Genomic DNA, 71,570 nt, shown 5'->3' with positions numbered 1-71,570 from the left:
TGGCGACCAGTCCAGGGTGTACCCCGCCTCTCGCCCGTAGTCAGCTGGGATAGGCTCCAGCTCCCCTGCGACCCTGACGGATAAGCGGTGTAGAAAATGGATGGATGTGTGATACACTTTTTTTTAACCTTCATTTATTCAGTGTAGCTTCACTGAGAGGAATGCCCTGATTACATTCACACAGTTAAACACATTCACATTTACAGTTGCAATCTGATCTACCTGCCACTGAAGAGCTCCATAGAGTGGTTGGTGTTAAGTGCCTTGCTCGAGAGTGCCTCAGTGGGTCGCAAATGAAAATACTCCAGATTCCTTGACGTTGATGTCTTTAAGAACTGGAAAATCATCACTCTAAAACAAATAATTGAAAGTCTGTTCAAGTATTGTCCAAGTAACTTCAGTTTGTGCATAGGTTCGTCCAAGTAAACTTGGTGTTTCATCTCATTATGCATGGTAAGTTATGAAGTTGTGTGTGTTGTGTCTCTCCTCAGAGAATGTGATGTCAGTCAGATCAACTACATGTACGCTCAGTATGTTAAAAACACCATGCAGCCGCTTAACATCGCAGATGTCACCAAGGACCAACGCTTCCCCTGGACAGTCAGTATATATCTTCTTTTCTTTTTCTGTTTTCTTTGCTTTCCCCAAGTCAAGTAATTATTCCTTTGTAATTGCTCTCTGACAGAGTGAAAATCCAGATCACACCAGCAACCAGATTAAGAGTTTGCTCTGCACTCCTATTAGGAATGGCAAGAAGGACAAAGTCATAGGTAGGATCTCTGTTTTTTTTGTGTTTTTTTTGTGGTGATGCATCTTTTGAAGTACTAAATCTGGTTTAAAACCTCATCTTTTTAATTTATGATGGTAACTCAGATTCAGTAAGATCTGTGGACAGAAAACTTGCATGGAAAAAAAGAAGGCCATGAATGTGAACCATCAGCGCTGACCGATTAGAGGTCTGTGTAATTAGTGATGCAATGTTCCTTAAAAGTGTGGCAAGGCTGGTGTGAGACTCGCGTGTATTTTGGTCAAACCCAGAAATGGGTGAGCTTTGTGAACACTGATCTCAGATTGCTTCAGTACTTAAACTGTCTCTGTGGTTCTCCAATTCCATTTCAAGGCATTGGTTGACAACAGCACCAGGGGCAAGAAGCTTTAACCATCTTGAATCATAAGCCTGAGAACACATTAAGGCAGTATAGAAGTACCACTTTTATTATCTATCCATGAATACTCATGAATACTTATTATGAGCATAATTAGCTGGCTATGAACATGACTAATGACCATGGATATTCTTCAGTGATCAAACAAAACAGGTTCTCATGAGTCCTCCTCCAACCTTTAAGAGTCCTGGTCATGAGCAAGATCAAAACATTTCAGTTTTGCAATGAAATGTTCTGCGGCCTTCTCCTCCTCCATTTCTTTTCTTTGCTTCATGAATACATTATTAGTATTATAGATGAACTTTCTTATTCTGTATCCTGAAAAGGCGTGAAAAATTGGTAACTGTATCTCATTTTAGGATGATGTAATCAGTCATTTAACACAAAATTGCCAAGCTTAGGTACATGCTAGTTAAGATGGCTTATCATTTAACTGTAGAAGTTAATGAAAGTAAAGCCACACACCCAAATTCTGCCAGCTCCCTCCCATCAGATTTAAAAATTACAATCAATGTAGAGGTTTGTTGGTGTTGCGGGTAAGGTGACTTTGACAGTGTGACCGACCAGGAACAGTCAGCTGGTAGTCAGCCATGAGCAGCTGCTGTTGGACTCTCTGTGTCTGCTTGGAAACACAGAGTCTGTTGGAGCTTTGACAGTCAGAAGCACTTTGTAAAAGTTTCGGTGTTATAGCCGAGCTACCAGTAGCCAGTGAGGCTAAGAGGTTGTGTGTGGAGAGTCCCAGTGCGGAGCCTTTTAACATGGGTTTATCATCAAGGGAAATAATGGAGTCCAGTGGTGTTCTACAGTTGTTGTGTCAACATTCTGTTTATAAGACGTAGAGAAGTCCCAAACGGTTGACTCCTTGGAGCAATGGCCTTGCAATGTTCAAGCTGGTCTGAAACGGTAGATGGCACGTTGAGCCAACTGATGAAATTCCATTGATGTGTTTAAAAAATTATTTTTCTTATTTTTTCTTTTTGTTGTCATCTGGTTTGTCATTCCTGAACAGTGAAATAAAAAGAAAACACACAAAAAATAATCATTGTTTTAAAAAAAGAAACCACTTAAATGCCAAGCATGACTTTGCCATGTCAAAAATACAACCTCTATGTCTGTTCCTGTTTGTGTCTATGTAGGTGTATGTCAGTTGGTGAATAAGATGGATGAAGCATCAGGCAGTGTGAAGGCCTTCAACAGGAATGATGAGCAGTTTCTGGAGGCATTTGCCATCTTCTGTGGTCTTGGCATTCAGAATACGCAGATGTATGAAACAGTGGAGAGAGCCATGGCCAAGCAAGAGGTTACTCTGGAGGTCAGCTTTGTACAAACACACACACACACATACACACAACAGAAAATGGAACCAAAGAGTAATTTTATTAGAGAACTTTCTTGAGCAGATTTTGAAATATTTTAGGGAAGGCTACTCCGTTTTCTGATTTAATAATTGTCACTGCCATTCCAGGGAAAGCTTAGGCTGAACATGTAATAAACTCTTCTAACTTTCAGACCAGATTACAAAGACTGGTTTGCTTTTTACACACATATACATGTGTATGTGTATGTGTACGTGTGTGTGTGTGATTTAAGTTTTTGTAGGATTTTTAATAGGATTAGCAAAACAGTAACATATGGAAAAAAAAACGATACAACACCATAATATAAACAGGAACAAATGTCAACTCAACGGGCAGCCCACCTCTACAACTCCCCAACAAGTCAATGCCAGCATCATGGCAAATCACATCTTTTTATTTCTAATATCAAAGACTGTGTGCTTTAGTAGTTCTGTCTTTTTGAGAAATCAGTTTATACACTATATTGCCAAAAATATTCACTCACCCGTCCAAGTAATTGAATTCAAGTGTTCCAATTACTTCCATGGCCACAGGTGTATAAAACCAAGCACCTAGGCATGCAGCTTCCACAAACATTTGTGAAAGAATGGGCCGCTCTCAGGAGCTCAGTGAATTCCAGCGTTGTACTGTGATGAGATGCCACCTGTGCAACAAGTCCAACAGTGAAATTTCCTCGCTACTAAATATTCCACAGTCAACTGTCAATGGTATTATAGCAAAGTGGAAGTGATTGGGAATGACAGCAACTCAGCCATGAAGTGGTAGGCCACGTAAAATGACAGAGCGAAGTCAGCAGATGCTGAGGCGCATAGTGCGCAGAGGTCACCAGCTTTCTGCAGCGTCAATCGCTACAGACCTCCAAACTTCATGTGGCCTTCAGATTAGCTCAAGAACAGTGCGTAGAGAACTTCATGGAATGGGTTTCCATGGCCGTGCAGCTGCATCCATGCCATACTTCATCAAGTGCAGCGCAAAGCGTCAGATGCAGTGGTGTAAAGCACGCCACCACTGGACTCTAGAGCAGTGGCGATGTGTTCTCTGGAGTGACGGATCTATCTGCAATCTGATGGACGAGACTGGGTTCGGCGGCTGCCAGGAGAACGGTAATGGAACGGAACTCTGAATGCATACCAAGAGATTTTGGGCAATTCCATTTGCCCAACTTTGTGGGAACAGTTGGGGATGGCCCATCCTGTTCCAACTTGACTGTTGACAGTGCACAAAGCAAGGTCCATATAGACATGGATGAGCGGGTTTGGTGTGGAAGAACTTGACTGGCTCAGCCCGACAGAACACCTTTGGGATGAATTAGAGCGAAGACTGCGAGCCAGGCCTTCTTGTCCAACATCAGTGTCTGACCTAACAAATGCACTTCTGGAAGAATGGTCAAAAATTCCCATAAACACACAGAAGCTGTTTGAAGCTGTTATAGCTGCAGAGGGTGGGCCGACATCAGATTAAACCCTATGGGTTAAGAATTCCTTAAGTTCATATGCGTGTAAAGACAGACAGACAGATGAGCGCATACTTTTGGCAATATAGTGTGTTTTAGACTTTTAACTGTGAGCACATTTTTAGAACATGTAGACATTTAGTCTTGTGTCCTCGAAGGCTTGGTTTTAGTTAGGTTCCAGACAGGGTAACATTTGGAATCAGGCTTTAGTACGCATCATGGTAGTGAAGGGTAGCAAGGGTCTTAGTGAGTTTGAAAGTTTAGAAAAGAATAGTGCGTGTGTGTTTGAGCATCTTTGACAGAGCTATATGTGAGTGCATGAGTGACAGTGATGAGGTGATGCAGGAGGATTTTTCAGGCTACTTCTTAACATTTTCCTTCCTTCAGCCTCTGTGCGTGACAGCCAGAAAAGCACAAATTCATTATAGCTGAGCCCACACACGCACAATTGACTATACAACATTTTATTCAGTGTCATGTACTTATATTCTCCTACTTTCAGTCACATGCATGCATACACACTGTACACACTTGCTGTTTTCAGTGTGTTCTCAGTGGCGGAGCTGTCAGCTTCAGGGTATCAAAGGTGACGTCTCCTCTCGCCTGCAGCTGACGCCTGCCTCCTCTGGCAGCATGCAGCCTCCACTTTACCCATTTCAGCCAGGCGTTACTCTAACTGGTCTGGGCTGTTGTATCCCTCTTCTGTTCATTCCAACACTGTGTGCCTGTTCAGCTGTGTGTGGTGTGTGTATGTTAGCATGGTTGTCCTTTATATCAATTCCTGCCAGGGAAAGTTTAAATAGCCGTTAGAAAATATGTGCTTTATATACTTCAGTGACTGACTTTAATACTTTCATCACTAACTATACGTGCTGAGAGACTGAAGACCCTGCATATACTGTAAGCGGGCGCCAGATGTCAAAAAAAAAAGAATTACTGAAAATAGTGCTAAATGTAGCTTTGAAGAAACAGGGCTAAAAGGTCTAAAGCTGAAAAACAGAAACCACTGACACTGTGAAACAAGTCCAGCCCAGCAGTATATTTCCAGTATGCTTAATAAGAGTACACTGTAAGTTAGTCTCACATTATTACATTTGCATTTCCATCAAGTGGTAACAATGCTGGGGAAACATAATAACAAATGAGTGAACAAGGACGTAATTGATCAAGGTTATGAAATGTCTTTCTTTTCACTTTCGTTTATCTTTCTGTTGTGAAAATGAAATTCCCAAACTACCACTGCCTTCGTTTTTCAGAGACAAAAGAAGAAAAACTCTCTTGACAGTGAACTTCAGAGCAAGATCATATTTTTTATTTGACTGACAAGTTTGATTGATGAGCAGCACCCTTTTGTCTTTTCCTTCCCCGTAAAAAGCCTCTTGATCTCAAGCTTTTCATGCTTTAACAGCCTTGCAGCATTTTTGTTTTTGGGGTTCCCAAATGAGTCAGATTCATATATGTTTTTCAACAGACATTTTGATTTGTCATGTGAGGCTCAGTTGATACTCATTTGATAATCATGGCGCCAGTCAAATAATCATTGCAATGCCATGCAATATATAATGCTCTTGACTTGTGTTTAGCAGGTCTAAATATGTGCTATGAAAAAGCATTTTGAGGGATTTATGTTTACCTCACATTTTCCTCTTGGTCCTGTGCAAACTCTGTGCAAGCTCCATGCGCCGCGTCTTTCAATGAAAGTCACCCTTTAAACCTAAAAAATACAATGCGCAAATTCCATGATATTACAGAAATGTTTTTTGTGAAATCAAACAATGACAAGTTGATGGTCAAGAAGTACAGACCTGGCGATGCATGTAGAGAGCGGAAGTGTTGGCTCTGCGTGTTTGTGTCTTTTCCAGATAACCTAATATGGCTCAAATTCTACTTACCTCATCTTTTTTCTGTGTGTGTGTGTTCCAGGTCTTATCATATCATGCCTCTGCTGCTGAGGAAGAAACACGGGAACTCCAGGTAACCGCGGTAAATTAAAATTTATTCATTTAACAATACACAAACACCAACATGAGAATTAATGCACATACCATTCAATACACAGCCATAAACAGACATGGTGCCATGCACGCATAAGAACTTGTTGTCCCAGAAGAGGCAGAGTTTGTGTAGATGTGAAGCAGTCTTGTAACACAACACCACACTGCTGAATCAGCAAGAAAGCAACAGTGTAACAAATCACAACATTGCCTCCAGCGGCTTTGCCTGCAGAGTCCATATTGTTGGCAAGATTATTCTGTTAGGTTTTAAGCTAGAGATGGACTCCAAATGAGCGGGTGAATATGGTAGGGTAAACGTTAAAAGGTCTTTACTGAACAAAGAAATATGAAACACAAACAATTTACCGATAGTCCCAAAAAGGTAGAACACAAAACAACCCAGATCTGGGCGACAGGTGAATGTACAACAGTCCAAAGCTCAGTATAACAAACTGAGATCGAAGAGTCCAAATGGAATTTTTAAATCCAACACCAGAGTAAAGCAGGCAGAGGCAGGAAGGTGAACCACTATAGCAACAGTATATTCTAGAGAGGGTGGACTGGGAGAGCTGCTCTTTAATAGTATGGTGTTTGAAGAGGAGATTGGCGGTAGATGCGAAACAGGTATGGAGGTATGCATAGGAAAGGGCCATCAGGCATAGGTATCATTTTAAAAATGATCGAATGATTTCAGTAAGCATCTTTCATTTTTGCAGAAAAATGTTCATGTAAACAGTGTTTCAAACATTTCAGAAAACAGCCACATTTTATAAATGTTCAAAAGCACATTTTTTAAAAAAATGACATTTCTAAAAACAATGTAATGTCAGAAAACCTTGTAGAAGACATGTAAGAACGTGTTTCCTGTTTTGTCTTTAAGTTTTCTGAAATGTGATTTGTTATTTGCCTGGTACATGCAAACTGCTGTATTTGTTCTCTAGGTTTAGAGGTTGTTGCAGCTGTTCTTCTGTTTCACTTTTGAAGGAAAACAAGATGTTTCAAAGCTCTATTCATGCGTAAACACTTGCATCATCAATAAATACACAGATGTGGAGGAGGCATTGCAGGAGAGTCACAGTGGAGACTTTGTAATATTCAGAAAACCACACTAAAAAGGTTTTTGGTCTTGCCTGGCACTGTTGAGCACACAGCCTTGTAATATAGATAGATTTTTCACATTGGCATTTTTTTTCTTTCTTGGTTGAGTAATCTTTTGGTTTGTTTGTAACCTGTCTCACGTCTCTTGCCCCCTTAAATATATTTTTAGCAAATGCCTATAATAATACCTCTTAGAGGCACTTGACTGTAAGTGAAAATGATTGTGTCATTATATTATCACACATAACCACACATTCTTTGCTGAATCTCTATAACCATTCCTCTGCATCTGGAAATTTCACAAATATTAAAGAACCTCTGTAGTCAGGCTGTTTTAAGATTTTGATAATTAACTCACCTGTATATATATGTATCTGACAGCACTCCAAGGCTGCTATCCAAAAATGATGCAATCAATGCAGCCTAGCTTTTACACCAGTCACAGTCTTAAAAATGACACCACATGACTTTCTCAAAAGGTTCTGCGCTGTTCTGCTCTCTTTGTGGTCTAGTGGCCTCCCTTGAGTTCTGGAGAGAGAATGTGTCACTTGGTATCTAGGACATAGACTTGATTTTTCTAGGAAGAGACCACTACATACAGTATGTCTTTGTGTGACACATCATAGGATGAAAACCCCTTATAGCTGTGTTGTTAACAGCAATCAGGATTTAGAATCTGGAAAATTATATGATTATCAGAGATTAGGTCTAACTAAATAATGTAAATGACACACTTCTATATTTGTGCATGTGTGTGTCATTAGATACACACCTTCCCTTATTTATTGAATATTTATATGCATGTGTTTGAAGGTAGCCACGGTGCCATCAGCCCAGTCACTATGTCTTCTGGACTTCAGCTTCAGTGACTTTGATCTCTCAGACACTGAAACCACGCTGGCTACTATCCGCATGTTTGTTGACCTCAACCTGGTCCAGAACTTCCAGATGAAGTACATGGTAAGACCTAACATGGGGTGTTATTAAAATAGATCATACTCATTACACTAAGGTAGACTGGGATTTTCGATTAAAATGTACCTTGATCATCCATAACATTAAAACCACTGACAGGTGAATAACATCAGTCATTTGATTACAGTGCAATGTTCTACATGGAAACCTTGGGTTCTAGCAATCATGTGGATATTCTTTGACACACCACCCACCTAAACATTGCAGACCAAATATACCATGGCAAAGGTTAGGGGGCCTACAAAATATTAAGCAGGTGGTTTTAATGTTGAGGTTGATCAGTCTATGTTTAGATTTGTCTCCTTTGTCTGTCTGTTACTCTTTGGTCAACGGCAAAATATTGACAAATACTGGACAGATTTTCTTTATATATTCCTGGTTTCCATACAATAAATCAGGTGTTTTTGGGTCACTTCATAACCTTTCCTCTAGAACCTTTTAGATTTCCATAACCTATGACTTTTTCTCTTGGGCCATCATACAGGGTAAACATGTACACAGTGATCGAGAAGAGAATTATCATCGGTTTGTTCTTTGTCCATCTGATAATATATTGAGTGAAAGACTGTCCACTCCCTGAAACGTAGATTGACTGGTAAATAGAGAGCTTCGCCTTTCAGCTCTCTTTGCCATGACAGACCGGTACAGCGTCCTGCTCCAATTCGCCTGTCATTCTTCCTCTCCATTTTACCCTCACCTGTGAACAAGACCCCGAGATACTTAAACTCCTCCATTTGGAGCAGCAACTCTCCTCCGACCCACCCTTTTCCAGCTGAAAACCATGGCATCAAATTTCTTCACTTCATACTTGGCTGCAAACAATCCCAGTGCAAACTGGAGGTCACTGCTTGATGACAGCAATAAGACCACATCATCTGCAAAAAGCAGAGATGGAATCCTGAGGCCACTGAACCTGACACCCTCCACCTAGAAATTCTGTCCAGATAGATTCTGAACAGAACCAGTGACAAAGGGTAACCCTGATGGAGTCCAACCCTAACTGGGAATGAGTTTGACTTATGCCAGCAATGTGACCCAAGTTCTCAGTCTGGCAATACAGAGACTAGATGGCCCATAGCAACAGATCAACCACCTCATATTCCGGGAGAACCCCCCCACAGGATGCCTCCAGGGACTCAGTCGTAAGCCAAAACACATGTGCACGGGTTGGACAAACTCCCACGACCCCTCCAGCACCCTTGTGAGGCTGTACAGCTGGTCCAGTGTTCCACAACCGAAAACCGCATTGTTTCTCTTTGATCCGAGTTTCAACTGACAGGCGGACTCTTCTTTCCAGCACCCTGGCATAGACTTTCCCAGGGAGGCCCGGGATTGTGTTCCCTCTACAGTTGGAACACACCCTCTAAGGGGGACCATCACCCCAGTGTGCCACTCCAAGGAGACTCTCCCCGATGACCATGCAGTGTTGCAGAGGCATGTTAGCTATGACAGCCCCACAACATGCAGAGCCTTGAGGTACTCAGGATAGATCTCATTCAAGCCCGGGGCACCGCCGCTGCTGAGTTGTTTAACTGTCTCTGCCACTTCCGTCCCAGTGATGAGAAAGCCTCTCCCCAAGTCCCCCAGCTCTGTTTCTTCCCAGGAATGCGTGTCAGTGGAATTAAGGAGGTCAGAATCAGAATCAGAATTCCTTTATTTATCCTCGAGGGGAAATTCTTTTTTGTGCAGACATTGCACTTGCAATGTTCCTGACCAAGAAAAGAAAGTGAAAAATATAAAATAGGATAAAAACTAAAATAGGTATATCTATTTCTGAGGCGACTCTATCTTCTGAGTCGCCTCAGAAGATAGAGGCGACTTTGGCCCTTTCTGTACACTGTGTCCATGTTCTTGCACCAGTCCTGTTTGTGGCCCAAGTACATCCTCTAAGTGCTCTTCCACCACCTCCCCAATGACCCCATTGGTAGAGGTCACTGGAGCCTCAGTCAGAGCCTTAGACAAAGATGCATAACAACAGTGATAATAACAGTATTATTGGAATGACAATGACATTAACAATAATAATTTTGATGACACGATCCATGAGAACCTGACAGACAAGAAAGCACAAAGACTCCAGGGAAGAAGTCAAATTAGTGGAATGCATTGATGGGACATGAATGAAATCTCTCGGGAGCGAGTGGGCAAAACAGGAGGCAGGACAGTGAGGAACAGTTAATCCAAAAAAATTCAAGTTTGGCATTATGAGCAAAAACTGGCCTGATGTGAGTACCGTGTGGAGAGACAGAACAATCCGGCAAACGTGGAGAGTGAAAACCAGCAGGTAGGTATTGATTGAAGGTGCGGTAGAGGAGGTGACTGGCAAACAACAAAGACCCGCCCAGGGCTGCTCCGGATAGGTTCAGCCAGGAGAGGAGACTGACAGGCAAGAACAGGTACGAGAGAGAGAGAGAGAAGGGGAGGGAGAGAGTGGGGAAAAGAGCACAAAGCAAAAAACCAAACAGCCAGAACACTAATCCTAACACCTGCCTTCCTAAAGGCTTTCTTCCACAAAGTTTCTATGAAAAAAGCACGTAATATTATAGTATATAAAAGCAATAATGACTATCCAAAGTGTAAGCGTGGTATTCAGAAGACTCGGGTTGCTGTCTTGTCAGTTTAGCAGCAGCAAAACACTGAAACTCAAACACTCTTCAGGCCCTTGTGCTTCTTGTGCGTACAGAAACAAAAATAAAAATTGAATTCCATACACTCCAAGTCAGACCCAACAAAAAGAAAATACTGTATGCTGTATTAATATGAACGTTATTGTAGCAACAGAGAAAACCACAAAAGTTAGAACAACAGCACCACGTTATTCTGGTTGTTGTTCTCAGTATGTCATGGAAAACGATAAACACAGCTTCCTGTTTTTTTAATTGCATAAAAAAATCGGTTTCTCGTTGTCAGCAGCATTAGACCATTAGTACATATGTGTGAGTGACAGTGTGTGCATATGTGTTGGATAATAAGTGAATGCATTTACAATTGAGTCAATATTTGTGTATTTGCCTGCATCCTTAATTCAGAGACCACACACACACACACACACACGGCGGTATCATCCACCTAAAACACTTCCCCTCCAAAAATCACTCACACTCTCTGCCTCCATTACCGCCATCTGTCAGACCCACTACTCCCCTCAACCGACAGTCTCCTCCTCTGTGTCAGTACTGCCAGGTCGCTGGTGGGTTTGGCTCTCGTCATCAGCATGCTCCCCATGTGAAGAGGCCCTTGTATGTTGGTGCCTTGTCTCTGGAGTGCCTGCAGACAGAGGCCTCATAGAGAGGACCTTTGATTGGAGGACATTAGGGCGCTCCAGTAGCACACATGTTAGCATCACAGCACGGGGAGCGAACTGTACATGTTATTATTAAATTACTTTAACGTATTTCATGCTTTAGAGTCAGTCATTATAATCAAAGTGTAATGATCCTGCAGAGAAAATGAACCATAATTTGCATTTAGTTTTAATCACTGTGTTTGTGATAAATGTGCAGAGATGACTTTCAAAGCGCAGAGCACTGATTTACTGGCAGGGTGCTGAGTGTTTACTTTGGGAAAAGGCAAACAACCTGACAGTTTGCTCATCACATGCTTTTTCTTTTTACTCCTGTTTTTTAGCCATATACCTGTCTCACAGTATAAATCCATGTCTCTTCTGTAGAGTTTATGCCAGTGGATTCTGAGTGTGAAGAAGAACTACAGGAAGAATGTGGCTTATCACAACTGGAGACATGCCTTCAACACAGCTCAGAGCATGTTCGCTCTCCTCAAGTCAGGACGCTTACAGGTCAGTGTAGTCAATTGCTGGTTAGGATGAGCTGATTTGTTAAATTGTCTTTCACTGTTTGAATACCATACACCCATTTATTTTACATGATTCAGTTCATTATCTACAAGTATATCACTGATTTCCTACCTCCCAGGCAGCATTAAACAATTCATCTCCTTTTTGTCAGAGTCACTCTTGATAATGCACTCAAGCACACTTTGCATACAAATCAGCCTAAAAGCCTATAGTGTGTTTTGGAAAATGGATGGCAGTAATGTTAAATTTACATGATTTGTAGCTTATGTTCCAAATTTTTGACCTATAATGATGTAATGGATGGTTAAAATGTTTCAAAGGATCTCCTACACCACCACTGAATACTACTCAAAAACTTCAGAAAATATTGGGAACTATGTGCATAAAACATTGGGAACTATCTGCAGCTACAGTCTAGAAATATTCCTGACAGCCATACTGGAGGCCCTTCGTTCAGCTCTGTTGTAAAAGCTGTTGTGTCGTATGCAGGGATAGCGTTGCTGTCCACTCCAGGCTCCACGCTGCCAACAGTGTGTGGAGACATACAGCACTGTGTATACACAGCTATGAGGCTTTTGCTTGGTCTGATTGTGGCAATAGACTGTCATCTGTTTACCAGCTGCATAAGTTTGTATGTGTTTTTTCATTTTCATCCTGTCCTCATCTACTCATCCGACAGAATAAGCTCAGCGATCTGGAGGTCTTGGCTCTGATGATCGCAACTCTCAGCCATGACCTGGACCACAGAGGAGTCAACAACTCCTACATACAGAGGTACAACAATTGTATATGCATGTGTACAGCAATTGTACATGCTTGCGTGGGAGTGTGCTCTATTCATTCTGTGTGTGTGTGTGTGTGTGTGTGTGTGTGTGTGTTTGTTTCCAGGAGCGACCACCCACTGGCCCAGCTCTACTGCCACTCCACCATGGAGCATCACCACTTCGACCACTGCCTCATGATTCTCAACAGCCCCGTAGGTGTACACTATTTACATACACAGGAAGATGTCTGATCAAGCCCTGTTTCTATTTTTTTTTTTTTTTTGCACCATCTCTTCATCTACCAGCTACCAAACACACATCCGTGTGTTAGCATCCACATACTGAAGTCCAACTTTTACTTTCATTTTGGCTCCACCCATTCCTAAGAAGAATATCTGTCTCTCTAGCTGCTAATTGCTCCACTATGTTCACCAACTAGCCCTAGTTTGTCTGCCATGTAGCCATGTAATGTACAGTGGGTGTATCTGAGCTTTCACAGCGCTCTGCCTCTGTTAGAAACAAGGTTGGTGAGTTGGTGGAAGTGAATCTAAAACAGCAAAAACAATCAAAACAATATAATGTGTTGTATTACACATAAATTCCCTGAAAGTCAGAAGTCTCAGTGTTCTTAAACACAGCATGCATTTTTTGATCCGGTTGGAGCTAGAGACTGTGTAAATGTAACCCGATTAGTGTATATCAGACAAACCACGTAGACACATTTAAATAAATACAAAAGAATGTCACAAATATTTTTCGTAGAGGTGTATGGAATTTATTGATCAGTTGTTTAAACATTGCTACCCATTGTTACCCTTACTGGTGAGCAGCAAAACTACCAGTCGGTTATTAAGCTAATTATTATTCTATCAGTGTCCATGTGGGAACCAAATTGTCTCTTCACACCCAGATTTTTATTGTCTCACAGTTTTGCAAAACATGACATTAGTTGCCCTTTCACAGATGCAGCTGATTCAGTATGCAGCAGCTGAGCCCTTGGTGGCAATCAAGAAGCTCCATTTCCTCTCGTCTCCTGGTGTCCCTAACATAGCTCCCTGCCAGCCTCAAAAATGATTTCAAAATCTTCACAGTCTGTAAAGGTCTTTGTCGTCTTGCACATTACATAGTAGGTCTCAGATCTGATGGGGTCCTACAACAGCAACTACTTGTGTATGTTTCAGATTCCAGTTGAACGTTAGACATGCCTTTTCCATTGCAGGGGCCAGAATCCACTGTCAGTATAAAAGCTTGTTACTGAAGATTTAAGCATATTAAGGATATTTCCGTGAGATTCCCATTTAAAATAATTAAGAATGAATAACTAAATAACTTTGATTAGGTTAGTGTAATTGCATATTTCCTCCTTTTAAATTGCAGGAATGCTACTAACTGAACACATTTTGTATGCACAATGTTTCCTGGCAACTGAAGTCCTTTCTAGCTAAGACATATCTTAGAAACTAGTAACTCGGGAAAGACTTAATACATAAATATAAAAAATGAGTTTACAAATGGCTGGCAAAGCTTCGTTCAGGTGTGTGTAGTGGTAGCTACATTTTTGTGTATTTTTGTAAATGGATGAACCAGACTTTACATAACAACGATGTGTGCCACTTGTCCTCAAGGTTGTCCTCAATCTGGATTACTTTCTGCACAGAGACAAAATGGCTGTTTACAGGAACCTGATGTTGTTGCCTTCTTATTGCAGGATTTTTCTTGTATATTATACCAATAATTATGCTCATTTTCCATTTGCTAGCCCACCACGGAACAATCTGACAGCCCAATAAAATACATTGACTTACAGCCTGCCCTGATCTTTATGGTCTCAAAACAAACTCTAAATAGTCTCCCAACTCCTCAGCAGCACTTAACGCTGCAGCTGTTGGACACATTCAGATGCAAGCACACACAGAGAGACATGCATTTTACTGTGTCACATACAGGCTGATCAGCATTAATGCAAATTCACCCTCATAAGAGCACTTGAAATGGAAAGGACAGAATAATGTGTGAACTCATATGCTAATAAACACTCATGACATGTGGACTTCATTCAGTTTTTTGGTTTTTTGTCTCTTTGCAATCTAATGTTGTCATGGCAACCCCTTGCTGCCCTACCACACATTATCAATACACAGCATCTTCTCCTTAGGGGGTTGCTATCTAACTCTGTGCACACACACGCTGTCAAAATGTTATGTATGTACTCTGTGTTAGTGTAAATCATCAAAATACAGAGCTGCCCCTGCACTTTTATAATTGTTTCTACTCTTTCTTTCTCTATCTGTTCCTCTCTCTCCAGGGAAACCAAATCCTTAGTGGTCTCTCCCTGGATGAGTACAAAGCCACTCTGAAGATGATCGAGAGGGCTATTCTGGCCACTGACCTAGCCCTGTACATGAAGTAGGTACCAAATGTCAAGCGCAGATGGAAATCTGACTGGAGAGGGTTAGAGAGGTGGAAGATAGAAGAAGAAAAGTCAATTTGGGAAGAGGGAAGAGAAGTGAGGCTATTTTTGAGTATTTTTGATTGGCATCATTACATTCAATCAACCCTTCACAAAACAGTTTCAGTTTAATCTTAAGTGTACAAAATTGTGTCCATCTTGTCATTCCAGGATACTAACAATGTCTTTATTAAATCTCACTTACAGTACTACACAGTAGACCTTTATAGTGTCTATATTTTCTGTAATTTAAGACTGTGTCGTTTGTAAGGAATTTGGAGGCTTCAGTGATTGTTCATGGCTCAGGTCAAGTGTGATTACTTGCAGCTAGGGGTGGGTGACCCGAAGGCATCCACAATCTATTTTTCAGGCAAATATTCTGTCCACCGAAAAATGATTTCTAATTTCTTAAGTTTTATTTCGTTGTTTTTCCCCAAAAATGTTAACACAAGTGGACTAAAGCTGTGTTTTTAGGAGGGGGGAACATTTTGTCTAAATTTGCCACATATAACTATTTACTTTTATCAGACTGTCATCATGACAGAGCCCTACAATATATTGTTCTCACTGCCTTTTTTCACCTTCTTTTATTCATCTGCCTCCCATCCATCTTTCGGCATAGACACAACATAGGCACAGGAGCATAATAAATGGTAAAGTGCCAGTACGTGGATAAATATCGGCTCTCGCTATGTGTGTGTTGTCAGGAGGCGTGGTGAGTTCTTTGAGCTCACGAAGAACAATCAGTTTGTTTGGGAGGACGAACATCACAGAGACTTACTGAGGTGAGTACCAATCTTGCAAAACGATCGAATGTAAAACACCATACAAGTACACAAACAATAGGACGCTGTTTTGATTTTGAAGGAAAAATATTTTGAAATATGCTCCTTTGCTTTCTTTCCAAGAGAGAAAAAAAAACAATACCAATCTGCCACTATTTTAATTATTGATTACTGTATTTCATTAACAATTTGTGTGTGACATCTGTGACATCTTCAAATTGGGTCTGTTCAACCAACAGTCCAAAACTCAAAGATTCTTCATTTCATAAATCATTATCATAAATATGAAACATAAACAGTAAATCCCTACATTTAAGAAGCTAGAACCAGCAAATGTTGGTTCTAGATGATCCCGATTAATGGATTATCAAAACAGCTGGCGACTCATTTTATTTAAAATTGATTCGTTCATTGCTACTAATTGTAGCAGCTCTACTCAAGTCTGTGTGTTAAATACAGAGCTGGAGTCAGGATGTGGTTAGCCTAGCTTAGCATAAGACTTGAAGCAGAGGGAAACAGCTAGCCTTGCTCCAAGATTAGAGGGGAACCAAAAACCGGAGTATCGTCACAATGTGTATTTTAAGAAAAAGTACTGACAGGCCAAACGATGCGTGGCTCGTTGAGACCATGGAGAAACACTTTTGATCTTGGTGGAAGTAGCCAGGAATAGGACAGTCTGGACTTCCCTGCTGAGACTGTTGCCCCCATGACCCGGACCTGAATAAGCGGCAGAAAACAAGACCAGGCGAGACTAACACTGTAATAGCAAAGTTAAAATATCTTCTCATATCACTCTCATAAAGAATCCAAATAATCCTCAATTGTGCAAGTCAGCTGTTCTTTATGAAATAGCAAATAATCATAAACAGTAGTACTGAGAAAATTACTTGAATTACTTTACTTTTAGTTAGTTAGGTTTAGTTTCAACCAACACAATTACTTGAATTTTCAATTCAGTTCAATTCAATTTTATTTAAAGTGCCAATTCATAACACAGTTATCTCAAGACACTGAAAGGTTATGCATTTCATTTGCTGGAAACTGAGATACAGTTAGTGATTTTAAACACACAAGACAGACTCATAAACACACTCACAATGGTCGGATATGATTACTATTTCCAAATATTTTTGCGGTATGACTGTGATTATCAGTGTTTGTCGATTTACCTTCAATTTCAGATCAATGCTGATGACTGCATGTGACATCTCAGCCATCACCAAGCCCTGGCCTGTGCAAAAAAGGGTATAAAAAAATATCCCATTTGTCTGTGTTAGTTGTACAGCACCTTTTCAGCTTTCTGTGGTATGGATTATTCTTTTTCTTCCCTTACTTACTAGTTTATCTAGGACATATGACAATTTGGTTTTTCTAAATCCTAAGCCACACATTGATATTCATCCTTCTTACAATTTTTACTTTCACTTATTTCATCCTATGTAATGCCAGAAATACAAGCAGAAACATAATCACAGAAACAGAAATTTATGCACTGTTTTTTGCATGTGTGTGTGTGTGTGTATGGGGGGATTGCATATTGAGAGGACACAGAGTTACATTAGCATTATTTAGTAAGTCCAATATTTACTCTCCTTTTAGCTCTGTTTTGGTATGGTATTAATTCCTGATTAAAAATAAGTCAGGTAGCATGCAATGGGTTTTGAGAACATTAGTGGAACTTTAAATTAAAGTAGTCTGGTACAGTAAACTAATCCCTCAAAGGCAAATTCTCGGTAAAATAACAGAGGATCCACTCTCTGTTGGCTGAAACAGGCCACACCATCAACAGTGATGTCTCAGCAGGTGTTTTGGCTTTGAAACTAATGAGACGCACCTGCTGTGCCTTTGCTGATTGGGCCGTGACCCAAAGTGTAACATGTTTAACAGTTTCTACCTGTAAAGAGAAGTGCAGCATCTGTTCTTCATACGTTCGTCTCTATTTCATCTTTGATTCTGACATTTCACTCTGTTTACTTCTTAACACTCTCTCCCTCTACCTTTTTCTTTTGCATTCACTCACACACACACACACACACACACACTTATCAATGTTCTTTCTGTATTTCACCGCTGTCTCTGTTTTCATCTCCCCGCTGTCTTACATTATTCTGCATCTCATTAGGAACCACAGGGACAGTGGAGAGAAGTTCAGACAGGCACTCATTCCATTTGTGTGTTTTGTGTGTGCGCTTGTGTGTGTTGATAAGTGAGGACTCATTAATAAGAACAGCTGTGCCCCTGTCCTCAGATGACTCATCTAAAAAACAGGGCATCTTGGCCTTTGCAGTTTTTTCTATAGGATTTTATCTTTACTTTAGTTTACCTTCTTTTTTATCAGATGAAATTTTAAGCTTCATTTTCCTTGAGTTAAACCTTTAATGATTTAAACCTTTAATGGTTTAACTCAACCTTAATAACTTTAGTCCATTGGGTGTCTTGAGTGCACAACAGATCAGAGTAGGATACAATTGTTTTTGGCCACTTGGTGGCAGCACAGCAAACATTAAACACAATGTTATTAATTTGATTCAGTTCAGTTTATTTATATAGTGCCAAATCACAGTTCTCTCAGCCCCACTTGATTTTATCTTGGTTTTGATTTAGGTTGCCTTAAATGATCATTGACCACAACAGTTTTACTTGCTTGACCATACTTTTCATGAACTTATATTTCAAGTGTGTACAAGGATCCTCCAAAATCAGCAGTTTGAAATCAGAATCAGAATTCCTTTATTTATCCCTGGAGGGAAATTCTTGAAATGATTTCAAAAATCCAGTAGTGGGTCTTCTTTTGACAAGTTATTTTGACATGGAGCTAAGTTGCTCCAAAAAACACGAGTGTTACATGAGGGTAAGTAAGACAAAGTTACTTATCCCCACTAGTTAACATTTGCTGCATCCTTAGTGTCGGTGTTGGTCAGCTCAATCAACGTGGCTTTAACATATACACATAGAGCAGTGGTTCTTAACCTTGTGGAGGTACCGAACCCCACCAGTTTCATATGCGCATTAACCGAACCATTCTTTAGTGAAAAATAAAATATGATTTTTTTCAAATTCAAGACATAGGCATATGTTTTTTTCTACTGAGTGCGCTAAATTCCCCGCAGCACTGATTGGCCAAGCAATGTAATGTGATCATCTGCTGCCAGTGATGGCCAAGCGGGGCGTGTCATCACGAATTGACACGATGAGTCAGGTGTGTCTTGACCTCTGCGGAGGCTCCGCCGAACCCCTGAGACCGACTCATCGAACCCCTAGGGTTCGATAGAACCCAGGTTAAGAACCACTGACATAGAGTGATGCCGATTAGAGCCCAAGCCTGACTGCCACTCTTTTAGCGGCCCTCTCCCTCTTCTTACTCAATTTTACTTTTTCTTATTGACTTGCTTTTATACCTGTCCTTTCATTAACATTGCATCTTTTTGTTTTCCTGTTTGTTCAAGCTGTCCTTACCTTCTATATATACATATTTAGTCTTGTTCTTTTCCACTAGTTTCTTAATGTTACAGTTTGACCGTGCTGACTCTGGCAAAAGGAGAAGTATGTCTTCTCTGTGGTAGGGTGTACCGATCTCTTAATAAAAATCAGCCTCCTAGGATGTTCATTTAAATGCTTCCACTGAAATTCAAACTGCCATAGATATCAGCCAATAACAGAGCAGCATTTGATTAGCTTAAATGTCATACACCCTCCTGAGACAGAGCCATGTCCAAATCAAACCAAGGACTTTACAATGATGTTGACAGAGAGAATTGTTGGAAAATACATTTGAAACAAAAGTGTTAATATATTATATATATATCAAGAGCTTATATTTTATTTTTGTCATGTTCTTTGTTGTTCATAAGCTGATAGTTCATTGAATTTTCAACACCTCTGCTTTAAGTTAAAGACTCTACAGTATCTATAGTGAGCACTTCATTTTTTTGCCAAGATAATCCATTCACCCTAGAGTTGTGTTATATCAACACATTGATTAGCAGACCACAGGTGCATTTCATCAGTGACAATTTTAATGCACAGGGATACCATGACAAGATCCTGTGGTCTGATCTTGGGTCATTCATCCACCATCTCATGTCACAAGGACCTGTACACAATTCCCAGAAGCTGAAAATATTCCAGAAACACATCTGTAACCCTAATGTGAAAGTCATAGTTCAAGCTAAAGGATTATCTCGGTAAAGGAGAAGTGCTCGTTAACAGGGGTCTTAAATATGTGCTTAAAAGCTCAGAGAAATGTCCTGTGTGCAGAAAAGAAGTCTTAAATATTTACGGGAGAGAAAATGAGAGCAAAAACAAAAGTATTACATTTATATTTTTGTTGAGTGTATATGAACTCACCAGTGTCTTCTCTTGCAGATTGCAGAGCTGGTAGCAACTGAGTTCTTCGAACAGGGGGACAAAGAAAGACGCGAGCTGAACATTGAACCCAGCGTAAGTGCAATGTGTCACACCAGTAAACAAATGACCAAAAACTATAGGTGCACCAATTGCAATTTTCTTGGCCGATTCCCATTTCCGATTTTTTCTGGAAGTGTGACCTGCCCATACTGATTCCTGCCAATTCTGATTTCCTTTCTAAGAACTGTAATTGACAGCATATACAAATAAAAATCAGCTTTTCTTCAATGCAAAATTTTACTTTCATAATAGAAGAAATTATTAAACAATTTCCTCTCGAAATAAAGCAAGTGGAAAGAGCTACAAACTGAAAATGAACTGTACACCCAACTTTATCTGACATATTTTACTTTCGCCTAATTAACAAAAGCAGGTGCAACACAAACTAAATCTGGTTCAGTCATGGTGAGGAGCTTGTTAGCTCGCCACTGTGCGAAAAACGGACCGGCTTGGAATCGGATATGGGAGACTGGTTTGTGGTCAGGACCTAGAACGTCAAAAGCCGGCCAATTCCAGTCCCTGGCGGGTCATTCAGTGCATCTGTACCAAAAACGTTCTTGCTCTTTTCATGGATAATTGTTTTTCTATCATTCCACTGTAGGACTTGATGAATCGCGAGAAAAGGGATAAGATTCCCAGCATGCAGGTGTCCTTTATTGACGCCATCTGCACCCAGTTATACGAGGTATTTCAACCAGTTTAACTCACGACAACTGCTGAACCGCCTGAACCACTGTACTAACTGAATAACTTAAAAAGGCACACATTATGATGAAGTGTGTGGAAATGCGAGAGATGCTAAATGATGTGTCTTTCTGTCACAGACCTTGGCTGGCATGTCAGAGTACTGCTCCCCATTGCTAGAAGGATGTCAGAAAAACCGGCAGCATTGGAAACATTTGGCTGAGGAGTGTGAGAAAGGACTGGTCAACGGCTTGGTGTGATCCCAATACCAGTTTAGTTTCAACCAACACAAATTTCCAGGGGTTGCCCTGTGCAAACTGGTCTCACAAAATTTGATGAAATTTGCATGTTACTTTAAAGGACAACTAGCATGCTTTATGCATGGAAAGTGCCCCAAAAATTAATTTCCCTTGTAAGAAAAGATTACGTAGTGAAAAACAAAACAATGTTTTTTGCATCTTTTTTCTCTGTAATAATAAGGTTGTACTCACCAAGTTAATTGATTGGGGAAAGCAGCACCATCACTGAGTAAGATTTTGCTTATGCTGTTATAGACCAAAGACCATTAGAATCCATCAGAATTTTAAATTTTCTACAAGGCACAAAAGTAGTCTAAAAAGTCTAAAAGAAATACCCCACAATCTATTTCTGAAGATATAAAACAGAAAATAAAAAGAAATAAAACATGAAATAAATAAAAAGAGTAGTGAGGAATTATTATCTTTGAGGTACATGGTCATTGTTAATTTAACCCTAAATAAAGTACTTTGGATAATCTGGTTCTCCCTTGCAAGCTGGGTCCTGCTCAAAATTTCTTCCTGTTAAAAGGGAGTTTTTCCTTGCCACTGTCTGCTTGCTCGGGGGTTCAGGCTCTGGGTTTCTGTAAAGCACCTAGTGACAATTTTGATTGTCTAAGGTGCTATATAAATAAATAAATTGAATTGAAATTAATCTGAACATCTAACAGCTCATTGCTTACTCAGCTGGACTTTGTTGTAGGCGGCTGCAATACCACCACGTTCCCAGATTTCCGCAGTAACTTAAGTGAGTACAAAACAAGACCCAGAACAAAACATCCCCTAAAGTAAAACCTTAAACAATTTTGTATTATTGTAATTTAACTGTTAGCTAATTGCCATGATAAACAAGTGAGAATGATGAGCAATTTTATGTTCACATGTGACCCATGCTTCAGGGACTGTGCTCATTTCGTCAAGCTTCGTGAGACTAATTTTTCTGTAGTCACCATTCTTTCATGGCTTTCACTCACCAGAGAAAATAACAGACTCAGTACTAAGCTATATTTATTACCATAGCCATTTTTATTTTTTTTTTTGCACAGAGTGGCTTTCATCTTGATGTCTCACTTCCATTATCTCTCACAGGTAGTGAAATTTAGGACACTGAATGGTAAGACATACATCCCTGGGGATCAGCACCATTACAGCGTGATGCAGATATTGTATTTATTATATCCTTACAGTGTCACAATAATCTGATAAGCTTGTTAAATGTGTCTTTGTTCACAGCACACACACTAAAAGGGTTTGTCTTTTGTAACAATTTTTCACTCACTGTCTTAACTATTGCATATTTATTTTGTTTTATATATTTATTAGAGTTTATATATTGTAAGGTCATCCCTTTATCAAGAGCACACGATTCTTTCTAAAGAAAATGTAGTTTTCATATTTTTTAAAAAAAAAAAATCCCACCTTTGCTTGTTTGAAGGACCTTTCTTAGAATGAACTTTTTCAGATGACATTTGGAAATGGACTGTATTGTGTTTTCTTTTCTTTTCTTTTCTTTTCCAAAATGTAAGAGCCAAAGACTAGGCCTGCAATCTCAAAGGGAAATGAGCCTAGATTTTTCACTGCCTCGTTGTGGAAAAAAAAAAAAACGTTTTAATTGTCCACATTCCATTTTTATAACTGAACCGACCAAAGTTTGCATTAATTGTGGACAACCTGACCAAACTCTGTTTTGATTTACTATTCTCACGTCACTTACAATAGAATATAACCAAACTTTGCTAGAAACCAATCGATATGATGGCATTGGGGTTCATCTTGCTCTGGTACACTCTGTTCTGCCACATAAATTAAAATGTGACTTGGCTGATGTCATTGATCTGATTGAAGTGATGTGCAAGAAAGTTTATACTTTTACTGCAAAGCCTGACCACTGAACAACATTTGATAAGAAGTTCTCTCCATATGACATAATTCAGACTGAATACATGCAGGCTGTATGGGTATATGCTGATGTAATTCTATAAAGGTTAAAACCACGCTGTCTGATGATTTAAACTTATTGCATTACAGTTGTAGGGACACATGGCCAAATATTTTAGCCCATACAATAATGGTCAGAACCATTGCCTTGATAAATCCAAGGGATCACCACCACCACGAGATACAAACCTGTAAATCAAACCAAAATATAAATACAAACCTAGAAAAATCCATCCAATGAAACTGCTGGAGAAACAAAATTGTTCTGGGTAGGAGTGTCATCTTAAATTTAAGTTCAGTACCATGTCTGAGTTTGAGGACCATTACCAGCAGGCCTGGGAACTCCAATGGAATGGAACAGTTTAAGGGTAGGGCCAAACCACTTTGTGCCACACTATTTTCTAACCTAAACATGTTAAGGGGAACTAGTAATACACACGAAATCAGTACAAATTAACAAATAACTTCTCGATTTATGTGATCTTAATACAAGTGATTTCTTCCTTTTTTTTCCCAATTTTTCCATTTTGACTCTCACAAATAGTTGCTGGTTAGCATTTGCAAAATACATGAAAAAGAATTATCCATCTACAGTGGTAATAATAGCAAGAACTCACTGATAACTGTGCTGTATTCAGAGCTTAATAAGATATTTAGGGGCTAATGAAATGCATTTAACAGAAAGTCATTGGCTCTGTACTGACCAACGTCTCCACCCCATCCACACATTGTAGAGCTGGTAGCTCAGCAACACACACACACACACACACACACACACAGAGGTACCGACAATGACTGTGTTTCAAGGAAGTAATAAGGCTTCTAGTGACTGCCAAAGCTTGCCCTTCCAGTCTTACAGTAGACAGGTTAGTTCTGACTACCAGATAGTCCCAGATAGTCCCAGATAGCACAAGCAAACAAGCAAAAATTGCCTTTAGATTCTAAAACAATATATTTTGTCATCCAATACTTTGCTTTGCAGCAACGTGGTAGGAGAAACAAATTATGGGGTTGGGGGGGTGGTCAAAAACACTGAAAAATAGTCAAAAACTGGATGCAAAATTATTTAAATCAGGTAATATAAATGAGACCAGACATCAACACCAGCTTTTGGTGTATGATAATTTTCGGTTGCACACACAGACCTGCAATGAGAGAACATTGCTTCATCGTCACAAACCTAAAGATGTTGGGAACCACTGCCATGCAGAACAGTACAACAGTAGGTTTCTGCACACCTGCATGCAAACTCACTCAACAACCACTATTAACATGTTCTGCAGGAAAACATGAACCCCCAGATGAACCAGTGAATCTGCTTAGTGGTAAGCAGCAAATGGCTTCTTCTGGACGCTTACCAATGGACAACACCGTGGTTGTGGATATTCATACATTTTCTTCTTCATAAGATGTTGAGTCCTAACAAGGATGAAGGTTTATTATAATGAAGAAGCTGGTTTTCTTGCACTTCCACATCCAGTTACTTTTAGGCTTGAGGAAAATGTGTGACACGTAATAACACCGAGTATTGCAATGATGATACAACTTGTGATAAACAAATACTGTGCACATATTAGCTCCTCTCTCCTTTTTCAGCCATCATGCTAACCTTGCAGTCACAACCAAACCGACACCAGTAAACCTGAAGGTAGCTAACAGCTAGCTTGGGCTTCATCTGATCCGCCAAATATTTGCATGCCGAGTGTGAATGAATGGCACACATAAATAAAATGATTTTTATTGTTGTGTTTTGCAATGTGTTTATAATGCATGCTCATATCGCCATGATGACAAAAGTACGAGCACAAACCACTTCTCACAACAAATTTTAGTACTTAAGTAACAGGTGCCACCTGCATTTTTATTAACAGCAACAGGCTTGACAACTCCATCTTAACTAAAGCACATTTATAGACGTACATGCTCAGAAGGTTCATTTGTATCTGTGGGTGTGTTTTGTACTTTGAATAAGTTTCCAGGACTTCAATACATGTGCCTGCTGATTGATCTTTCCGGGGGGGGGGGGTTGTTTTGTTTTTTATTTCCTTACTCATTCAGTCTCTGGATTCTTTTGGAGAATTCTGATTCCTTTTGTGATTTGATTTATGTATGTAAGAGAGCATGACATCAATGAGTTCCTTTTTTTTTTTTTTCTTTTTGGATAAAGGACTTGCAAGTGTGTACTGCTGATGAGAAAATCTACTCTTACACAGTACCATTATGAATTATTTTAGCAAGCCCATACAGATTCACTCAAAACCAACCAGTGAATTTATGTTGCACTGCCACCTACTGGTCAAAAGTAGTAAACTCCTAAAAAAAACCCTTTGTGACAGATGTTTGACATTTTATAAAAGTTTAACATATAAACTACTAGCTTCTAAAACAGAGGTTGACATCTTGAGAGAAGTACAGAAATACAGTAACAAAGAGACAGTTGGTCCTAATAGACAATCACTGCTTAAGAGAAATATTTACATCAGTTGAAGACAGCTCAGCTTGCCACAACATCCTTCACAAAAAGACAGGGAAAGTTCAAAAATGGAAGGCAGGGGGAACACTGGGTCTTCAGTGTACAAGATTTGGACAGAGATATAGACAATAGAGTGAAGCTGGACAAGGCAGTTTAAGATCTATTGTTTTCTCTAAGGGGTAGTGGTTGGTGCTATACCCATCTCATGAGATGGAGGTGGGATCATGATTTAGAACTTTAAACTGATTCGGTCCTCTTGTACGCCACCATGCTGTTCACCTTGTGGATAGAAGTGGTGAAGGAGCGTAAACGCACTTCTTCCGATTGGTCGATGATCTGCGGTCCAGATTCTTCCCACTTTTCAGGAATCACCAGGTCTTTGTCCGTGTAGACGAGGAGGTCAAATGCACCTGTATAAGAGGGGAGGGTCAAAGGTCAACTGACATTTTAAATGCACTTAATAACTAAGAACTGGTAGCAAAACAAACATCAAATTATTGGAAGAAGAAAGAGAAGCTGTCTGATCACTCACATGGCGTCTCCAGCAGGGGCAGGAAGGTAACCGTGGCTGTTATCTGTCTGATAACAGAGCGGATCTCATCTTGAATGGTCTTAATGGACTTTTCTCTGGGAGCACTGGGGGACACATTAGAACTGACTTAACATGTAAGATCTAAAGCATTTCATTCATGCAAAATAAAGAGGCAAGTCATAATGGCCATCGTCAACATGTGTACATTTGTATGAATGTTTATAACCAGCATGAATGGAAACAGCTGACACACTAACACAAGGGTGATTTCAATGAACTTTGAACTTAGGCTGTATCCTCTGTCTCATCGGAAATCAATTTGGGGACAAAAATAAACATTCAAGCTTCCAGTGAAACAGGTTGACAACCTTATGGACACACCATCAGACGGGACACTGAAGACAACTTTCACTTTCAGTGCCAGTCGCTTTTAATTGTAGTGAGCCCCTTCACACCCACCCCTCTCTTCAGGTGTGTGCTGATGAGAGTACGGCTTCCCGCTTCAATGGCAACAGCTGAGCACGGGAGAAACATGGCTACCGCAGATAACAATACGCCTCACAAATCCAGGACACAGCAGAACGCTTTTGAATGGCATCTGTCAGTTGGGGAGGATAGGAATGCATGCAAACACAGCTTGAGACCCCTCCATCATGCATGGGGAATCACCCTGGCCTCGGACCTATGTGTTTGAATGTGTTCTCTTTACAGAATGCCTTCAGCATCTCCAGAGCAGACTATGGGCCTTTACATAAAAGGGGAATAGAGCAGTAAGTTGTTTTTATGCTTAACAGTGTCAATTATTGTAAATCTATATGTGAGTTAGGAAGGAAATCCAATAAATAATTCTAACATATCAAACACAGAGCATAGAAAACTGTTCTTACAGAATTTTATTGTCCAAAAGATTGCTGTAATGCAAGTCATAAAAGTTTGACAGTCAAGACAATCTGCCATGCCTATGGTTTCACAGAAACCACATCTCTAAAAAAATATGACCTCTTCTATAAAAAGGTGTCACTACGAAGTGTTTACTATACATCATCAACACTTTGCTTAGCCATTACAGATACTTGGCATACAGAAGTTTCATAAGCTGGTGCTGTGGACTGGACAGGAGAATCCGAGTAGCTCCATCAAAAATAAAGTTAATCCACAGATTTCTTTGGTCCTGTGGTGCTGGAAGGCGAAGAAGTGAACTGTGTTGGTTGATGGAACCAACAACAGAGCAGTTTCCATTCATAGCTCTAACTTTAGACGCGACGGTGGCGAGTCCTGCGCTTGCGAGAAGCAAACAATGGCAAACCTGCGCAAAGGTAGACCTGAATCCGTGGGTGGAGAGACTCAGGTGTGTGTGTGTGTGTGTAGACTGTAGTAAAAGCTGTGGTTTATTATTATTTTGTGTCCAATTTAGTAAGTCCTATTGCGGCCCTCCTCTTGATGTCAAGAGGGGAACAAAATCAACACGGATTGCAGAATCCCACATTTCCTTATTAAAGCTGCTCACGCAAAAGTCATATTTCACATTTCACATCACATCAGAGTGATTGGGCACTCCAAATACACAAATACATGTGTACAAGCACTGAAAAAGTGAGTTTTTCATAATATGCCCCCTTTAATGTCTATATATAGAAAAAAATGCATCGTCATGTATCTTGACATCTGAAATTCACACTGATTCTCCACCTTAGTTTAGTCTTGAATGACTTTAATCTGCTCTCTATACTTAGTAGTAGATACATTCAGTGTTGGCTTTGGTCTGCACATAGAAAGTGTTGCCAAAAAGTAAAATATGGATATCACCTTAAATAGACAAAGTGTGTGTATGTGTGGGGCCCTGGCAGATGCTTCATGACTGCTACCTGGTGGAATCTGACCGGACTGAGTTGATTAACAAGCATAACACATAAGATTCAGTAAAATTCAAATACCGTTAAAATATGTGAAAAATTGCTGTTAAATAAACTTGGGACTTTTGAAGGACTAGTAAACAGTAGAGAAGCTGACCTGCTCTCCTTGGCCGTCTTGTCACACTCGATGTCAAACTGCCATCTCTCCAGCACCTCGTTTGTTTCCAAACACGTGATCACCAACACCAGCTTCTGAACTGTGCACTCAAACAGCCACTCTGCAACAGCAAGAACAAACACATTCACCAACTTGTACACTGACACCGAATAGCGTGAATGTGTTCTAACAGAGCGCTGCCCTTCTTCAGTTTGCACGAATCGGATATACGTTAACATTCAAACATAGATTTATTAGATTAGATTTATTTTTAAACTTGGAACAATTCACAGACCGAGGACTACTTTTGCTTCATTTCCTGCATTAGACTGGTGTATGAATGTTACCTGTTCTTTTATACACATCTGCCAATTACTCATGTGACAGAAAAAAAATTATTCAATTAATAGAAAGACAATACACTGAAGTCAATGTTTGTTAGTCGGAGCAATGAAGCTTAATTGTTTTTGGTTTTAAGTGTACTTAACATATTAAAAAATCCCTTCCACAGTTGCACTGTCCATTTGTGGGAAACACTGACTGTGCCAATCATTTGTGTCCACTTGAAGCATGTTTAGATAGGCAGTGCCTAAGAGCCACCTCACCAGGGGGTCTATGGGGAGGGTTCAGGGAATATCCTATAAAGTAACTCAGTTCAACATGGCTACATTTTCACTGTTGCCTCTCTCAAAGGGAAACCTAGAGTGAAACTGTCCCGAAGGAAAATAAAAGCTGTGGAAAGTCATGATATAAGGAAGCAATCTACTGAGGATACCTTTGAGTTGAGACACCACATTTGTCAGGTAGTTCTTCAGTTTGGGATCAGTGGTAAGTTGAAGGCTCATGTCATAATGGGTGACTCTAGTGAATGTCTCTGGAGGATAAATGCCCCGCTGGTACAGGATACTGTTGATGCCGAACGCTGCAGTGGAAAGAGTGAATCAAATGGTTCTGATGAGATGAAAATTCACTGATCGTCATCGGTCGAGTTAGTCAGCCAAGCAGCTCACAGTTAAACAGGATTCAGAGTGGAAGTACAGAACACAATCAGATTAAATAACAAAAAATATGCAATGCAAAAACCTGTAAAAGTGTAGTGGAATTATATTAATAATAATGAAAAGCAAATTTAATTACATAGGTGTAGATGAGTGTTGATACATATGCATAACTTAACGTGGTTATGTTGCATCATTACAGCTGCTGTATGTCTGCTTTTCGGTTTAACACTGGACATATTACAGTGACACTAAGCTAACAGAGAGTTAGCGAACCTCGTCCATGAAACAAATACGTAGAAATGCTGCCAACACTACTATCATAAGCTCAAACCCATAGACGTTGTTCAAGGCCGAGTCTTTCCCCTTAAGAAGAGGTGGCTTTGTGTGTGACGTAGGCGACTGTTGCAGGAAGTTGTCTCCTGGAACTCGAATGAGGGTGAGCTATTGTTGCTATAGCGACATGGAATGGTCATAAGCCAAGTTAGCAGCATCAGTTGAACATTATTGATCCTTTCACAGTTGCAGACGACTCAATAATTAAAGTCCATTAAGGGAATTAAATAATCAACCTAAAAGAGACTACCGATGGGCATGTGCACATGCCACATGGCTTATTTACTGCGAGTAGTTATTTATTTATAGACCGTTTTTTATAATGACCATTCTCCGTGTGGGCCTGGTTTTGGCGAGTGAAGCTTTGGGGGCTCCTAGGCCGGGAGCTGGCCCGCCACCTAGTGGCGAGGAAAAATTTTACTTGCAGCTTCGGAACTCGGAAATCGACTTGGGGTTACAGGTGGAACGCACCACTACTCCCACATTCGGAGTAAGTTCCGCGAGATTGCTCCGCGCGCTCTACCACTGTTGCTGACTGAGAGATTGAAGACAAAAGTGACGTTTTTGTTTTGACTTCAAGTTATATCGAGCAGCTCATCTGCCTGTAAGAGATAATAAAATGCCCGGCTGTCGCTCCCCCTCCTTTCCTCTTAAGTATATAGCACAATGTTTACTTGAAAGTTCGCTTATAATGCTATTCAGCCATCGTTGCAATAGCAATATCGACATCGGTTACAGCAGCACCAGTTGATAAACAACATACCAAGACCATAGCTATATGCCTACTGGCAGGAGTAAGACAGTATTGTGTATACTTACTAAATTGGACAGAATAAGGACAAAAGTACAATTGTTGCTCTGAGCAACCATCTTGGTTTGCAAACTTGGAATTGGGGGGGGGGCTATTTGTCAGTTAAGGCTTCTGAGGTCGGAAAACGACTTAAGAGTACAAATCCAATGTAGCATAAAACTAGAGGTATCCTTTCTAAATCAAAGGAAAGAACAGAACAGAAGGTTCTTAACAGGCTTTTTGTCTTTTAAGAACAATCTGCAGGTAGTTTTATTTCATCTAATATTTACTATTCATATTCACTTTGTTTACATCAATTTCATTTATCTTTATTCATTTATTCCTTCATTTATTATGTTTACGCAATCATATATTATTGAGTGACTGGCTGAAAGATTAACTGATTTAATGAATGAATATAACCTTGCCTAGTTGTTCGAAACACTGCTTTTATTGTGAAATCAGTTCTACCTTGCAATTACCCATGTGTCTCGTACATGGACGCACTTGAAAATACTGTCGGGGCTAGCTTGACAGTTTTTTCGAAGTGGATGCTGGCTTGACTGCAGTACTCTACTGAATGTAACAATGGTGACCGACACCGGAAATCTTACGTCTCCTGTTGAATTCGGCATATGCATAACGCCAAACAGAACCGAATACAGCACAATTTAAACTGTAAACCAATTACGTTCGGTACGCTCGACCATAGCGCTCAACTTACTCACCACATATGTCTGTGGTGGGCGGTGCACTACACTGAGGACACGTTCTAACTCAAAATTTGAGATTTTAAGAAAACTTGTGAACTCTAGTTGATTTTGTGCTCAAAAGAAGATTGAATCAAAAGCATTTTCGACAGTTTTACGGCACTTCTATCGCTATACCGTACCACAACTACACTAAATCGGCCCTGTAGCACATTAGCACTACGTGCCTGCGTGTCGAAAGACGTGTCAAAACAACCTTAATGAAAAAAATATCATAAATACTTACAAAAGAACTCAGCCACCAGCTCCGCGCTTCCTTTAAGAGTAATCCCTTTCAACGAACTGGTCATTTTCTTACACCTTTGGTTAAATACTCGACAATGAACCTTTCTTTTTTTCTTTCCAGGTCGCAACTCAACCCGCCGTCCAGTTTGAAATTTGCTTGGTCACACGCATGCGTGATATGTCGGCGCGCTGTTGATGACGTCGAAAATAACGCTTGCAATTTTCCTGACAATAGACGGCAGTGAAAAATAATTAAACATTACGCTCCTTTCCTTTGATCTAAAACTCATGTGATTGCTTCATTTATTTTTTTTAGTCTTAGCCTATGAATGTTGGCATGTTAAGTACTAGAAAAACAGAATTCATTAGGTCTATTCCAAATACTTAGGGTTCGTTTGTGCAAAGTGTCCGTAAACAAAACCGTATTTACCGTGCTTGTGGCAGTGGAGATACCAAGGGGGGATAGCTTGTCATCCATCGCTTGTTCCTCCTCCTCCTGTTGCTGCTGCTCCAATATGTAGCCAAATCAGGGCCAAAAGTTTTATTAATTTGAAAAAAGATCTGAACTTGAAAGTTTAAATTTTGATTTTGAACTTTTTTGAAAAAATGTGGAAGTGTAAGTGTATGAAACGTTTTTTTCAGTTTAAATATAATTTTTTATTCAGTTTTGAAATTCTTTTGAATAAATTATATATTTTCAACTTTCCTTTCTTGTATATTTCAATATTTGAGGTATTATTTTTTTCAGCTGCAGATTTCGTGTTTTAAGATTCATCTTCTTTTTTCACAGTTTCAAATCTTACGTTTCAGGGATCGGGTTTCAGATCTTTTTTTCCCCACTTAGGTGTATCATCTTTTCAGTTTCACCAATCGCAGTACAAGAGCAATAAACTTTGCCAGGTTGTGTAGTTCAACAACCATACTTTAAAAGTTGACGTTTCCCACGTCCACACACAACTGTGAACGCATCAAACACAAGGATTTAAATGATCTGCCGCCATTGTCCTTTATCTTGCCAAATGTGTTCATTTGTTACCTCATTTACGTTGATATTTATGCACACAGTCTTTTGCACCTTATTTGCACTGTTACTGGAACTTTAACAGTGTCACTGCACTGCACAAGAATGTTTGTAATAAAATGAAAAGACTTTAAAACAAGAAGTGAAACATTATTGCTTGAGTAAATGGCTCACAGAGGCCTTCTTATGGTTCAATTAAAGTAGTTGGAATATAGTTTCATATATTGTCACTAAACTACAATATGTACCATCACAATCAGGCATTATTTTATTAACTTTCCTTGTAAAGTGTAGGCCTGGTGTTTGTCACCATATGAGCAAGTAACAGGTGAGGAGATTTTCCTGTGCCTGACATATCAATGACATGTTAAGGATAAATAGAAATAAGCAGAGGAAGATTAACAGCCATTCGTTTTATTTTAAGAAAAACACAGAAATTGATAACAAATGAATAAGAAACAGTGTACGGTCTGTTTTTTTCCCCCAAGTCAGTCAGTTTCTCCATCACTAGCTGGTATCGCAGGGCCTTGTTGTTTAATGACAATACTGGGAGACATATTACTTAAAGCACAGCAAACAGTCACAATCTTGTCAATGAAGGAAAATTCTTCACCCTCAGTTCGAACCAGTAGGCTCTCTGGTATGGTGCTCTGAAGTATGTTATACTTGTTGCGTACCAAACCCATAACTCTTTCCACATGGACCCTTAGGTCAGCTATCTGCTGCGTCTCCTCCACAGATTTTGGGTCCATTTGAGCATGTCCTCTTGTGAAGCCTGGGGTTTTCACCTCGGCACACATTAGTCCAACTTCATCCCCAATGTTAAATCCACAGTTTGCCAAAACCAGATCTCCTGGTAACAGTTTATTGAGGATCCCACACTGCTCTGTCAGGTGCTTGTTGCTTACACGCCCTCCCCATCCTTTAGAAATGAATGAGACTGACCCCCGTGGGGTGATGCCTATCAGGTACTTAATAGTGGGTTTCTGCTTGTAGTGGGAGTAGGTCTGTGATTGTGCTTTTAAATTTGAGAGCTTCTCAATGCCAATCTCAAAGCAGTCAAGAATAACTGCAACCCGGCTGCCAAATGTCTCTACAAACTGACGTGGCATTGACTGTTGTAGACAATGTCTAGCAGGCCAGTGTACCAAAGGTGCCAGATGGAAATGCAGCACACCAATTGTCTCTCTAAACACTTCAGACACTGTTGTGTGATTTATCTGGAAAAGGTATGCAAGGTTGTGCTGAGGCAGATGCAGTCTCAGCCTCATCAGAGTCAGGAGGAGCATTTGGAAAGGAGACAGTTTTCTGCCTGCCTTTGTGAGACATGGAATAATAACAGTGTGCAAAGCCTGTAGTAAAGTCCAGTACGGCAGTCCAGTGTAGTACTTCACCTTCTCGTCGTCCTCATTGAAGAACGCCTCGTCCATCTTCGTTGCCGAGAGCTCTTTCTCTAAAGTCACGTCCTCCTCGATCAAGCAGTTCACCTCAACACACATGGACTCCATTTCACCATCCATACATCTACAAGTGACACGCTGCTCATTCTGTTGTGGGGCTTGATCCACATCCAGGACCTGTGTAGCCTCATCAGGTGATGGAGTTACATGTGTTGCTCCGTGTTGCTCTAACTCCTGTGGAGCTACTAATGCTGCTGCATCTTCATCCACATCTGGAGGTGTGGCACTGCTAACTGCCGTTGAACTCTCCCGTCTCCTTAACATCTGAAATCTCTCGTTATCTGCAGCTTTCACCTCCGTGTGTTCGAGATGTAACGAGGGTGCCCAGTCTGGATGGGTTTCATTCATTTCATAGACAGGTTTCCCTAAAAAACAGACACGCCCATTATTACTTTTAAAATGAGGTCAGTTATGATGAAATCTCAAAGTTAACCTCCTGTGAATGAGGACATTTATAAACGCATCTCCTATGAGTGAAGGAAAGAGAGAGAGAGAGTCGGCTTTGCTTTTACTTTGTTTGCTGCCCTCAGCTAGCTTGGCTAACGCTAGCAGCCTACTAAATGCTACGTGTGAAACAGCAAAACACATGCTTTCATTTAAACTCACCAGTCTGAAAATGCCGTGAACACACCAACATGTGTCGGGTGATTGCGTTAAAGGTGATGTTTGGTCGTCTCACGGCTGCTACCCAAGCCATTCGACGTCTCTTTGTTAGCTCACACATCCGAGGTCCCTGGCTTCGCTTCCACGCTGGAAATGAGAAAAATCTCAGCCCATCGTTTTTTTTACCGAAACGATCATGTGAACGACTGTTGCAGCTAACAACACAGCACCTGTGCACCATGTTTTAACTTGTTAACACAAAACAACACAACAAAAGAGCAGAGTCTTCTTCTTCTTCTGCGTCTTCTTCTTCTTCTCTGGGGGGGGGGGGGTAAGGGAAAGGTGCATATCGCCACCTACTGTACTGGAGTGTGTAACGCAGGATGACTTGTTCTTCAGGTTACAGTCTAAATGAATACAGAGTTATTCAAAAAATAATAATAATCCCAATCATATGCTTTTCCACAGTCCCGTGGAGCAGCGTCACTCGTGTAGCCGGCGTAAACACACTTTTCAGTTGCCCGTAAAGCCCACAATGCATTGCGGTCTTCCACGCTCCGATACATCATACTTTCGACCACTATAGGGCTGGACAGGGCAATGCATTGTGCGCCACGGTCGCCATGTTTGCTGGGAAAGGTTTTTGTTTACATCACTTCGCGTTAGATATGGTGCTGCGAGAGTGAGAGACACGCCATGAAAACAATAAACTGTACAAAAGAGAAAGGCAATGGACCGTATCGAGACAAGCTGGACCCTGTTCCAAATGCTCGGTACTTAGAAAACATTAGCAAACTTGGTGGAATCAATTCATGTGAGCGCGTGCAGTGATATTTATCTGGGTTCGCACATTGTATTTGATATGTTCCCTCATTTGCAGTGTTATTTATCTGTTTGCACTTTGCTGTTGGCACCTTGTTTGCACTGTTGCTGGAACTTTAACAGTGTCACTGCACTGCACAAGAATGTCAGTAATAAACTGAAAAGACTTTAAAAACAAGAATCTGAGCCAAAAGTCAAAGCTCTTGATTTACTGGTCAGTCTACGTTCCAGCTCTCACCCCTGGTCACGAGCCGTGGGTAGTGATCGAAACAATCAACTACAAGCAGTTGAAATGAGCATCCTCAACAGGGTGGCTGGGCTCAGCCTTAGAGACAGGGTGAGTAGTTAGGACATCTGGGGGAAGCTCAGAGTAGAGCCACTGCTCCTCTACATTGAGAGGAGCTTTTGAGGTGGTTCAGGCATCTGGTCAGAATGGAGGGACTTTGTCTCTCGCCTGGCCTGGGAACACCTCAGGGTGACTACAGAGGAGCTGGTGGAAGTAGTCAGGGAGAAGACAGTCTGGCTTCCCTGCTGAGACTGTTGCCCTCGCAGCCTGGACCCGGATAACCGGTGGAAAATGAGATGAGATGGGTTTGCCGAATCTGTTTATGACTTCATTGTGCCTTTCCTGTGTCGGAAATGGAAACGAACTTCACAGCTCTCTTTTTAATTCTTCATTTCAACTGCTTCCATCAGCTGCCAGGTTACAAGCCAAGCACAACATCATGAAGGTCATTTTATCCCTTTAAATACAGAAACCTATTGAATGTATGCCACATTTCACATTAGCTGTTCCACCAAAGCTCAGCCCGCTGTCTTCTTAGTGAAAACCCCGCTGCTTCCTACCAGTTACAAGAAGAGATGACTGTATAGACCCACAGCTGTGAAGTCATAATACAGAACATATTGCACGGCCTGTCTCTGCCCATTTGCTGTGCTCGTCTCACCACCACAGGCATGTTGCAATGCATCACCTCCCCAAAAAGCCCATCAACACTGGCACCGCCATCCACTTATTCCCAGCACGCTGTAATATCGACACACATTTTATTTGAATGATACTCAGATAAAGTGCTTGTTGAAAAAGTACAGTATCTGTACAGGATACTCATTTCAGCAGAGTACTTGCACTATACAAGCCAGGCTAGTTTCCACTTTTGAATGAGACACAAAATTAATAACATGATGGGTCCTCCGAAATGATGAAGAAAGTGTAATATCATGTTGACTATGGGCACCATATTGTTTGTTTGTTTGTTTTTGAAATCCATGTTACATTTCACATACTAAATTTGCATACTAAATTTAATATGTAGTGTAGACTTGTCAGCAAGTCCAGCAGTTTCACAGACTGACATTTGCTTCATGTGCATATTTGATTTAATTCTTGCACTAAAAAGGTGCAAAACACTTCTTCAGTCCTCACCCAAAGCCTTGGAGGGTGTTTCTGTTACACTGTCAATTACATATCAACAGCACAGAACATGAGAGCTGTCCCTGCACAGTGTAATGAGGTGCTTGCTGCACATTCCTGTCCTGTAGCTGCTGCATTTGTCCTACTTGGCGCTGACTAACTGCAGAGATGGGTGTGCAACGCTCAGCCAGCTGGACCCGCGCCTCGTGTTTTCTTGCACTCTGTATCCAACAGCTGGAGCTCTGCATGACATGTCTCATTCACACGCAAGTGCACACACATTCCTGCATTGCTGTAGACAGACAAACAAAATGTGAAGGTACTGTATACACACGTACTGTATTCAGGATGTTATTGTTGAACGTATGACCCTTTCTTTGTCTGTAAGCAGCAAACGGTTAAACCACTTTCTTATCATGATGAAAAATCTGTCATCTTTCAAGTGAAGCCTCTCTAAAAGAAAGAAATTTGAGCCATGGCTTTCAGTATGTGTATTTATTGTAAGCACCTCAAGTCAGTTTGAACCTATAAAAAAAGACTCTTCTCGTAAAGTCCCTGCTTGTGTTCCTTCATTTTACTGCTGGTTTTTATGACAGGCTACAGCCTCATTAGAGACTATCTAAACATAAAGGCCCCAGCAAGGACAGATAGCCCTGCAAAGTAAACAAGTTCTCAGTGACGGTGGATAGGATGAGAGCATATGCAGTTTCTCAGTTGTTGTCATGCCACCAGCATTATATCCCCATGCAGTAACTTCTCTCTGCACATGCACAGATGTCTCCAAGGAGTAAGAGTGCAGAAATATCTGCAAGCTATAATATTAACAAACAGCACACATACCAGAGAGGGAAGGAAATGGTTTTATTGCTTTCTGCAGGGACACAGATGTCTTAAAGATGCACTGTGCATTTTTAAAAAATATATATATATACATATCCAATCCAAGTGTCACAAAATCATAGCATGTGACATCAGGAACCTGCAGTGTGCTGCATTTACCTGCTTAGAAGGTGTGCAAGATTTATTTCAATATGTGAAAGTAGCCCCATTTGGTCTAGAATGACAAAATGTTGGCCTGGGGTGAAAAAACAACAACATTTACCTTACGTAATTGTATAAAACATGGACGTAGTTAACCTCCATTGTGAGGTTCAGTTGCTATCTCGGCAGTGTTAGACTCCATCAAATTCCCCCTCAAATTCCTAAACGTGCAAAGATGTAGCTCAACAGCAAGTGGCAAGCTGTCATTCAAAGCAGCCAAACCTCACCATATTCTCTTCGAGAATGTACTACTCTACCTCCCTGTTTACTCTATACAAACCATAACTGGCAATTGCATAAGACTTTTCTTTAGTATTTCATGTTCTGCGGTAAATGACAATAGAATCACTTCCTTAAATTTAGCCAAAGCACTATCACACAGGCATAGGCGCTGATTCCATGGGTGCTTCGGGGCTGGAGCACCCATGGAGATTGCCGAGCACCCACATGTGCCAGCCTACACTTCATTGATTTGCTAATGACCACTCTCCGCTACCTATCAACGTATTGCATTGTGATAAACTGCCAAAAAGGCTGGACAGTAGTGGCTGATTTAGCCAAGATCTGGGTAAACAAAAAAGAAAGAGAAAAAGAGCAGCTTTTTATTGCTTGACCAGCAAGTTAAAGACTTGTGGCCTAAATCTTAAAATAAAAGAGAGTGAAATAACCAGGCTTGATTGGGTTCTCCCTTTTGGCAACTGAGACATCAAGGAAAATCTGCGGCTCTCAGTGTCATGACAGTATATGGGAAAAAGCATGGAAATACGCTGTAGGGACATATTTATCACCTGGATGACATCACTAGTGGGGACCGGGGTTCCCCGGGGGTTCTGGTGTGTCTGGTCCAGTGAGAGGTCAGAGTTTGAATTTTAACTTAACCTCACACTTAGGTGTGATGACTGAGGTTTTGGCGCCTGTTTAAACAAAGGATTGTAAAACCCAGGCTTCAGGCCTCTGAGACGACATACAGGCCTCTCTGTCCTTTTAATCTCAGCACATGGCATGAGAGCCCAACACTCCTGACTTTGGAGAGTGGAGTTTCTCCTCTCCGCTGGCACATCTTTCCTTCTTCCATCCTGCAGCGCTGACGCAATCACGAGTGCTCACAAACACAGACTCACTACTAAGCATTCAGCCGACTCTGTTTAATCATGCTGCCTGCATGTGGATTACTGGATCTCCCATTGTACTGCTTTTATTTAATAACAGCTTTGGCGCAACAAGGAGGGATGTTTATGTATCCATGCTTCAAACAGCCAAGTGTGCTAGGAACAGCAACCGATGAAATCATGCCTTGAAAAACAAAAGTTTAACAGAGTAATGTGTGCCATTTCTTTCTCAAAGTTTGTGACACCTTATCCATAATCATTATACAAAGTATGAAACTACAACAAATCACTAATATAAGTGATCAATATTGTAAGAGCCAGTTTTCCCTTTTTTTTGTTCCTGTAATAATGACTGAGCTGTAATGCACATTTTGAACACTAGGTGGCATTTGCCGATAAAAGGCAGTGGAAGTGCTTATTAACTGGAAGGTTGTGAGGGGTTAGAGGTGTTGTTGCCAGGGGAAGCGTAAAGTTTTTTGATTGTGGTCACGGCAGTAAAAGAGGAAATGTGCGATATGTGTCAATTCGAATGTTGTTGTTGTAAATAAAAGAACCAGAAAATCAAATATATCGGAAATCAGTAAACCAGCACGTTAATTCTGAGACATGAGTGTAACTCTCAGAAACAACTAGGACTATCACCGACAGTCTTTAATGATCTGTACGCTACATGTTTGTCATTTCTTTAGATTTGGTGGCAATTTTTGTTGCCCTAGCATACTTTACCACAATTTGTGGTGCAATGTAACATGTTTTGCAATATTTTATTCTCTGCACACTTTCCAAAGAAATGTATACATCTGTTAAGATTAGCAAAACTAGGCCCCCAAAAAGCAGACACTGACAACGAGAGCCAAGGTTTAGTTCAGTCTTTACTTTACTAAAAACAGCATTCACTATATGCAGGGGAATTAAGTCAGTATTCACGCTTTTCCAAAAAGGCAGAGCTCAACAAAGGAGCCAGATGGCAGGTGAGTGTGATGTGGCCTACTTGCAGGTAAATATATTAAATCCAAACAGTCCAACAAAAATCAGTCTACCAGAAAAACAGGATTCACATAAGCAAATGGAGCAGACTAGGCAGGAGAGGCAGAGACAAGAATTAGTCCCCAAAAAAAACAAAAACAACTCAAAAGCAACATAAGCAGAAAAGTAATCTGACATGAATTCCACACAAGAGATGGTGTAATCCAGCGAAGGTGGAGTAAGAGGACTTAAAATGTTTTGGAGCTGATTGGGTTGATTGGCCAATATGAGGAACAGGTGTGAAGGAGGGAAGACGACTGGAGGAAAACAGGAGCCTTCCAGCTCTGCTCCAGATTGGCTCAGGTGGGTATACACACACACACACACACACACACACACACACACACACACACACACACACACACACACACACACACACACACACACACACACACACACAGCATGTTATGATTGCGGTGTTGTTTATCCAATGAGAGCAGGCCCTGAAAAAGCTCTTTTTAACACACTTTATGTATGGTGAAAGAAAGTCAGTGTACCAACCAGAATCACAGCTCATTTATTTGTTTCACATGCAAACACACACATTTATACACACACTGACAGCCCCAAGGCCACCTCACACACTCAAACACACACACGACTTTGACCAGCATGCACTGGGATGGCTAAAAATAGTTCAGCGAGTCCACTGTGGGCTTCCTTTATGTTGGTGGGGACGTTATTAAATCTTTGGGGCTAAATTCCCCCGCCTCCCCACCCCATGGCACAACAACCATCAGTCAGCCATGCAACTGCACCAACAGGGATTTACTGGCACACTCCTTTTCACTATATTACATTAAAAATTACATATCAGATTGTGTTTAGGGTTATGTTTTGGTAATAGAATTGAAAAGGAGGATCAACACACTTCAGTGTGCAGATGAAGACTTGTTCATCAGTACAGAGACTGACTTACTCACTAGGTTTTTCACCTTGTATGTCCCATGTCAGGCATTCACTGTCGCCATTTTTAACACCATAAAATCAGGCAGAAAAAAAACCTGAAGCATATTTTCAGTTTCACAGCACTTTATGACAGGGACAGACTTAATTCTATAAAATCCAACATAACTTCCAGTGAGGTAACTATTTATCTATAGGTTAGGCAGCAGCTGGATATATGAAAGAAGACAAGTAAGTTAAAGTACTAACAACTCATGTGCTCCAAGTCTTTCTAGTTACTATCAGTAGTGCATATGTGTTACTGTACATGCAAAAGATTCAAGTTTTGTTGAGATAAAGCAAGCCCATGTGACGTTTGCTACTGTCTACGTGGTTAAAATTGTCTGACCATATTGTTGTTAATAGAAGACTGACAGAATCTTTACTCTCCTCTCTCCACTGTTAAAGCTGCAGGCCTTGTTTTGGTGTGGAACAACAAAGTCTGCGCAGCTCGGGCAGGAATTGAGGAGATGGCGGGAGGTGAAAATGGATGCTTCCCAGGGGAACAAGCCACTGCTCTGGAAACAGAGTGAGATTCACTCAGTTGAGCAGCCTCAGCTGCCAGTGATGAGAAATATGTATGTTTAGGAGAAATTTTAAACTTTAAACCTTTCTAATCTGTTTTCAGAGCAGTACAGCATAGTAATATAGTTACAAATTCTGATTTACATGGTTGCAAATCTTTAACTGCAGCACGAAGATATTGGTATTTCAGGTATCGTTAATGAAAGGAACCGGCCTCACGAAGAAAAACAATCCTCTTTGTGTTTAAAGGAAGGCACAGTCTTGACAGGCTAAATGCATACCAGTTTCCTCTAATTCAGGCAAAGAAGCATCTGCATGGATTAAAAATATTTCTGCTTTGGCAAGAAATATCAGGCCGTGGATGTGTGTTCAGTTATTCTGAGTTGCCGCACTTCACTTTGCTTTATTTGATGTGGGTTTCCAGTCCAGGAGCAAACAGGAGGGGGTTTCTGGTGGAAAATGACAAAAATGAAACAAGTGAGCAGTCTTATACACACAGGAAAACTAGAGAGATGTCAACATCTGTGGATGAGTTCAGTCGGGGAACTCATCCACTGATTATTGCTTATTAACGTGATCTGCAAATGCACTACTCGGTCAGTTTTGTTTAATTAATCTAATGCACTGCACCTGTAATGTCCCATTAGCCTTGAGAGAAGCCAGAAGATAATGAGGCTTCATTTCTGAACATGTACTACTTTTGAGAACGTTAAACTGTCACTTTATTCACAGCTAAACTTAAGGACTGTACTTATGGGAATTAATCTCCACCAAAATAGTATCATAGACATGTACTAAAGTGTTATAATTCCTGTTTTATAAACTAAATATGCTTTCATATCTGCTCTAAAAATCTGTTCTCCAGCACCAAAGCATTATTCATGTTTTCTGATGGCATGGCTACCTCTGGGAAGAGAATGTCATTAGACCATTATGTATGGAGTCTAGGCAGACCATAAACAAAGCAACAAAGAACATCTCTGTGTGCATGCAGCTGTGATGGTAAAGATGGAAGTTCACAGTACTTATGTGGATGTGGATAATATAGTTGGTTGAACAGATACAGTTGATGTTAAACTTTCTCATGCCTAATAATCAGTGTGTGAATATGAAATGATTGGTGGATTGTAGCTGGTATCTGTGGTCAAGTCTATGAATATTTTCGTCACAAGTATAACTGATGGAAAGTTAACGTCAGAATGTTGTAACACTTACCGTGTAAATCGTTTTTAGAGCATTCATTTGGCGTGTGGGTGCCTTAGCAGGGGTCTGCTCCAAGGTTTCTTCCTGTTAAAAGGAGGTTTTTCCTCGCCACTGTCGCCAGAAAATGAATCAGGTAAAAAAGTTTCAAATGCACACAGGACAGAATGCATCCCTACAAATTTTATACTGAAATTTGTGGTTCTAACTGTGGTTGACAAATTATATTTTCGATGGTAAATATTTGAGTTAGAAGTAAAGCAGTTTTTTCTCAACACACAATGTGATGCTGAAAGGCAGCAATGATGGTATGGTTTCTCACGCAGCCTTAAAGAGTTTTAGAGCCTTAAAGAGTCTTGATGTAAACTGCAGCATGGACATTTTTTTGTCTCTTCCATCCTTTCTTTCCATTTAGGGCATAATCCCCTGCTGTGAGGCTGAGAGAAGGCTTATGTTTAGACTCACTGACAGCTGGGGGACGGGATGGACTGTGCGAGGAGGTGCAGAATAAATCTCCGTGTGTGGCTAAATGATGGACATCTGTCCAGGGGGGTGACCTTTAACCCAGAGAGGCCACTGTGGGTCACTGAGAGGAAGTGTGGAGGTTAACATCAGAAGCTGCACAACACATATGTACTGTTGCTATCTGTGTTACCGAGTCCAAAAACAGAACAGATTTTTTTGTTATTTGCAGTAAAATAAGCACAAAAGATTTTTAATGGATAAAAAAACAGAGAGGAAAAGGGGGGATACTGTCAACAAAAGTGGCATCTGATGATAGCCTCATTTTGCAGCAAGGCGTCACAGTAGAGCTGCACAGCTTAACAACTTCTCACTGGGCCACAGGAATGATAAAAATTTACAATGTGGTAACAGCGCTTACACAAGTCAGTACCAAAGGGCCTCTATTTCTGTAAGGCTGGGGACGAGGGTCCCGATGGCAGATCAGCCACTTGGTCATGCAAATATCTTTCTGAAGCGGAGAAGAAATAATGATTGACTAAAACATGAATGAACAGAACTAGAGAACTCTGAAGGCTCTTCATCCACTGCAGGAGGAGGCGATATTATCTAATACTTGTAATGATCCGCTGTTGATCAAAATGAAGCGAATGAATGCAAAAAAAAAAAATTGTTTGGTGACCAATAGAAAAAATATCTCGGTATGCTTCAAACAAAGTGTCTTTCAAACACTTTTAAAACTAAAAGTAATTATACCCGTACCAAAGGCCACGACAATGGACTCAAAGCCTCCTGTCATAGAAATATGGAAGACTCAAGTGCCATTAAAGAACTAAACATTTTAACGCAGTCTCCATTAAAATGTAGTTTTCTTGGTCAAAAATGTTGCTATTTAGAGTTCCAGTGAGTTCCAGTAAAATGTAGCTTTTGCGATGTAAAAAGCTGTAAACATCAGTCAACCATCAGTGAAGAGTGAAGTCAGACTGAAGCAACTCCCTCAGAAGAGCTCTTAAAAAAGAAGGATTTTACTGTAACTCACTAGAGCCTCATAAATAGCAGTGTTTCTGATTAATAAAACAGCGTTTTAATCAACACTGGTGCAAAATGAGATTCTTAATGACACTTTTGGGCTTTTCATACAGAAACGGTTAAAATGCACTAAAGTAAACTGATAGTTTACTGCATCTTACTTTACTTTACGGTCAGTTGCAGATATGAAAATTAAAAAGATGAATGTAATAAAAAGACAGCTTGATGAAGCTGTTCAAACCCTGCCTGCTGTCGTACCTCCACGCACCTGGCCAGTTGCTGTATAAAGTGAGAATGTGACTGATAAATTATCTCCTGTGGAGGAAGATACACCAGAAGCAAATTACAGGTTGCCGTCTTACTTTAAATACAGAATAAGTAAATAAAGATTTTTAACATATGGTCACAAATCCTGCCAATCCTGCTGATCCTCCAAGATCATGATTACTGTGGACATGCATGAACAAGAACAAATCATTATCATTTCATTTTTGCACAGTGACTATGAGTATTTGACATGTAATAAAATCTGCTAAATGCATGCTAATCTACCCTCCTCCATATATGTAGAATATCTTACATTGCAGTCAAAGACAGCACCGAAGCACAACTGTGGATCTGTGAGCGAAAAACTGATGTGGACTTTCACGCAAAAACAGGTCTTGTTGATACAGTCATTTGAGCCAACTGGATAACACATTAAGCAATGGCTGTGCTAGCTGGGGCTGCACTGGGGACCAGCTGTGCACACGGCCCACAGACACCAGTGGGATAACAACGGAAGCTAACACTAATAGATATTACATTGCCTCAATGGAAGTGATTTACCTGACTGAAGGAGTTATTTATTCATTACCCAGTCATCTCAGTTTAAAAAAATTAGCGCCGTGCTGCTCGGTCAGTGATTCAGGCTGGTGCTGAGTTGCAGCTGTGTAGTTATGACATAATGTAGCCATGAAAAGGTGTTTGGTATGAATGTTAACTCGGACACAAGAGGACTATTCTCTGTTAATGTCTAGCCAGACATATTGGGGTCAAAGGTTAAATTTAGGTGGGTTCCTGAATCAGACCTCAGTTGACTTCTTCTTCACAAGGCTCTGCATCTTGCTATCTGTCTTTCTTATGCTGTTATCTTCTGCCCATTTTTTTGTCATTTTCATTTACATTAAAATGTTGGTTCACCCAAGTTACAATCAAAAAACTTTGGCGGTCACCCCTATTATACAGACATGAAGATAATTTTAGTTTTATTTGCCCAGGTTTTGTGATAAATGTCTTTTAGGTCCTTGTGTTCACTCCAGAACAATGGATCTATTGTCTAATAAAGAAAGAGCAATAGAAACTGTTGACACTGTGTTTTTCTGGATTATCTGTAACTGGGACACTTTCTGGAAAGACAGGATACTGTAAGTTTCCATTTAAGACCAGCATAATTAGAATATAAAAACTACGTTTATCTGTAGATTTTAGATTAAAACCTTTTGATGGGTTATTTACACCAATTTTTCTGTATGCTGTCATGGTTTGAAGTTAATGTTTGTGTATGTCTCCTGTTTTATTTGGTAGTTGTCCTCTCCTTGTGTCTGGTTTAGCTCTTCATTTCCTGTCTCAGTCTGTTTTCCCTCCCTTTTTGATTGTTGCCTCGCCTTGATTGTGTTCACCTGTGTCTAGTCTTTCTTTAAGTAACTGTGTTCTCCTTTTGTTTGTGCTTTTAAGCTCCATGCCACTTCTGAGTTTCCCTGCATACCTTTGCCTCTTGTTATTTCTGTGTCATACATATTTTCTCTTTAGGATTATTTCTTTGTTTATACAATTCTACCCGGACTCCCAGCCACCTTATTTGCCTTTTGGATATTTTGTGTTTGGATTATTATTACCTTGACTCCCTGCTGCCTTTGGTTTGTTTTTGTTCTTTTGAATAAGTTTATTGATTGAAGTTTCTTTTGTTCTCCTTCACCCTCGTGTTTAAAAGTTAAAATAATAAAAGTCATTAATAGTTCCTCATTGACAGAGTTTAAAGTGAAAAGTATTGCTTGTAAGTTACAAACCATTGAACATTTTTACCACCTCTGCAGTTCACTTCAGATTTAGCTTACTGTTTTATTTATTCTCCCTACATTTATACCACGTTGGGTCATACTCGCCGCTCTCATCAGCCACTGGTAGGATTTCTTGATATGAGCCATTACCATCTGTTGATGGCACATGCTGTGCAAGGGCTTGTCCTTCCATGATGATTTGTCCTCTTCCTCCTAATCATTGCCAGGTTTCTGCTGCCTGAGGTATTCACTTGGTAGTTACTTAAAACCCATCTGTACTTTTCAGCATTCGTGATCCCATCAATTCTAACAATATCGCCAACGCCGCTGGCAGGGATGCAGCCCCAAACCAGGACAGACCTTCCACCATGTTTACATACACGAACATCTGCACCGAGTTTACTGTCAAATGAGAAAACATAAAAGTCGCCCAGAACGTTTAAAAAATGAAAATGTAACCTGGGCACGGCGGTTAGCACTGCTGCCTCACAGCAAGAGGGTTCCAGGCTTGCATCCCGGTCTGGGCCCTCCTGTGCAGAGTTTACATGTTCTCCTTGTGCCTGCGTGGATTTTCTCCAGGTATTCCGGCTTCCTCCCACAAACCCAAAAACATTGACTACTCAACATTGCCCCTAGGTGTGATGTGTTCATGTGTGGCTGTCTCTCTTTGTGTGTTTGTCTTTGACTGGTGACCAGTCTAGGGTGTACCCCGCCTCTCACCTGTATTCAGCTGGGATAGGCTCCAGCCCCTCCACCTGTGACCCTGAAGAATAAGCAGTATAGAAAATGGATGGATGGAAAACATAACCTTTCCTTTATTCTCCTCTTAATCATTTTCAGTCCCTTATTTTTCCAGTTTGCTCCATGAAAAAGACTGTGTCTACACTCACTGAAACTCACCAAAACTGCTTTTTTGTTAAGCATCGGCTCTGCGGTGACAGGTGAGAATGCTTGTTCTTGTTCACCTCAACAGCTTCACTGAAGCCAAACAGACAGTGATTCTATCTGGAAGGAAGAGCATGCCTGAACTGAATCTAGCAGGAACAAACGGGGCCCATTCTCTCAGCCCAGTGAGGTTTCTGTGTTGGGGCACGTCTGACATGCAGACGAAGCAGTCAGCAGCTGGTTGGAATTGTGGGCCAGTGATGTAGACGACAGAGCGTATATCATTTTCAGATCGTGTTACAACCATCCACATCAAGCATTTCTGATCTGCTGAATTTGCCCTGTTGAGTTAATAAAATATTATATGCCAGACATGCTGAGAAGAGGTAATTATCTCAACAATGCCTTGCTTTGTCTAAAAATGTGCAAGTTATTGCTGAACTAAAATGAGTTAGAGACATGAGATGTTAGGAAAACAGTTTGTTTCTGCCCAGTCAGGCCAATAAAACCCAGGAGCTGGAACTGGCTGCTAATTTGTTGTGAGGCGCTCCGCTCTTGTTTTACCTAATTGCTCCTCACTGGAAGCGCCTGCTGCCCATTATAACTTTTAACACCTCTCAGGCATTTTATTTGGGGTGGATCTGCTAAAAGGTCACATGATCACAAAGCCTTCAATTTGGGAGATCAGCTAACTCACCAGATTGGTATTGGGAGGGGTGGGGTGAGGGGGGGTGGGAGTTGTTTCCAGATGGTTTGCATGACTGCATGTGTTTCTCGATGAGATGGCATTCTGGAGAAAGGCAGCAGAGAACCAATACTGCGTCAAAAGTTAAACTAAATACTTTTTGACTAACTAAATCCTTATTCCATAACTGAGATACATGTAGATGTACATAAAATCCTTGTGTTGGGTATAAGTTTCAAAAAGTACTGCTTTCTAAATCCCAAATGAGTATGTGCTCTGTGCAGAGACAGCTGGACTCCCACATTGTTCCTGTGGTATTGTGCCTTTTGGTATAGTTTCATTTGTAGCCCCAAATGAATTCATTTGCACGAGACTACGTAACTAAATAGATACATTTTACTGGTACTATGCTCTACTAGCTTACTACTAGCTTTTTACCATCTTTCAGCTCATTGTTTTGGTTTTATGGCTTCATTTAACTGTTTTGATTCAGTCTCTGCATTCCCATCAAAATTGATTCCAGTGAACTCCTCTGATATGCCCCAACGTACCTGTGCTGGTGAGCATAGTGGATCATTTAACTACCAAAGGCCTGAATATTGCTGTCAATGTTAGACTTAATAAGTTGTCCAAATAGATATACCTGCCAGAGCTTTAAAGGCGCTAAAAAACCTTAACAATTAAATCTCAACATAGCTAACATTCTCTTTCTATCTGATCATGATTGATCTACACTACACTCTATTATTTTATACACACAGTCAATCTGGTCGACCTGCTTTCTCTGCACTCTCTTGTACTTTATGTAGCATATTTTAGTTTATTTAGTATATTTTTAATCTAGTTAGTATTTTTCCTACTAACAGTTAGGCCTTTTTTGGTTGTTTGTTTGCTTACTTTTGACTAACCTACACTGCTGTAATGGGTTACTGGATGATTGAATTTCCCTCGGGATCAGTGAAGTATCTATCTATCTATCTATCTATCTATCTATCTATCTATCTATCTATCTATCTATCTAACTAACTCTATCTGAGAGACAGGGGACTGTAATGCAGCTATTTAGGCTAATCTATAATCTTCACGTTAACACCCCTTCTTAAACTCTCGGGCCATTCCACGATATGGTTTTAAATTTGAGACTACATGGAAATGTTGACATACTCAAGCAAATGCAGCCAAAACAGTGATAGTTTTCACACTGGCAACAAGTTTTTATATGGATGAAAATGTTGCTGCTGTTCATACTTGGCACAGAAAGTCATAGTTCCCAAACAGAAGGATGAATGCTGCTGTTGATGAAATGCAGTTAACTTTAAGGGGAAAATGAAATTTGAATGTTTTCATAGGATAGGATAACACAGTATAAACTATAATGATACAGCAGCTAGTGTGCAAAATGGTGCATATTTCAAACAGATTTGTGCTTGGTGTTTCTTATGCTTTTCTTTGACAACCGAGATGCGCTGTCAGTTTGTGCGGTCCATTACTGCTTGGAGAAAATCATACTGTAAAGCCTACAAACACTAACAGAAGACAGTAGTTAGGTTTCCATCCACATCTGTCACAAATTTAATCAAATTTTGGGAAAATTGCAAAAGAAAAGGCAAACGAATGCTTGTTTCCATCCACTACCACTATATGATTATTAGGAGTCAGTTCATTGAAATAAGCTGTGGGGGGCAGTAATTGCACAGTCAGGTGCTGTTTTGCCATTGAGGATGATGATGAAGAAGAAGATGGCACAACAAGATGATGTAACGGAATGAACACTACCATAGTTCCAGTCCCCAAGAAGCCGAGGATCACTGGACTTAATCACTACAGACTGTAGTCATGAAGTCATTTGAGTGCCTGGTTCTGTCCCACCTTAAGTCCATCACAACAACAGGTCTGTATCCGATGCAGTCAACTTGACTCTGCACTTCATCCTGCGGCATCTGGGTTCCCCAGGAACCTACGTTAGGATCTTGTTTGTGGACTTCAGCTCTGCCTTCAATACAGTCCGCCCAGCTCTCCTCCAGGACAAGCTGTCCCTGCTGAACGTGCCTGACCCCATCTGCCGGTGGATCACTGACTTCCTGACAGACAGGAAACACCATGTGAGGCTGGGGAAGAATGTCTCGGAGACTTGGACCATCAGCACCGGTACCCCCCAGGGCTGTGTACTTTCCCCTCTGCTGTTCTCCCTCTACACCAACTGCTGCACCTCCGGCCACCAGTCTGTCAAGCTGATTAAGTTTGCAGACGACACCACCCTCATCGGACTCATCTCGGACGGGGATGAGTCTGCCTACAGGAGGGAGGTGGACCGTCTGGTGTCCTGGTGCAGCAAGAACAACCTGGAGCTGAACACCCAGAAGACAGTGGAGATGATCATAGACCTTCGGAAAGTGCCAGCTCCATCGGTCCCCCTCACCCTGACAGACACCCCCATCTCCATGGTGGACTCCTTCCATTTCCTGGGTACCACCGTCACCCGGGACCTCAAGTGGGAGCTGACCATAAGCTCCCTCATCAAAAGGGCCCAGCAGAGGATGTTCTTCTTGCGGCAGCTGAGGAAACTCAAGGTGCCAGTCAAGATGATGATTCAGTTCTACATGGCCATCATTGAGTCCATCCTCACCTCCTCCATCACCGACTCTGAGGCATGCAGGTGGAATCACAATGCTCATAAAATGTGAACTACACCTAAAGGGCTATACCCCCAGCCCTTTCCCATCTCTTTTAAGCGGTGACATTTGAATGAATGATGTAGTGAGCTACCTGTTTCTTGGAAACAGGGGTCCTACCGTCCATTGGATCCAGGTGCCTCTGGGATTTTTAGGCTTGATGACACACACTCACACAAAATCCCCAGTAAGACTCTATCCTGTGCCACTGCATCGTGATAGTGGGCTCTGGTGATGAATGGTGACTTGGGATGAGATCACACATCTCCTTAGGGAGAACCTGAGGAATACATGTATACATTCAATACATTTCATCCCAAAGTGCAGTGCAATATTTAGAAATCTATTCAGGTAACACATGTAGACATGCTGGAGACATTCTTCTGCATGATATTTGCTCTGGACACTCTAATCTGTCAACTTTATTTTCTGCCAGCAGATTTACCACTTGGTTGCTGAGTGTGCCTGTACATGTGTGTTGTACATGCAGCCATTTCCATAACCTGGAGAAATAGCATGTGAGGGTCTTTCACAGGCGCACTGTCAAGGCCCCCCAAACACCTCCTGCCCCCTGCCCCCTTCACTTGTTCACAGCCAGCCTCTTTATATAGCAGTCCTAGACATGGGCAGTTATAGAGCAGCACCAGGTAGGGAGCCTGTTTTATACACCTCAAGCCTGTTCATGATAAACATTAGTCTAAATTTAACTTTTGCAAACAAACTACTTTTTTTATTCATACACAGGGGTTGACAGTAGTGACAGGAAGACAAAAAATCTGATACAGTTGAAACAGGGTTCCAGGTTCGACTCCCGGTCTGGGCCCTTCTGTGTGGAGTTTGCATGTTCTCCCTGTGCCTACGTGGGTTTTCTCCAGGTTCTCCGGCTTCCTCCCACAATCCTAAAGACATGAACATTAGGTTAATTGGCAACTCTACATTGCCCCTAGGTGTGATTGTGAGCCTGGGTGTACCCTGCTTCTTGCCTCTAGCCTGTAGTCAGCTGGGATAGGCTCCGCCCACCAGCAACCCTGATGGATACGAGGTAAAGAAAATGAATGAATGAATATGTCATTTACACATATGAATATGTGTAAATGAATATATATGAGAGAGGGAGGGGGGGGGGGGGGGGGAGGAAGAAGTAGGTGAGAAAGTGGTCAGAGTGAAGGAAAAAAGAAATCACAACAGAAATTTACATGCATGGGTGCTTAGCCTCCCTAAAGGTCTGATCCTAGAATCACCCCTGCTAGAAATGTGACAAAACAAAACAAATGATGTATTATTTTGCATTCATACGAGATCAACCGTTACATTTTAGCGACTGTTGGGATATTCTGTCTGGTTAATCTGATTTTGTGCTTCAGGTGATTGTTATTGCAACATGTGATGAAGCTCTGTGATGATTCTAGACAGACATGGATGTAACTTTACTGGTGTGTGGAGGCCATACAACCACAAGGCCATAATCCTTAATCTGCTTGTGTTGTGTGTTCTCTGTTTGAATGTGTTTTAACTGTGCAGTGCAGTCAGCTCTCTCAGCCACCTTACTAACAAGATTAAGCACATCGTTTGTCACAATTCAAAACTGAAAATTGAAAGGCAGAGAAACATAACGTTTCAACATTTCCTGGCTTGCAGAAATGATAATGCCAACGTGACAGCTGTGTGCACCGTGACGTGCAATTAAACCGTGAAGGAAATGTTTTCGAGGTGTTCCTGAATGCATCATTTCATAGCGCTGAAATCTTCACAGGACGTACACACGGGCTGGCCTCCTCTTAAAGACATCCACTGTTTGTCTTCAGTCCTCAGTGGACTCTCAGCTCGGAGGGGCAGCTGTCTGACAGGATGGAGGACATTTGCTGTGAACTCACTATACCGACTGCTTCACTGTTCGTCAGTGCTTCGGGTGTTCTGCGTGTCATTTGACAAACTCTATACAGTCCCGGGAACGAGTTGTATGCGGAGAAAAAAATCGTGTGGTTTTGTGAACATACGCTATAGTTTTTATACTTGTGCAGCTTTGCAACCTTCAGGGTGCGTTGTAAAAGTCAAACACCAGCTGGTCAGGAGATGTATTTGGTTTCCACGTGGATTCACCGACAATGTTAGGCTTTCAGCTCCGATATGAAGTAAAGAACTGAGCACAATGTTCCCCCTGAACATGTGCAGCGCGTTACCGTCCGCACACACACACCGTTCCACCGAACCAAAGTAACCGCGCCTGGATCTCTGAATCGACCTGAAACATGTTGATTCTGTGGGTCCCGGTGAGTTTATTCCTCAGCTTCATCATTTCTCAGACGTGGAGCGTTCAGTTGTCGTGGGAAAACTGGAATGCCGAGCTACGCAACCGACGGAACGAGTTTGATAAGACAAGCTCTCAACCACACATCGTCTTTATCCTGGTGGATGACCAAGGCTTCCGGGATGTCGGGTACCACGGCTCAGAGATCAAAACCCCGACTCTTGACCGACTGGCAGCGCAGGGAGTCAAACTGGAAAATTATTACGTGCAACCGCTCTGCAGCCCGTCCAGAAGCCAGCTCATGACCGGCAGGTACAGTGCGCCTTAAATCTGGTTCTTCAACACTTCATGGAGTTGTATGGAGTTTACTGGAAAAACATTTTACAAATGGAATCCAGGCAGTCTGCCATGTATCTGTCGTTGGATCTTTGAAAAGAAAAGCTGAACCTGTAGGCTACTCTGCAAGTTAACGTGTCATCAGTGATTGTACCAAATACCAACGTGTTCGCTAGAATTATCTGATCTTACTGATGTTATTTAGTGTCATGTGAGACAGTTGCTACATGGTTTGTTCAGCTCTCTGCTGATGACACTGATGGTGTGACTCAGAAGTTATGTCATGCAAGTGCAAAGCTACTTTTATGACATTCTGAAACTCTGAACAAAGAACATAATGTACAAATCACTGTCAGGAGCATGAAGTCATCAGCCGGATGCAAACAAGACAAGACCCAGGTTCACCCCCATGCATTTTGTATCTAGAACCATAGCAGATAATCAGTGATGAGATGATTATATAACATCTTGCAAAATATGAGCTTTGAAGCTGTCAAACAAGGGAAGGATAAGCAGGTACAGATTGTCACGAGCTGTGGGTAACTGAAAGAACAAGATCGCGGAGTTGCCGAGATGAGTTTCCTCCGTAGGGTGGCTGGGCTCAGCCTTAAAGATAGGGTGAGGAGCTCAGACATGGGGAGGGGCTCTTAGCAAAGCCGCTGCTCCTTCACATTGTGTTTTGGGCATGTCCATCTGGGAGCAGACCCCGGGACAGACTCGGGACATGATGGAGAGATGATGATTGTCCATACGTGATAATAGCTTTGCAATCATCCTCCTCTCTCCCACCACCTGCACTGAGTCAAGGGGGCAACCCAGGACAGAGCCGGCCTTCTTGATCAGTTTATCGAGTCTCTTCCTGTCAGCGGCTGAGATGCTGCTGCTCCAGCAGGCCAGTCCAAAGAAAATAGCTGATGACACAGCAATGTCAAAGCCACAGACTGTTCCCTGTGGAGCCCATGTGCTGCAGCACCACCATGTCTGAGACACAGTCCTTGGTCCTTACATACCGTGGGTGGTTGGTGAGGTAATCCATAATCCAGGATGTGAGATGATGATCCATGTCTGAGAGCTCCAGCTTGTCCCTCAGAAGCAGAGGATGAATGGTGTTGAAAGCACTGAAGAGGTCAAAGGATGTGATCCTCACAGTGCTTCCAGGCTTTTCGAGGTGTGAGAGAGCTCTGTGTAGGAGGAAGATGATGGCGTCATCCACCCCAATGCCAGGCTGATAGACGCAGCGGGTCTATGGGTGGTCCCACCAAATGGCGGAGACGAGAACCAGCCTCTCTGATCTTCCACCTCAGCTCCTTCTGCACAGTCTTTAGCTTCTCCTTGTTTCAAGACCCTCTTTGTCTGCTCAAGAAGGGCCTTTATGTCCGGATTGATCAAAGATTTATTGTTGGAGAAACACCATACAGTCCTGGTGGGTACAGTGTTCTCCACGCAGAAATTGATATAATCCATGATGCAGTGAGTCATTGTCCTCCCCATGAGGATTACAACGTTCCTCCCACACAGTTGATTCAAAACAGTCCCTCAGAGCCTGTTCAGTCTCCTCAGACCATCTTCTCACTGTGCGGGTCACAACTGGTTGCCTGTGCATGAGGGGTTGATACACAGGGAGGAGAGGAACCAGGTTGTGGTCTGATCTCCCCAGGGGCAGGAGGGGTGTTGAATTATATGCCTCCTCGGTGTTGGCATAAAGTAGGTCCAATGTTTTTGTCTCTGGTGTGGCAGGTGATGTACTGGGTGAATTGAGTGGAGGAAGGAGAGGCATTATGAAAGTCCCCAGAGATGAGGAAGAGGGCTTGTGGGTGTTGTGTCTGCAGCTTGCTCACAGTTGAGTGCAGGACATCACACGCCATGTCACTGATGGCAGATAATACGGCCTCATGCTAGCAGCTAACAGTTCAATGTCCTTGCAGCAGAGTTGTTCTTTAACAGTGATGTGTCCAGACTTACACCATCTGTCATTCACAAACACAGCCGGCCCTCCTCCTTTCTTCTTACCGCTCTCCTGTGTCCTGTTGGCCCACTGTAGATTAAATCCACCCAGTGAAACGTGAATCTGGAGTCAGTGAGTTCAGCCATGTCTCCGTAAACAGCATGATGCTGCACTCTCAATACTCCCTCTGGTGCTGGGTCAGCACCGTTAACTTGTCCATCTTATTGAGAAGAGATCTCATATTTCCCATAGTGATGGACGGGAGATCAGATCTGTACCGTCTTTTCCTAGCACGACATTGGACTCCAGCATGAGTGCCCCATCTTCTCCTCATCAGCTCCTGGGGGACCTCGAGTTTCTCGTGGGGCAGCACCACTGTGTTACGGAGCACTAACAGCTGATCCCTAGAGTAAACAATAGGGGCCATGGCTGTTCACGGGGATGTCCGGACACAGAAAGTTTAAAAGTTGAAGAAAGTTCAGAGCAAACCCGGCAATTTTGGTCTCTTGTATTGCAACCGTTGTTTTCATAATAATACACTGAAGAATGAGTTAAATGATTTAACTAACAACTACTAAAAAGAGAAAAAAATGAGCGAGAGCTGCTGTTCTGCAGCTGCTTAGGGGCGGTGCATGCACAAAAGAGAGGGCGGGCTGTAAGGATAACCTGCAGATGTAGGTCATATTTATGATTTAATGAGACGAGAGATGCTGAACAGAGACACTGTGTAATTGCTGTCAGAGTTGTGAAAGAATTTGACCTTTTTTGACCACAGTGGATGCTGAGTTTACCAACAGAAAAGGCCTTATTAGGGTTTGGAGAAGGTAAATAACTTAAGGTAAGGTACAGTGTGAAATTATGCCGAATTGTGTTGTTAGCAATGTTAGCAAGTGTTACGGTGAATGTAGTTGAACATGCTACTATCTACTGTTAACATGTGTCAATGATGTAAGCTACTGTAAGGTTAAAGTGAATATGAAATGAGTTTGTTAAAAGACTAGACAACTGGCCAAGAAACCTTTGAGGAAATAGGAGAAGAGGTCGTCTGGTTGTCATCACGACTGGTTTTGCCACCTGCCTGATCTCCTCATATCATCATCATTTCTAACATCATGTCAGATTGAAAATCCGACTGCTCATAGAAGGTCGTGAGTACTAAATTCATGCACGTTATTATTTTTTGCTTGAAAGGGTCACAGAATTTTAGACCTCAACGCTCACTAGCACCGATCCTCACCTGCAACCAGTTTATTTACTTTAATGGACATTTATTTTGCGTGCAACAGAGTGAGCGGGTGTGAGATAAAATGAAATTCAAAGGGAACCTTAACAAAATGCAGGGTTTCTCCTCCACTGCCTCCACCATCTGTTTCACTCCCTGGCTTAAAAGGTGGAGGCTTGCTGTGCATTGCTGTTTTTTGGCAGGTGTCCAAGAAAATAATGAGAAAAGTGCAGCACCTCCTCGTTCCAGTGCTCAGGAAGAAAAAAAAATCTCCCTCCATTCTCTGACTGGAACAAACATCCATGCTAACATCCATTTGGAAATGTAGGTGTAGATTCACTTGTGTTTCATATATATATATATATATATATATATATACAGAGTCAGCCAAAATAATGAATACACACACCAGGAAAAAGGGTAATACCATCTGTTGGGAAAACATCGTACAACAGTACACAGTGTTATCATAATTTGATCAAACTTCGAAAGAGATATGTATAGAAGTACTTATACAAATGAAATATTTATGTTTTTCTTTTCCTGATGGGTGTATACATTATTTTGGCTGACTCTGTATATATATGTGTGTGTGTGTGTATGTGTAAATATTTTAATGTTTTTGCCAGTGGAGTCTGGTGGAGCATTATAATTCCTGCTTCTCGCCCACATCTTTTGTTCTGAGATGCTGGTACTCCAGTGTAACAACTCAGTACAGTGGATGTCATGTGTAAAACCTTTAAGACGTGACCTTTGTAAATTGACAAGGATACCAAAACTAAGAGAGTGGAGATATAATAGCAGTTGTGTGCAGCTGCTGTTGGAACCACAGCAAAGCATTGCGATAATAGGAGCTTGAAAAAGATTTCTATACTGTTCACTCCCCGGGGAAATTGCAGCATCAGAAAAATACCTACCTCTCTGGCTTTCTTTAAGCTGCATTGATTAGATTAGAGGCTTAAATCAGTGCTGCAAGCACAGTGTTATGCTCTTCAACCCCACTGGCCTCAAATTGATCTTTACTGATCATGATAGGTGGATTGCCTAAGGTCAAAGCAAATGTTGCTCCACCGAGGAGCGCCTAAAACTGAAAAATGTTAATTTTTTTTTTGAGGAAAGTGTACATAATGTGGAGAACCAATATTTCTGGAACCTACCCCCTTGTTCTGGATTGTTTGTAGTTCAGTAAACATTTGGAGTGTCAGATATGAATGTTCTGGAGCCTGAGAGTCATGTTGACTTGATAAATCCTTCATGTGGACTTGTGGGCATGTTCCATATATGATAAACACATCTTTCAGCCTTTGTATCAGTAGCTGAATCTCTTTGGGCCTTTTGAACTTTCTTGAGTCTTAGTCAGTTACACTGCAGGTAAGATTGCAGTAGATACCAGCAATTCCATTCCATTTTTCATTTCAGACATGGGTCTCCGTTAAAGATGGTCTTGTCTTTTTAATCATCCCCATCCAGGCCACATTGACCACAGGTTTTTAAACAGATATTACTCTTCTCTAGCAAAGAAAAACCTGATTTTAAATGACATTAAATTTCACTGTCAGTCTCCTACATCGCTGAATATACTACCATCCATCAACAAACAAAAGATGAGGAATGTGCTCTGGCATCCCTGGTCAGTAAGGAGCAGAGCTCAGACAAATATAACATAAGCTTCTTTGTCTTCTTTGAACACTGTGGTCTGTATTATAATCCACTAGATCCGAGTGGTCTCAACCAAAAAGACCATGGGGTTGTTCATTTGCTCGAAGCATATCTTTTACACTGTGCTCTTCACCCTCTCCAACTCCATATCCTACTTATTCACACAGTTCCAATCTGTCCACACTTATTTCAACCTTGCCTTAGCCTTTCAGTCGCCCTTTTCTTGTTGTTTCAGTGATCTGTCACTCTTTCACATCCCTTTCTCACCTCCACACCTAGAAAGTTTTGGATTCGCTGAAATAAAAGTCTTGAAAACACAGGGCCGTTATTAAATGTAAAATAGAGAACTTAATGCCAACAAGGGAGCACAACTCAAGGGAAATTTCAAAGATAGCAAGAAAGTAAATAAAGACCCTGTCAAAAGGAAGAGCTCAGTAAGTTGAACTAGTCTAGGGCTGACTTTGATTAAATGCAAAGCACAGAGTTAAGGCTGCTTATTTGAACCACATGTGAGGAGGATGTGCATCAGGAATACAAGATAAGGCCCCAGCCTGGACAGCAGGGCTGCTTGGGAACTGCCACAACCTCACTGGCTGGATTAGCTGCTGATGCACTTCTCTTGAGGGACTTGAGTGATTGCCAGTGATTGGTGATTTGAATTTAATGGTGTGTGATTTGCTGGCCTCGTGTAATATAAATACATAAGAAAGATAGCATGATTATAGCACCATTCAGGACCATAACCCTAGTTTTTACTTGAGGAATGCAACACCACCCTTTGCTCTGATAAGATATGGAACTGGGTCTGCTAGAAGTTTTCTCTGCCTGTATGTGGCTTGAATCCATGCTGCATAAAGGATGGAGACATGCCTGACCCTAGAGCTTTGCCTCCTGTGCTGTGGCTGTCTATTCATGTACTATTTGGTTTTAAAAGAACCAATAAGTCACTCACATTGGACATGTGAAGGAACTGTAGGGAAGGAGAGAAAGGGGTATCTCCAGAGGGTAGTAGTTACTGCAGTCAGTAATTTATGGCCTCATAAATACTAAAGACCTAGAACTGTCTTTCGGGTGCCCTAAAACCTTCAAAGTCGAGACCAGGTTCCCTTTGAACCACTTTGTATGTTGAAGAGAAACAACACAAGGGTACCGTACTTTGAAAGTCTTCCACCTTGTAATGTTCTTTGACAGGACCTCAGGCAGGTTTGATTGATTTGTGGAGGGATCACAGGCTGCACTTTGCACGACATTCTCGTGACATGGCTGTAACCTTTTGGTATGTGAACACTACCAAAACCCCCAGGATTTACAAAAGCAAGGGTTGAGGCTCTCAAGATGTTGAATCTTAAACAGACACATGCATACATGTCTCAATAAATTTGCACATGTATGTGGTCACCACACTTGTCCTTTGTTTTTACTTTCTGGTTTCATCCACTGTTCATTTAAAGTTCTATACACAGCATTTTTCTCTCAGTTCCACTGCTGTCTTGGCATTGATGCAAAAAACAAATAAAAATAAATGGAGTTAATGGCAGCAGTGGAAAAATGATCCTTGAATTAATGGAACAAATACACATGGAGATTGATTTTCTTGTTGACATTATTGTCTTACCCACAAACACTCGTGCCTTTAATTCTTCACTTCATTGCCATCCCTTTCTTTGCTCATTGCTTTCAGATCTCATCGCCTAATGACAGACCAACAATGCCTCCTCTATCCTCCAGAGTGCATGTTTGTAGTTGGGTTTTAGAAGTTCCCCTGCATAGACCACCAAGTGACATGAAACTCTTGCTATCGCCATATGAAACTGAGATGGTCTGTTGACTCCCACCAGGTCCAGTGAGATTTCATTTTGAATTCACTGACCTGACCTCAAAGACTTACAGTGAATAGATGTATCAAATTCTCTGTTGTGCAGAGTTAAACATTTTGAAGGGCCTGGAATTCATATTTGAAACTCACTGGTCATGGGAGGTGGGGGGAGGCAGTGGTCAGGGTCTCCCCCAGGAAATAGCTTAGCAGAGGTGGTAAGGGGTGAGCTGTGGCACAAACAGACCTACTCCACACACACAGTCGGTGCATTAATAGCTACCTAGCTACAGCTAATATCTGTATCCTCTGTATATGGACTTTTTCATAATTTACTCTTCGCTTGAAGGACTGTTTGTAGACTGTAGATTTGCACATCACAATACTAATGCAGACGTATAGCGGATTCACTTTCAGATTTGTATATCACAAGAGAGAGGACTATTGACCTTGGAGGAGGTATGCTCTTTCCAAGTTTCCCTGTAGTTTAAACAGTATTGTCTTTCATTTGCTTATCAAGGAAGCCTTTACATCACTTTGGAAACTGCTTCTGAATCTGGTCATGTGTTAGTGTTTGCATTTGTTGAGTCTTTGATAATATGGTGGTATCGGAATGGTAGCCCTGAAACTCTGATAGATGGAGCAAAAGAGAAAGTTTGTTTAGAGTTGGTAATGATTTTGGCATATAATTTTGGATTGACATAAAATTTCCTTCTCTGTCAAAAACATTTAAGAGTTTACATTTGCTGTGAAAGGTGTCAGAAAAATTACTTTATATTAGAATTCCTCAATCCCAAGTATCTGTCTTTTATTCATCAATGGTGCTGTGTTAGCTTGCCGCCAATATGGCTTCAGGTCACAACCCTATCAACCTAGCCTCAGGGCCTCCCTTGTCAAACTACCAGTCTTCATCCACCTCCTTTAACTGCAGTGTTAAATGTCAGATGAACATTACCCTGCTCTTGGCTTGTCAACCTATAAGCACTCTGCTGTCAGCTCAAATGTGTTTGCTTTGGACTTGGTCCACTGTCATTAAGATTTTACTGAATAATGTACCAGTGTGCCAATTCCAATACAAAGATTCTGTGACTAGACACTCTGTTTCCTTCAAATTGTCTTTTCCTTCAAATTCTTTCAAATACCCATAGCTGTAATGTTATGGCAGACTGAAACATAATGGCTTTGTACTTCAGTCTGTTGCAGCAAGTTATTTATGGTGCAATAGCTATGGTCCTTTTTCTGTTTTGAGTAGCATAAATGTTTCAAGCAAAGAATTTTATTTGAGAATTACATTTTTTTTCAGAGAAATATTTCTTCTAATATGTTACTATTTCTGATAGGATGTAATCTGTTTTTATTTTGTCAGGTATCAGATCCACACAGGCCTTCAGCACTCCATCATCCGAGCTACCCAGCCCAACTGCTTGCCCCTGGAAAATGTCACCCTGCCCCTGAAGCTCAAAGAAGCGGGATACGCCACTCACATGGTGGGCAAGTGGCACCTAGGCTTCTACAAGCGTGGCTGCCTGCCCACCCAGCGTGGGTTTGACACTTTCTTTGGCTCTCTGCTAGGCAGTGGGGATTACTACAGTCACTACAAATGTGAAGGGCCTGGTATGTGTGGCTATGATTTGTATGAAGGGGAAGAGGCAGCCTGGGAACAGGACCGTGGATTGTACTCTACTGTGATGTTTACTCGAAAGGCTATCAACATTTTAGCCAATCACAATCCTCGCAGACAACCCTTATTTCTCTACTTAGCCTATCAGGCAGTTCATTCCCCGCTTCAGGTTCCTGCCCGCTACCTTGAGCGCTACAAGAGCATTCCAAACGTGCATCGTCGCAAGTATGCTGCCATGGTGTCTTGCCTTGATGAAGCTATCCACAACCTCACGTTAGCACTAAAACGCTACGGTTATTATGATAACACAGTTATAGTGTACTCCTCAGATAACGGTGGCCAGCCTTTAGCAGGTGGAAGCAACTGGCCCTTGAGGGGGAGTAAAGCCACCTACTGGGAAGGCGGGATTAGGGCAGTGGGCTTTGTTCACAGTCCCTTGTTGTTAAACAAAGGGACAAAATGTCTATCTTTGGTCCACATCACTGACTGGTTCCCCACACTGGTGACCCTGGGGGAAGGGACTTTAGATGAAGATCTAAATCTGGATGGGTATGATGTTTGGGAGGCAATTAGTGAAGGCCGCCCATCTCCTCGCCAGGACATTCTTCATAACATTGACCCAATCTACATCAAAGCCAAGAATGGTTCATGGAAGGCTGGGTATGGCCTATGGAACACAGCCATCCAGGCTGCACTCCGCGTGGGCCACTGGAAGCTCCTGACAGGTGTTCCCGGCTACAGTGATTGGGTTCCACCACAGACCTTCTCCAACCAGCAGATTATCAATCGCTGGCATAATGAGCATGTCCGTTGGGACCGGGGTAAGTCAATCTGGCTGTTCAACATCACAGCTGACCCTTATGAGAGAGTGGACTTGTCTCAGCACTACCCTCACATAGTGAAGAAGATGCTAATGCGGCTGGCACAGTACAACAAGACTGCTGTGCCAGTACGCTACCCAGCTAAAGACCTACGCTCTAACCCTCAGTACAACGGGGGCGTGTGGGGACCCTGGTACAAAGACGAGAAGGCGGAGCAACAAGTAGATGAAAGCTTCAATAACTTGCTGAGCAACCATCTTGGAAAAAGAAGGTGGAAAAAGAAATCGAAGAACAGAAAGTTGAAAAGGAAGGTAGAAGAGTAACCTACACTATTTGTAAAAGACTTTTCTCAGGGATTGACACTTCCTGTTTCAGGATCCTCTGCAAATGTTGTAATGCTGCGTTCCATTTGTACTCGTAAGTCATAACTCCGGATTCGGGAGTGACATCACATCCATTTAAAAACGAGTTGGATGCATTCTGTTTGCCACAACACAAGACAGCTCCTTTGTAATGTTATTCAGCTATTGTTGTAGCAACAGCCAGCCTTCTTGGTTTGTCAACTTGGTGTCCTCTGAGGCCGATCAGGTTGATGAGCTGGAATTCTGACTTCCGGTGGCTTTCCATTTGTCACTTCTGGCTTCAGAAGTTTAAAAACAACTTGGAAAACAACTTAAGAGTACAAAATAAATGCACGGTAACTCCTGGGGCCCGTCTCAAGAAGGAGGTTCAGCAAACTCTGAGTTAAACCATGACCAAAACTCTGGGTTGGTTGACTGTGAGTTAAGCGCATGCACCACAACTATAAAAAGCCATCATGAATGGAGCCCTGATTCTATGATTCTCCATGGAAATAGCCCGTAAGAAAAAGGGGGCCCCCTATTTTTTGTCTGTAGAACAACATGGCCCCATTTAGGCAGCCGACTAAGATGAGCACACATATATATATGTATATATATATATAACATACATATATATACATAACAGGAAGGATGAGATTATGAATATATCAGCTTCAAAAGAAAAATGGTACCACTCCACTAAATATCCATCCAACCGAGACAAACAATCCAGTCTGGGCCTCAGAATTCTCTTCTGGCGTGAAAGCAACTCCCTACGAACTAGATCAGCCTCCTCACCTTATAGGATCCTCAATAAATGAACATGTCATTTTAATAGTGAAATACTTTGTCGTTCTCCACAAAAATGCGTGTGTCCGAATGAGGAAATGAAGCAGCAGTTCGGCTCTGTAAAGATGAGGAGACAGACAGAAACTTGGGGTACACTTACAGAAATCTGCTCCTGACCAGGTTATGTTCACAGACTACGTTACCATGGTACCTTACTCAGAGTACAAGTTAACTCTCTTTCTGAAATCAGCTTGAGTTACCCCTTTGTCTCGGGTTTGAGTTACCTTTCTTGCTGAAACAGTTGACCCAGAGTTTCCCTCATTTCAGGCTTAACTTCCTCAGAGTTTTCATTAAACCTACTTTCTGAAACGGCCCCTGTTAGTTTTAACTTGACTCAGTATATACTGTATGAAAAACAATGTGGGTGGAGCTTTGAAATGCTTCAAGAAAATAAGAAAAAAAAATCTACTTGTTCAAACACTACTGTCAAGCCCAGACACAGATGAGACCTCATGTTAATAGTAGAGGCATTTAAAGAATGTTTATTTTTCTAGATTGTGTTGCATGCTTGAACTGTTGTCACCTTTGGATTGTTTTGTAGAGTAGAAAATAAATCTTCCGAGACAGTTGTCATAAATTTTGGTGACAGAGAATTAAAATAAGACATGGCTCTATTATGTTGTTCATTACAGCGACACGTGGAAACAGATGTAGGATTTATGAGATGTATGAGTTGATGCCTGTTGGTTTTAAAAGCAGTCTGTCTGAACTTTAGAATAATAGATTTTGTTACCTCTTTTAGATGATGTCTGGTCTGGCACCGAGCCAACCTGAATGTAAGACAAACTAACAAAATAAAACCCCAGACTCTTAACTCTTTGTCTCCTCCAATTTTTCAAGATCTGTCAGGTTCACAATTTATTACCACCAAAATGTAGCTTATTCTGATGAAAATAAGTACTCTTGTAACTGGAAAGTTTTAACATCTTTCATATTTTTAACCTGACACGGTACATTTATTCATGGAAAATACAGTAAAGTGGGATCTGACTGGTGATAGAGAATTTGCCAACTTGCCTTCTTACAGTCTGCCGCATCATTCATCATATACAGTACAAGAAGATGTGATCGAGGAAGAATGAGAAACTAAGCTGTTCACATGGAGTGAACGGAACTTACTGTAAAATTGTATTTTTCACGCGTCCGTTGCCTGGTACCAATGTAAACAGCCCCCAAACTCCCAGGCTCAAAATGCTGATGACTGAATGGGGCTGTTCATGAGTTTTCTTGTAGATGGTTTGGTATACTTCACAAGCTAATTAGCTTTTTTAATGAAACTAATGGAAGCCCATTAGCAGTGTGATGGAATAAAAAGATTCTGTAAGTCATTGTGATGAGTAATATTGTGGAAACAATGACTTAGTATGATGAACTAATGAGATACTCTTTGAAATAATTATCTAGTAAGTATCTCAAAATAAAATAAAGAAAGTTCAAGAAAGTTTCTCATTATTTTGAGATACTATCTTGTTATTTTGAGATATAATTTTTTGTATAGTTTCTCATTATAATGATTTTCAGGATCAACTTGGGGGGAAAAAAAACACCTTCACAACATATTCCACTGTACTTAGAGCCAAGCTATGACCTCAGCCTGTTCAGGCACTGACTCAACTTTCACAGTGGTATTCGTGTTAACAGCTTATGGTGATATGAAGATGGCTCTTTTGATCCTTAACCACTGTAAATCCAAAGCAGATGAGGTCTATTTGGGTTAATCGTGCCGGTTTCCCTCAGTTCTTTCACACTGATTTGTGTCTACCATCCAGATTGTACCCATGGGGATCAGAATTTACCTGGCTGAGCTTAGCTATACTCCTGACCATAAAATAGAAGGGGTGTCCCCTCTATATTATGAGATAGAGCTGAGATCTACAGAAGATCAGAGTCTTATTTCACTGTGTCATGCTTAATTTCCTCTCCCTTGGGCCATGTGAACAGTTAAACCTTGGATTCTCTGGGAATTCACATTTTCTTCCAGCTATGGGTATTAGCATACTTATTATGGAAAAATGCTATGGTATTTTTTCCCTGTAACTGAGCTAAGTAAGGCAATCCGTCAAGCTCCCTCATCCTGCCGCTTCACATTAAATGTGCCTATTTGTGCTCACTGGGAGTGATATGAAAAAATAAACCTGATAGATGGTGGCGCATTAAAACTTTGATCAAAGTGAAGTACAGTGGTAAGTGTAACTTTCAGCTGTGGCATCATGCAAAACCTCTGCTTTAGGTTCTTATATGTTCAAGGTGCAAATTGGCCTGAATTATGCGTAGCTGACTGGAAAGAGCGAACCACCTCGCTGCCAAGAGCTACATGAGAAACACTATGACTCAGTTGGCCTCTAAAGTGTGTTTCCCAAAGTCAAATGATAAAAATAGGACAAATACCAAGCAGCTGTTGTCCAAAAGAATCGTGAAAGTCACCTAAAATGCCAAATTACATTTCATGCTAACAGTGCATGCACTTGGACCATCACACACTGATCACACATTCATAGGAAGGGAGTGGCCTTAAAAGCCTACACATAATGTGTCAAAATGATAATGATAAAGCTGATGCATCCTTTTTTCCTACAGGAAGCCTAAAAGTTCACATATGCACAGCACAGTGCAGTACAGTAAATTGTTCCTGCTCTAACTGCAGATCCACCTACATGAGTTAGAGCAGCTTTGACATTTATTGAAACCCATGAGTAGAGTTTGTGTGTGAAAGACAAAATAAGGAATTAGCTTGACTTCCAGTCTCTCTCTCCCTCTCCTCTCTCTCAGACATGGGGATTTCCTGTAATGAACAATTTCACCCATGCGCAATTGGAACTTCTCTTGGCCTTCAACAGAGGTCTAGCACTCCAACTTTATCAATTTTTATCACTGTTTTGCACATACCCTTAATATCTATGTAATATTTAATTCATTTCCTTTCATTGCTCCTCCTGAGTACCTGTCTGTATTCACCCTTTCTTTTCCCCTCCCTTGAGAATGTTTCTTTCTTTTCCTCTTTTTCATTCTTGCAGGCCTTTTTTCATGCTCTTCTCTTTTTTGTTCCTCTTCTCTTGCTCCCTGCTTCACTCAGTGGAAGTCCTCTGCATGTGTTGCTCAAGTTCAGACTTATATATCATATTCTTATTGTGAATCTGATTTTAGCAGTACATGTCAAACAAGATTATCCCATCTAAAGACTGTGGACATTAAAATACTGTTACCTTGTTACACTTGTCATACATATTAACGATTAATCAGCTTCCCCGTGTTACAAATCCAGTAGGCATGCTGCTGCAACATTAGCATTTATTTTGAGTTGTTGTTAAATCCAGTATTCACTCTTCTTTTAGTCAGCTCTGAACTGGTCTCTTCTGAGAATGACACATCACATGAGACATTTTTTGACCATTTTAGTCTTCTACTCAACTCTCTAACAATGAGAAGTGATATGACTCAGGATTATGACCCCTTCTGTGAAAATGAAAGACCAATCAGATCAGAAACAACTCAGTTTCCCACACTGACTTAACAGAGAACATTGGGGGGATTTTTTTCATTAATTGCCTGTTATTGTAGTGTTTAGCGCCTATCTTTTTTTAATTATATTGATTATTCAAATACACACAGTCACATCCTTGTTTGATTAATGTTTATACAATAAGCATGAGGGTGAAGGATGAATGATGAATGAGTTGGATTCGGCTAAATGTCCAAACTTCCTGTTTCTTTTATTACTTTGATTTAACCCATGAATGATGTGATCCAAATGAGGTTTTTGAGAACCCCAGCTTTTAATGACAAGCTGATGTTTTTAGCTGAAAAACCTCATTTATAATTAATTTACAATTATATCACAAAAGCGACTGTCTTTGAAAGAACTACTTTTAAATAGTGAACTTTTGTCTCTGATATCACATTTATCATGTTTGTATTTCTGAACCTCTTTCATATATACCCTTTGTGTGTATGTTAAGCTTGTAGGAAAGAAGTTTAAAAGATAATTGTGGGTCGTTACACCTGGGGTCATATGATATAGTTTATGATATAGTAGAAGTTACCTAGATGGGTTGTAAACCAGAGTTTGCAACCTTACCTCTAAATGTTGGGATGCTGTTTAAGACCAAATAAAAGCAGGATGCAATGATTTGCAAATCCTTGCAAATCTTTTCTGACAACTGAATAAACACAATATTTTATGTTCAAAATTGTAAACTCTTTCATACTTAATTTGACACCAGCAACAAGTTCCAAAGTTGCTACAGTTGCTAAAAACAACCTTGGCTGTCCGTTGTTGTATTTTGCGCTTCATCATGCAGCATGCATTTGCAGTGGAAGGCAGATCTGGACTGCAGAGAGATCAGTCTGGTACTCACACTCTTTTACTACAAAGCAACACTGTCATCTGGATGGCAGCTTATGTTGCTCCAAAAAACTTGCATACAACTTTCAGCATTTATGGTGCTTTCACAGATGTGCAAGTTACCCATGCCTTGGGCACAGACATAGCCCCGTACCTTCACAGATGGCGGCTTTGAACTTTGTGCTGCTATTTGTGCTTTGTGCTGGATAATCCTTTTTTCTCTTTGGCCTGAAGGACACAACGTCCATGATTTCCAATTTTTTTTTAAATGTGGACTTTCCACATTTCCAGTCCATCTGAGATGAGCTCAGGGCCAGAGAAGTTGGTGGTATTTCTAGATACTGTGGATATATGGCTTTCATTTTGCATGGTTGAGCCTTAAAATACATTTTTAAATGTACGGAAACTGTGTTTACAGACAATGGTTTTCTGCAGTGCTTCTTAGCCCAGGTCATCAAGTACTGACAATTTGGGTTGGTGGTTTGGCCAGTCGCTAAATTCATATATTTTAATCCTCTAAATTCTCTTAAACAATATTTAATTAGTAAATCAGGCACAAAATGTTAATTAGTGAGCATTACAAGTGTTGATAGGTGTACGTCTGAACTTTGGACAGAGCCAAGCTAGATGTTTTCCCCTGTTTTCAGCCTAACCACATCCTGATTCAGCTCTGTACTGTACACACAGACATGAGGATGTTTTGAGCTCATCATCATTGTTTTACACAAGAAATTGCCTTTACATATTTTCCAAAAGGTTGAATTCCTAAAATGGTGAAGGATGTTTGGTAATAATCTTTTGGGGGTTTACAACCTGTCTGATTTATCTGATTACTTGTTTTTCCTCAGGCTTGAGTTTAGCCTCACAGCATCAACTGGAGGAAAATCTTCACTGCCGGGTCAACAGAGGAAGGGCTAAGTAGGAAAAGAATCCTGTCCTCCATCCCCCGTGCTCCAACATGTATGCCTGGAGGGGGATGTGGAGGCCCGTGTGTCACATCTAGTTGGAGCTGATATACCACAGCTGGACCTTCATCTCCTCTTCAGCCTGGTTCAAGCTGTGGGTCATGTCATGGCATGATTGATCAACTTTAAAATGTAATGCTTTTTACATGCACTTTACAGAAACACACAAAGAAGCAAACGCATAGTTCAACACACAGTATGCTCACAATGTATTTGAATGGCAGTTATGTGTTTATTTATGCAGGGGTTATCTAAAATTTAAGTTAATGAAGTGCAGGACAGTGTGGGCAAAAAAGCTGAGTGAAGAGTGACGCTGTAAAAAGGAGATATTTGTAAGACATGCATTTTTTTTCCCACAAGTAAATGGAATTAAATATGCAAATATTTTTCATTTTAACTACTGAACACACTGCTAAAATGTCCATGGGTGACTTGCATCTTAGAATATGATTGGTTCCATAGGTGTGAAGCCGCAAAGTCTTGCATGTACTGGGTGTAAAACTGAGATTTCAGGTGAACGCAGAGAAGCTGGCCTCCTTCGGCAGATGAATGTGAAAACTGAGAGTTGGCTGGTGAGTCTCATTCGGAGGTCAGAATAATAACAAAGCTGGCTCTGACTGAATCACCAACCCAAAGCTTTGATATCTGACCATCTGGGACTCACCAGTCAACTATCGAGATGCTGCGGCTGAGGAGGATACACACTGCTACTCCTCTGTCTTGACTGGATCTGGCTGAGAACCCAAGGACACACCATGCAAGTTGTCAATCACAAGGTAGCCACGCCCCAAAGCATACCCTGCTTTATGGTCTGTTACTGTAAATGGGACCAGAATTTACAAAATGAACATCATGCTGTATTATTTTCTTATGAGCTTACATACAATCTGGCTTCTTTTTGAAACCGGTGCAGTCTCGTTAGTCAGTTAGTTAGTTAATAATGATAGGAGACCACCTGTTTCCAAATTGATGCATTTAACCTTTTCAAATAAAAAATATGCATCCGTCTAAAAACCTTCTCTCTACTTTACTTTTCCTTAGACAGTGAATTTTCTCAAGGCCATTTAGCTTAACTGCAAGCAGTGTTTGGGTTTATTTCATTGGACTAAGAATAGGAGGGCATGGTGGCACACCATGAACTGAAGTAGTGCTTCTGTTTTTCTACTTGTTGAATTGAGAATCACTTTTGAATCAAGAATAATGAAAGAGGAGGATAAGATGGGAAATATAGAAAAGGGCAGGGGACAACCGAATTAAACAAACAGATTTAGGAAAAGGAGAAGGACCTTACTGTAAGTGGGAGGAGGTCAACTGGGAGAAGAGAACAGCAGTTGCCTCCTCCTCTCATATGGCGTCATGCCAGAGCACTCAGCTGTTCACTGTAAACCCTCCATAAACCCTCTCATTCTTCTTTACTGCCAGTAATGGAGAAAAAAGGGTCGGTTATATTTCAGCTGCGAGACTTGAAACCTCTCCACCTGTCACATGCCGGGGTGTGTGAGGGAAATCAGAGGCAATGGAAGGTTGGACAGTACTGGACTGTAATTCATGATGTCATGACTTCAGCCGCAGGATCACCTTTCCATTTTTTTTTTCCCCCCTGGAAGAATGTGGAAGCTGTGTTAATGCGTCTGAAAATAAGTGTATGTCCAGGTACAATTCACATTTTGATATGCAATTTACGTATTTTATTTACTGTAGAACTTAACATTTTAATTTATTTATCCACACCAGTGAATGCGAGAATATTCAGTGCTTGCATTGAACTGAATTTATTTATTTTGTTTGTAACTATGATACGGTAACGGAGAGGGTGGAAGAGGTCGCAGTGGCTTATAAAACATGAAGCACAGAGATAAGCAGCTTCAGTCCAAGTTGTTCTTTAAAAACCAGTGGTAGCAGCTAACATTTACTCAAGTACTGAACTGAGGTACTTGAGCATTTTAAAAAATCTGCAGGGCCACACAGAGACTTTTCAGTGGGCCAGGGGCTCAAAAAAGGTCCCTTGTAGTGTGAATTACAAGATCTGCACAGCAAACAAACACAAACATGCATGCACACTTTGTCCTATAAAATACACCAAACTCCCTTTTCACAGTTGAAAATATTAGTGTATTCATTGAATTGATTTGAAAGCACTTGTGCTAATGTTGAGGTTTGGAAGCTGAAGGTGTCATTTTGGGTTCTGTGTCACTGTAACCAAGTTTGTTACTATGTTAAACAATCAGTCAATTCATAGAGAAAATATGGGGAAAAATAAGCTCCACTGCAACCAACTCCAACAGTAGAAAACCACTTTCACATTAATGCATGGTGCTTGAGTCACAATAATCACACTATATCATATATAGTTTACTGCATTGAGTACTTTTAAGCTGAAGAACATTTTCCTGATTTTTCTTACATATTACATAAGTTTTGGATTCGAACCCACCAGCCAGCCAGGTCACTTCTAAGTGGAGCTTGCATGTTCTCCTGGTATCTGCGTGTTTCCTCTGGGTGCTCTAGCTTCTTCCTACTGTCCAAAGGCATGAGGGTTAATTAGCGACTTGTCTGTAGGTGTATATGTGAGTAGGAAGTTTGTCTACAGTGATGAACTGGCAACATGTCCAGAGTGTATCCCACCTTTCACCCAAAGGTCAGCTTGGTTCGGCTCTAACCCTCCTGCAGCGCCTCAACTAGCGAAGGATATGAACAGGTTCCTCTAAAAGCTTCCTGAGTGAAACAAAACACTGTGTTTAAAGAAAATAATCAATATTCCTGTTGTTATTGGCCTTCAGAAACATTTCAAACTATGTGTCTATCTGTAACTGTGTTATATAACTCCAGTATGTGCAAGAGAGTTTTACTGCAGCAGTAAAAGCTCCCTCTCCTCCAGCCTCCTGGGCCTTCACATTGATGCCTCTCCCACCACCAGATGGGAAGTTTGGATCATCTCTTTATATGAACTCCACATGCCGTAAGCAGCTCACGCCAACACTAAGTGAGGGGAAATGTATGTTACAGTATAAATCTCTATGTTCTGATTCCACAGAGTATTCAGTGACACTGAGTAATATGAGACCGCAGGAGAGTTGCGGAGGGCTGAAGGCGGGGGGTTGGGTGGGGTGGGTGGGGTGATATACTACCAAGATGCACAGACGTGCTCATACATG

The 71,570-nt window shown here is 41.1% G+C and overlaps 4 protein-coding genes across 9 annotated transcripts in view; 2 read left to right on the top strand and 2 right to left on the bottom strand.

The window, feature by feature from the left end:
• pde5ab (phosphodiesterase 5A, cGMP-specific, b) overlaps nucleotides 1-23,082 on the top strand; it is a 71,082-nt gene extending 48,000 nt beyond the window's left edge. For 4 of the 5 annotated variants that reach the window (XM_046380375.1, XM_046380376.1, XM_046380373.1 and 1 more), the window contains 14 exons: nucleotides 492-600; nucleotides 686-770; nucleotides 2,303-2,478; nucleotides 5,901-5,960; nucleotides 7,883-8,029; nucleotides 11,715-11,840; nucleotides 12,538-12,632; nucleotides 12,747-12,834; nucleotides 14,928-15,028; nucleotides 15,779-15,856; nucleotides 17,038-17,101; nucleotides 20,222-20,296; nucleotides 20,865-20,948; nucleotides 21,088-23,082. In XM_046380375.1, coding sequence (XP_046236331.1) covers nucleotides 492-600; nucleotides 686-770; nucleotides 2,303-2,478; nucleotides 5,901-5,960; nucleotides 7,883-8,029; nucleotides 11,715-11,840; nucleotides 12,538-12,632; nucleotides 12,747-12,834; nucleotides 14,928-15,028; nucleotides 15,779-15,856; nucleotides 17,038-17,101; nucleotides 20,222-20,296; nucleotides 20,865-20,948; nucleotides 21,088-21,207 — 1,408 coding nt within the window. In that variant the 3' untranslated portion in view covers nucleotides 21,208-23,082. The remainder of the gene's footprint in view (nucleotides 1-491; nucleotides 601-685; nucleotides 771-2,302; nucleotides 2,479-5,900; nucleotides 5,961-7,882; nucleotides 8,030-11,714; nucleotides 11,841-12,537; nucleotides 12,633-12,746; nucleotides 12,835-14,927; nucleotides 15,029-15,778; nucleotides 15,857-17,037; nucleotides 17,102-20,221; nucleotides 20,297-20,864; nucleotides 20,949-21,087) is intronic. The other variant, XM_046380374.1, reaches the window with a different exon arrangement.
• A 2,149-nt stretch (nucleotides 23,083-25,231) lies between these two features.
• On the bottom strand, nucleotides 25,232-31,517 carry mad2l1 (MAD2 mitotic arrest deficient-like 1 (yeast)). Its single transcript, XM_046381358.1, has 5 exons — nucleotides 31,317-31,517; nucleotides 28,972-29,118; nucleotides 28,197-28,317; nucleotides 26,187-26,290; nucleotides 25,232-26,064 (listed from the first exon to the last, which is right to left on the bottom strand). Exons 1-5 carry the CDS (start codon nucleotides 31,378-31,380, stop codon nucleotides 25,892-25,894), a joined length of 609 nt encoding a protein of 202 aa, XP_046237314.1. The 5' UTR covers nucleotides 31,381-31,517; the 3' UTR covers nucleotides 25,232-25,891.
• Nucleotides 31,518-32,734: 1,217 nt separating this feature from the next.
• On the bottom strand, nucleotides 32,735-34,704 carry LOC124055019. 2 transcript variants are annotated; one of them, XM_046381602.1, is made up of 2 exons: nucleotides 34,403-34,704; nucleotides 32,735-34,161 (listed from the first exon to the last, which is right to left on the bottom strand). In XM_046381602.1, exons 1-2 carry the CDS (start codon nucleotides 34,638-34,640, stop codon nucleotides 32,825-32,827), a joined length of 1,575 nt encoding a protein of 524 aa, XP_046237558.1. In that variant the 5' UTR covers nucleotides 34,641-34,704; the 3' UTR covers nucleotides 32,735-32,824. The 2 variants fall into 2 exon arrangements, with proteins under 2 accessions (XP_046237558.1, XP_046237559.1); XM_046381603.1 differs by having other exon boundaries at nucleotides 34,428-34,704.
• A 17,256-nt stretch (nucleotides 34,705-51,960) lies between these two features.
• arsj (arylsulfatase family, member J) lies at nucleotides 51,961-63,922 on the top strand. Its single transcript, XM_046381420.1, has 2 exons — nucleotides 51,961-52,813; nucleotides 60,843-63,922. Exons 1-2 carry the CDS (start codon nucleotides 52,503-52,505, stop codon nucleotides 62,239-62,241), a joined length of 1,710 nt encoding a protein of 569 aa, XP_046237376.1. The 5' UTR covers nucleotides 51,961-52,502; the 3' UTR covers nucleotides 62,242-63,922.
• The last annotated feature ends 7,648 nt before the right edge of the window (nucleotides 63,923-71,570 follow it).

The sequence above is a fragment of the Scatophagus argus genome, chromosome 23 (assembly GCF_020382885.2).
Source record: "Scatophagus argus isolate fScaArg1 chromosome 23, fScaArg1.pri, whole genome shotgun sequence".
NCBI classification, from domain to species: Eukaryota; Metazoa; Chordata; class Actinopteri; family Scatophagidae; genus Scatophagus; species Scatophagus argus.
The sequence above is the reverse complement of the archived record's forward strand: the minus strand, read 5'-3'. Positions and strand labels throughout refer to the sequence as shown.

What these genes read in the sequence shown, in the direction of transcription:
- mad2l1 (XM_046381358.1), bottom strand. Translation starts at nt 31,380, where the DNA reads ATGACCAGTTCGTTGAAAGGGATTACTCTTAAAGGAAGCGCGGAGCTG. An exon ending in AAGACGGCCAAGGAGAGCAG is followed by an intron (nt 26,291 to 28,196) that starts GTCAGCTTCTCT and finishes TGTGTCCCCCAG; the next exon opens with TGCTCCCAGAGAAAAGTCCA. An exon ending in GCCCCTGCTGGAGACGCCAT is followed by an intron (nt 26,065 to 26,186) that starts GTGAGTGATCAG and finishes CCTCTTATACAG; the next exon opens with GTGCATTTGACCTCCTCGTC.
- LOC124055019 (XM_046381602.1), bottom strand. Translation starts at nt 34,640, where the DNA reads ATGGTGCACAGGTGCTGTGTTGTTAGCTGCAACAGTCGTTCACATGAT. An exon ending in TTCACGGCATTTTCAGACTG is followed by an intron (nt 34,162 to 34,402) that starts GTGAGTTTAAAT and finishes TCTGTTTTTTAG; the next exon opens with GGAAACCTGTCTATGAAATG.
- arsj (XM_046381420.1), top strand. Translation starts at nt 52,503, where the DNA reads ATGTTGATTCTGTGGGTCCCGGTGAGTTTATTCCTCAGCTTCATCATT. An exon ending in AGCCAGCTCATGACCGGCAG is followed by an intron (nt 52,814 to 60,842) that starts GTACAGTGCGCC and finishes TTATTTTGTCAG; the next exon opens with GTATCAGATCCACACAGGCC.